Here is a 71,786-nt window from a genome sequence, read left to right on the forward strand (position 1 = left end):
TATTTATGGTTTATGAATTGAGGCTTTGAGCTTTTGAGCTCTAGTGATTTGGTATGATTTTTTAGATATGTTTTCAGTGCTTATCTAGTGGGTTATCATACAACACATACACACAACACGAGTGTGTAAACGTCTATGGCCATAGGACACAGTTGAAGATATTTATGACATACCCTCAGCTTCACTCGCGAAACCAGTGTTGGACAGCTTCACTAGCCACTACTAGTGTCAGTGTGTTATGTTATATTTTCTTCTCTGGCGTAACCCAGAGTAGTACAACTTCACCTTCGGGTGATGGGGCCTACTATGTTTCTTCACTAGCGTAACCCAGTGTCGTATAGCTTCACCTTCAGGTGATGAACAGGTTATGCCTTCGGGCGACTATGATACCCCTAGTTGAGTACATAATTGATGTGATTTACAGATGTTTTACGGATTTGCCTTCAGGCGGCTATACTACCATTTCTAAGCACTGGTTTGTATGTACGTGTTTTACAAACGTTTTTTCAGAAAATCTACTATATAGTACTATATATGTGTTTTCAAAACAGGGGGTTAGTATGTTCAGAAAGAAAATGGTTTTCTTATTATTATTATTATTATAAACTTTGATCCACTCACCCTTTGTTTTGCACCCCTTTCAGGAGTTAGAATTGAGGCATACGATCCCGGCATCAGGGCACTTCCGCATAGGTATCTTCGAGTCTTTTAATAGTAGGAGCCACTCATTTGTTTGTACCATTTGATATTAATTCTTTCACATTATTCTTGATTAGTTGTATGCTCTAAACACGTTCCGCATTGGCATAATTCTTTCTAATTACATATTTTATTTGTATGCATGTTTAAAATGGCTTTGCCACCCTCGGGTATCGTCCAACACGTGTATATCCTGATATTTGGAGATATCGGGGTCGGGGCGTGTCATTGTCAAGAAGTTTCTTTGGGTGAATGAGATGAGGTATGAACTACAGGAGATCTATGGCTTGGTAATTCAGTAGAAGGTGACGTGCACAAAGAATGTGTAATTTGCTTGTCTGAACCATGAGACACAACTGTTCTTCCATGCAAACACATAGGAATCATACTTTGCTCTTTTTCTTCTCAAAGTTTGTCAAAGTTGCTAGCGGATAAAGCTGAGCTTAACCTTGAGTAAGTTTCTGATTGGCGAGAAAAATAATGATAACTAAAAGTGGATGTGTTCTGCTGCTAGCATTCTGTAAGTTAATGGCATCCCACACCGACCTCAACATTCTAGTTTCGTCCATAATTAACACACAGCACAAAGGATTGGCAGTTGGCCATTTTGGACAAAGAGGAATATTTGCCCACACTGACCTCAACAACTCCAGTTCCATCATCTTTCCCACGAGTCCACAGACTCACTTACAACATTCTCTTACAACTTCCCACTCCATTCCCACTCGCACCGTCCGGCGTACAGACAAGTTGAATATAAACTAAGCTTGAGATTGGAACTTTTCATTTTTTTTATTTCTTATATTCTTTTGGTTAATTATCACATTACATTGTATAATTCTTTTTTTTTTTCCAACATAATGATATATATTTACCCTAATGTATGAGAGAATAAATTTGATATCGAATTCACTATTTTCATAATTCGAAATCTGAAGACCTCTCACTTACAAGTGAATAAGGATGTCACTAAATCATAGTAATATAAGTGGATTATGTATTGCATAATGTTAAGATTTTTTTTTTTGAATAAACAATATTATCTACACTAAGGGTAACGGGGATAGGGTATTGGAAGAAGATCTAGTCTATGTTATCTGTCATTTACCCTAATGTTTCTATCATTTCCCATAGCTGGTAGGTAGCATGGGTGTGTGCATGGGGTGCTGTCTAACAACTAGAGTATGGTTGTCATTCTCACTAATTCAAGGGATTGCTAACCTTGCTTTAGTTGTTAGTCTAGTTGATGCCCTTACTTTAGTTAGGTGATTAGGCGTAAATCAAGGAAGGAATATTGTTTTTTTGTTCCTTGTTTTTCTCTTCTTCCCACGCTCATATATATGAGCTATCGTTGTACTTTGTTTCTTCATAATAGAAAATACACCTTCAAATTCCAATATGGTATCAAAGCAGTGATCCTAATCGACCTGCTTCTGAGTAGTTTCTTGAGAGATCTGTGAGTTTTTTCTGATTCTCTATCATGGCTGAAGAAAGTTCAGTGCATGGCGAAGAAGTTAGCTCGCATGCTGCGCCATTTCACTTCGTTTAGATGTGGATGTCAACCCAAATCAACGTCTCAGTTTTGTCTTACTAAATGAGTTCAATTATCTTCCCTGGGAGAAAGCAGTCACTCTTGCCTTGGGAGGACGATCGAAACTTGGTTATGTTAATAGTGTTATTCCAGCGCCTGATGTGTCCTCATCAGATTACAATGATTGGTTGTGCAAGGACCAGTTGGTCATGTCATGGTTACTCAATTCTATGGATTGAAAGATTGCAGAAATTTTCAGTTATGCTGAATCCTCCTGCATCATTTGGAAAAATCTCAAAGAAATGTATGGGAATCAGAATAATACAGCTCATGTGTTCCAGTTAAAAAAAGATATTACTGGTCTACAACAGGAAGGAAACTCATTTGTACAGCACCTTGGGAAGTTAACCACCATGTGGAACGAGTTGAATATCTATCGGCCACACACCATTGACGTTGCAGTGCTGACCAAGAGAGCTGAGGAAGACAAAAATTTTCAACTTCTTGCGAGTTTAAGTCATGAATACGAAGATCTCAGGAGTCATGTCCTCATGAATCCTGATCTTCCCTCATTCTCAAGTGTGTGTGCCACGATTCAAAGGGAAGAAACTCGTAGAAAAATCATGATTGTGGAATTAAAGTCAAATATACCACAAGCTAGGGTATATCTCTCTAACCACAGAACTAGTGAAGAGATGAGCTACAAAGGAAAGAAACCTTTTGTGAAATGTAGCTACTGTGATACTGGTGGACATACACGAAATCATTGCTGGATTCTCCATCCTGAACTAAGGCCCAAGTTTTCGAGGGACAACAACAAGGGTCTTCCTAAGGGTTCACACAACTCATCCTACAAGGCAAATCATACCGCCATCACACATTCTGAGGGAGCACATAATTTCACCTCCAATCCAGCTACCCTGATAAATGAATTTTCTACCTTCCTCCACAAGAAACAAGGTCATGGAAACAATGAAGGATCAACTAGTTAAGGTGACAACAAACAAGCTGCTCTACTCGGGTAGTTTACTGGTTTTTTGGCTGAAAATGAAGGTGTGACACAACAAGATATTTCAGGCATCTTACAATCCTTCTTAACTGCTCTCAAAGTAGGTAATGTGCATGAATATTAGATTATAGATTCAGGAGCTATTGATCATATGACTAACAAGTCTACAAATCTGCATAATTTTGAAATATTCTCTTGTCCATCTCAAGTGTCAGTTGCTAATGGCAATGGTGCTATGGTTGTAGGGAGAGGGAAAACACATTTGATTTCTAGTGATGTTGAGTCTGAGGCTCTTTATGTTCCGTCATTCCCTTTTTAGCTCTTATCTGTTGGAAAAATCACAAACTCATTGAACTGTCTTGCCATTTTTTCCCCAAAAACTGTGGTTTTTTAGGATATCACCACCAAGAAGAGGATTGGTGAAGGTTTTTTGTTAAATGGCCTCTACTACCTTTCCAAGCATGTCCAAATTCCCAAGGTTTTCCAAGTCACTTCAAGCCTGGTTCAAGAACAACAACTTTGGCACCGACGACTTGCACATCCTTCTGATAAAGTTCTGTCTCTTTTGTTTCCAAACCTGTGCAAAGTTACAAGTTCTTGTGATGTTTGTTACTTCTCTAAGTCCACTAAATTACCTTTCACTTCCTCCTTGTCTAGGGCTAGTAATCCTTTTGAAATCGTGCATTCCAATGTTTGGGGACCAGTCCTAGAGTCCTTTGACGGATACAAATATTTTGTAACTTTTGTGGATGATTTCACAAGGATCACTTGGTTGTATCTTTTGAAATTTAAAAATGAAATGCTGGAATTTTTTCAAGATTTTCATAGACTTATAAACACACAATTTGCTTTAAACATTCATGTCTTACGATCAGATAATGGCTCCGAATATATGTCCCATAACATGTCTCACTATCTAAGCACACATGGTATATTACATCAAACTAGTTATGTTGGAACACCTCAACAAAACGGGGTAGCAGAAAGGAAAAATAGAGATCTACTTGAAAAAACTAGAGCTCTTATGTTTCACTCGAATGTGCCTAAAACTTTTTAGTCCCAAGGTGTTCTTACTGCTACATATCTCATCAATAGATTGCCTAGTAAGATATTGAACTTTAAATCACCTTATGAGGTCTTGAAAGATAGACAAATCAATCTATCCCATTTAAGAGTTTTTGGATGTACATGCTTTGTTCACATTCAAGCACCAAATCGTGACAAACTAGATCCAAGGGCTGCCAAATGTGTTTTCCTAGGCTATTCATCCACTCAAAAGGGTTACAAATGCTACAGTCCAACAACTGGGAAATTAGTTGTTTCAAGAGATGTGAAATTTGAAGAAACCATGTCTTACTTTACTCAACCTCTGGACTATTCTAAAGAGGGGGAGAATTTGCTTGATTTGTTCCCAATACCGTATCCAAGTGAAGAGGAAACAACAGATATTTCAGGGGACTAGATATTGAATGAGGTTAATTCTCAAAATCTATAGAATTCTCCATCTGTGGTCCCTGAAAAACCTATCTCATCAGAACCCTCAAGTAGGCCTTCCAACCAAGAAACTGCTCAATTGCCAGCAACTCAATCTCCCACAGTTCGTCGAAATCCTCTCCGTGAGAGGAAACTTCCATCCAAGTTACATGATTATGTAACTTACAATGCCAGGTATCCCTTGACTTCTGCTATTAATTACAGCAAAGTTTCATCCTCCTTTGCGGCATTCCTCAGTGCAATTACTGAAACCTATGAACCACAAAGCTTTCAAGAAGCTAATTTACACAGTGAGTGGAGAGCTGCTATGGCAGAAGAGCTTCAAGCTATTCATGAAAACAACACCAGACTATAGTGAAACTTCCCAAAGGAAAGAAGGTTGTGGGAAGTCGTTGGGTATACAAGACCAAGTTCTATTCAGATGGCACGATTGAAATGAACAAGGCTCGTTTGGTTGCCCGAGGATTTACTCAAACCTATGGAATGGATTACAAGGAGACATTTGCTCATGTGACAAAGATGAACATTGTGAGGGTGCTGTTATATGTTGCCATTAATAATGCATGGCCTCTTTTTCAAATGGATGTTAAAAATGCTTTTCTACATGGTGAGCTTGAAGAAGAAGTTTTCATGAAACTGCCTCCAGGTCATCCTCAATCAAACAATCCAGAAATGGTGTGCAAACTTCATAAATCCATTTATGGCCTCAACCACAGTCCACGTGCATGGTATGCCAAGCTCAGTCATGTTTTAGAAAGCGTTGGTTTCTGTCGGAGTAATGCTGATTCTTCCTTATTTGTGCGTTCAAGTACATCAGGTAAACTTGTGGTGCTTATTTACGTTGATGATCTCATTGTGACAGGTGATAATATGTCAAAGATTAGTGCTCTTAAACAATATCTCAATCACAAGTTTGCTATCAAAGATCTCAGCATTCTTAAATATTTTATAGGGATCGAGATAGCGCACTCTCACAAGGGTTGTTTTCTAAATCAACGCAAGTGTGTTATTGATCTTCTTCTTGAGGCCAACATGACAGATTGTAAACCTACTAGCACACCTTTGAATAGTAACTTGAAGCTGCAATCTCACGGTGATCTCATTCCCAATATAGAGTACTATCAGAGATTGGTCGGCAAACTCATTTATCTCACTATCATTCGCCCTAATATAGCATATGCCGTGAATCTTGTTAGCCAGTTTATGCATGCTCCAAGCATGGACCACATGAAGATTGTTCATCGTGTGCTTCGATATCTAAAGGGCTCCATTGGTAGAGGGATTCTCATACGTAACAATAATCACACTCATATCTCAGGATATACAGATGCTGATTGGGCGGGGAACGCTCTCGATCGCAAGTCTATCACTAGCTTCTGCACCTTCGTAGGAGGTAACCTAGTCACCTGGAAGAGCAAGAAACAAAGCGTGGTTGCAGGCTCTAGTGCAGAAGCAAAATACCGTGCTATGGCTTCGACTGCTTGTGAACTTATTTGGCTCAAAAATCTGTTATTAGACTTAGGGTTTCCTCATCAACAACCTATGTCTCTTTACTATGATAATCAAGTTGCGATGCACATAGCATTAAATCCTGTCTTCCATGAGCGAACTAAACACATTGAAGTTAACTGCCACTATGTTCGAAATCAAGTGCAGTCCAAGGTGATTGATACACACTTCATTCGTTGTCATGATCAACTTGCCGATATCTTCATCAAAGGATTGTCGTTTGCTACTTTCCATCACCTCTTGTCCAAGCTTGGATCAATCGACCCGTTTGATCCAGCTTGAGGGGGAGTATTGGAAAAAATCTAGTCTATGTTATCTGTCATTTACCCTAATGTTTCTATCATTTCCCATAGCTGGTAGGTAGCATGGGTGTGTGCATGGGGTGCTGTCTAACAACTAGAGTATGGCTGTCATTCTCACTAATTCAAGGGATTGCTGACCTTGCTTTAATTGTTAGTCTAGTTGCTGCCCTTGCTTTAGTTGTTAGGTGATTAGGCATAAATCAGGGAAGGAAGATTGTTTTTTTTGTTCCTTGTTTTTCTCTTCTTCCCACGCTCATATATATGAGCTATCTTTTGTTTCTTCATAATAGAAAATACACCTTCAAATTCCAATAGGGGTGTGCTTAGCCGCACAATGAGTTAGTAATAATGTGGTTCAATTTCGCGTTTAGCAAGAATTGAACCTAATATCATTAGACCGTAGTAATAAGTGGCTATTAAGATCCAATATTAAACATTAGAAAAGTAGCAAACATTGAGATGATTTAAGAGCTCTTAGGCACCTTGTAAGTCAGTTTTTTGGGACAAGTGATCTACTCATGACAGCTCTTAACGTATAACATTTTAAAGTTGCATAATTCACACCTAAAGATCTGAAACAGACATTTGGTAGCAATCTTGCTTAATGTTTTCGAAAATCATCCCTATAAAAAATAAAATTCTAAAGGCAATCTGGTTTGCCCTTGTAGAAGATAGAGTGGGGAAGTAGCAACCGAAGTAAAAGTGGCATCCATATCTCTATTAGAACACAGGCTCATCAAACGAAGACGATGAAGCAAAAGACTTGAGTATATCACCAAACGCAGCCTCGTGATCGTGATCACCACCCTTCCTCCTACGTGGGCCCCTCAAGTCCTTCGGAATCTCAACTTCCCCATCCAAATATCTTACTACCATCCTCATATTAGGCCGATCCGACGGTCCATGATTCGAACATATCAGCCCTAATTTCAACACCATCATCACCTCCTTGTCACAAAACTCCCCATGCAGCCTTTCATCCACCACCTCAAGAAGCTTTCCCTCTCCGTACATCTCCCAAACCCAATCCACCAAAACCATCGCCTCCGCCGTGGCTTTCGGCTCAATCGGCCTCCTTCCGCAAGCCACCTCCAACAAAAGCACGCCAAATGCGTACACATCCGAGCCGGTGCTTGCCTTCCCGGTCCGGGGCATCTCCGGCGCTAAATAACCCAAAGTCCCCACAACTGTAGTCGTATTGCTTGAAACCGAGCCGTGCTCGTGTAGCCTCGCGAGCCCAAAATCTCCTAACCTTCCATTTAGCTCTCTATCCAGCAGCACGTTGCTCGCTTTCACATCTCTGTGAATCACAATTTGTTCGTATCCTTCGTGTAAGTAATGCAGCGCAGAAGCAACCCCTTTGATGATCTTAAACCTCTCTTCCCAGCTCAGCACAGTTTTGGGCTCATCGAAAAGAGCATTGTCGAGGCTACCATTTTCCATGAAATCGTAAACAAGAAGAAGGTCACCTCTCCGCCGGCACCAACCCAGCAACTGAACCAGGTTTCTGTGGCGGAGCCGCCCAATGCTGGCGATTTCTGACACGAATTCCCGCAGGCCCTGCTTCGAATCGTTCGAGATTCGCTTAACTGCGACTTGTGTTTTCGTGTTTGGGAGCGTACCTTTGAACACTTGCCCGAACCCGCCTTGCCCGAGCAGCTCTTTGTCACGGAACCCTTTCGTGGCTTGCTTCAATTCTTGGTAGGAGTATCTGTGTGGGCCCAGCTGCAGCTCCCATGACTCTACCGGATCGGAATTCTTGAATTTTTTCGTGTAAATGTAAACTGAAACGGAAATTGCAGACAGAGCAAGAGCAATAGTGGAAACTAAGACTCCGATCATTAAAGATGTGTGATTTTTCTTGGGTTTCGGAAGAGAAGGAAGAGAACCCATGTTAAGAACTCGGGTTTCTCCATCGATCTTGAAGCTCCAACCTGATATGTAATGGGAGCTAGCAAGCAGACCGGTCGAAGCCGAAAACCCAACGTACATAAATTCCTGAAGAATCGGAGAGAGATCCACTTGAAAAGAAAGAAGTGGAATTTTGGATTTTGTAGAAGAGGGCGAAATCGTAACGTTCATGAGATTTCGACTCGAATCGTAGTCGATCCATGCTTGAATTGGTTTCCCAGATTTGAGGTTAAGACTCTGTTTCGAAACAGAGTCTTTGTAGTAAGCTGCAGCAGCTGAGGCATTTGATTTCAAGCTGTTGATGTCGATTCCGACATGGTTATCGTTGATATCACCAAACTCGAAATCTTGAACCGTGTCGAACTCGACTGCGAAGATATGAGTCGAGAATTTACCGACGTCAGTACCATTGAGAAGACCGAGGTATTGGCTGGGAAGAGAGTTGAGATCCTTGGAGGGGGCGATCGTGAAGGCCATGCCGTGGCCACCCAGCTTCGGATACTCGGGGACGATGGTGAAGACGAATGAGGTCGAAAAAGAGAAGGCTTTGCCGACGGTTGAGTTCTTGAACTGAATTGGTGAAGTGTAGAAAGCATGACCCATTAGCCTGCTGGTGTGGTTGGTTAATTTTAACATGCCGGTTTTTTCAATATCCGCAACGCCGGATAGGGTTAGATTGGAACCCGCGTCTTTGAAGCCGGAATAGAAGAGCTCAGTGACCTGGGGCTGGGATGAAGCTAGGGTTGAGAGGATAAGAAGAACAGCAGAGACAAGTTTCAGAAGTTTTTCCATTTGGTCAAGGAGGGTTTTGGCGACTTGGTGGGATTGGATTGGATTGGACTATAAGTGTGGGATTGATCGAACGTTTTAGGCGAAAAAAATGAGGGTTTGATGGTTTGTGGTGGGATTGGACTTGGATTACAAGGAAAGAGGGAGGGGGTTTCTAAGAGAAGTGAAGGAACACTGGACTCGGTGATTATTTGGTCGGGTATTGGGTATTGTTAGGGAGACTAAATTTGTAAATTAAATATTGGAAACTAAAGAATATGAAAGTTGATAATTAGTTTATTACTTAAGCGTTGATAAACATGCTCATTTCTATTAGTGACACATCATTTAATTTACAAATTTAGTCTTCAAATTTAATCTATCTAGCATGAGTAAGCAGCCTAATGAAGACAAGCTCTCAAACATGGAGAAGAAAGAGGCTCAGCCTATAAGTGTGCTAAAGCGATCGAATAGGACACGTTTGTAACGTTTGTATTTGGTTATAATCCTTGTTCTCTTATTACAAAAACAAAAGGGTTGAAACTTGGGTGATTGGTTTTGGTTTTTTTTTTCTATGAGATTTGGTAGCAGTCAACGTTGAGGTAGGAATTTATACACAAAGGTGACATTACTTTTTCATCGACACTTTACTTAGGGTAATCTTATAAAAATTAAAATTTTAAATTAAATGATGTGTCACTAATAAGAAATAAATATGTTAATTGACACTTAGTTAATAATTCAATTATTAACAACCACATCATTTGGTTTGTAAACTTGGTTTAAAAAATTTGATCTCCTAGCATATCATATGTTTAAGGGTAATGAATTTTAAGAAACCGGCATGTCCTAGAAATTCAGAGATCCCAACATTGCACTGTTGTATTAATCTGACATTAGGAGGCCAAAGAATTTTAAGAAAAATTGTTTAGTAGCAAGTTGGAAGGAATTTTAATCTTAATCTACAACCCAGACGTTGTACTGATTGTATTTCTTCGTTACTATAGCTCTGTCCTACCACCACTTTGACAGCGCAAACGGTGGCACCACCACTCTTCTCTCGAGCTCTCCAGCCCACTTCTTCCTCCTCCCATACCTGTCTCTAACACACCACATCATAACCTCGTCCTCATCTCCATCCGTCATCATAATCATGACAGCGATTGAAATTGAGTTGAGACTCACATCAACAAATCGAACCCGAGAGAGAGAGAGAGAGATAGTGGCCCAATTTTACTTGCAATTGAAGTTGGCCGGTTTCTCCTTTTCCCAAATTTAAAAATTTTTTGGACAAGAATCAATCCAAACCGTTGAATTTTCGTAGCATACATTGATCTGTATCACTAAAGACTTTTCGATATAACTTGAATTGGTAACAAAACTTTGGATTACACAAACGATAATGTGCTTATTAATTTAATCACAAGGCCAGTTGATTATATTTCATTCTTTATGCACCAAACCAAATCAAGAAACTCCATATGAAGGCAATAAACAAATCATGCGCTGCGACATGATGAAGAATTAAAATAGATTTAGCTGCACTTCATGTCATGCGCACGGCATAATGACGAACTTGTATAGAATTTTAACTCATATCCATTTCAAAAATAAGAGTTGACTTTTACTTTTTTAGGTAAATTTTGGTTCTTTTATTCATAATGTGCAAAGACTAATGGTCTTTAAACGAATGCAAGTTAGGCCGGTTTGCAAACGTGTTTGTTCATTTGCACCAAAATTCGAATCATTTCGTTCAAATATTAGACATTAATAAAATATATATGTTGTCAAAAAATTAAAAGCCACAACTGTGCTATGCTACCTTTATCAAAAGGCACATGTATTGGAAGAATTTCAAATGAGATTAAAATAACATCAACTTGGTCTCTGATCAAATTATCGAATATGATGCAGCCACACATGCGAAGACGAATGCTGAAGCTGCATTTTTTGTAGCTTTTGTTTTGTGGGCTCAGGGTCATAGCTCATATGCTTGTAATGAGACCCACATTACGACAGTTTTAACTGCTATAGGGTAAATGGGATAGAATTAGAATTAATCATGTGCTTATCTAACAAAATAATCGCATCATTTGGATAAATCTGTCCACAACGAGATCACGAGATAAGTGTTGTAGAGACAAAATAATATATCTTTGGTGACACAAAAGAATATATATATGCTTTCACTTTTGTTTTGTTTTTCTTTATTGGCTGTAATGTTAAGGTTGAATACAAGTTTATACCACACACAACTCATGCCTTATTTTAGATTCCATTTTTTACCGGATATGTGATGAAATTATGGGTTGAAGTTTAGTAGGTTAGGACAAAGAGTGGTAATATGTTGTGTTTGGATTTATCCGTTTATATGTGTCGTGTGTTTGGTTCATAAATAAAAATCTATAAGGCTTGTCATCCGGCATTATTTGTTTTTATTTACTCAAAAATCCACACGTACGATCCTGGCCCACCAACTTCTAATTCTAAATCAGGGCTCGGACTACTATCTCATTTCACTCTAACATGTCTAAGGCCTTAAACAGAAATCCCTCTGAAGCGCTTCTACCACGCAGACGACTAGACCCGAGAATATTTCGCCTCCTCAAATGCCTATGCATGAGTCATCTGACAGGCTGACACGCTAATGTCACCACTATGATTGTGCAAACCACCACAAGACACAACGGACCTGGGGGGGGGGGGGGGACACCTACCAGGAATTACAGCCACTGTTAGCATCAAATGATCAATCTAACTCTGCTCCAGCTAAGCGATATGATCAAGGTTACTCTTTCTTCATTGCCTATAAATAGAGCTAGAGGCCTTCAAGCTTGAGACCTTTGTCAAATTCAAGCTCCACGATTGAACGAAATCTTGGATGATTCTTCAATCAACCCAATTGCTCTTTAATAAAACTCTCTTAGCTTTTCAGCTATAATCTCAAAGCCTTCCTTCGAAGAAAACACTACCTACTATCTAAAACTCTTGTAGCTCTGCCACCCCATGGTATGATTCGGTTGATATGCTATTCCAACTACCCTAATTTCCTCTTAGAGGCGTATGTTTTGTGCCCAATTTGACACCAGTGATCTCGGTGGACTACTCTAGCATTATCTTGTCCTTCATGGCCTAAATTTTGCTACAGTTTTCTACTTTTGTTTACATTTCAAGTTATGTTGCACAACCCATATGTTACTTTTGTGAACGTTTGTAATTTTGGCTCCATCATGAGATGATTACATTTTGTTTCTCGCTTTAGATTCTACTATAAAAAATGGCCGCGCGATGCTGCGGGGCTTGAATGCATCACCTTCAACTGCATCGTACAATTAACAAGACGAAACGAAACGTTTTGGTTCCCTAATAAATAGAAGAAACATAAGTAACATATAGTTCACAGACATGTTGCCCTTGTGGCCAAGGTGACAAAATATATATCTTATAGGTTAGGTACATGTGTGAGTAGTTGACAAAAAACATAAAGACTGTTTTGTTCTCATTCTAGCATCTAATTTTCCAAGCACAAATGTGGAAAGCAAAGAACATGCAGGTGTTGAAGCAAAAATGTTGATAGCTAAAAACATGTAGAACGGCTTGTAGCAGTTGATTACGGAGATTGTATTGTTCACTTTTTTTTAGAGTGGTCATCTTCCGCACTATAGCAAAAAGTATAAATCATAGTTTAAGAAACGCTACTATAATGTTTGTTACATAGGTGTGTGCATGAAAAATAAATTGCAAGTTACCTATCTTTGGGTTTTTTGCTTTGAGATTTTGTTCTGAGTGCATCTAACGACACTTTGTCGGCTGGTTCAATTTTGGGGACAACCAGATTGTGGAATTCTCTAGCAATTATGGCAAAATTTGTTGTTTCTGTTTGGTCGCTGCGACGTTTTTTGCTGAGTCAAGGCACAAATTTAAAAGGTTAGAGATGAATGCGAGAGTGACAAAAGAGTGCGAAAGAGTGGTGTGAAGCTTTTTCATGAGCAGCAAAACATATTTATATACCTAAGAGAACCATGGTTTGTAAGATTTACACATGAGATCATTAAGCAAGAAGAGAACTTAACCTGTCAGATTTTTTCGTTTGATCAGGAAACAACGTTCTCCTTGAAGTCTTTGTGGGTGTAGTGGGTTGGGGTTGTTGATGTAGTTGTTGGGAAGGTGTAAATGGGCTGGGGTTGCTTTAGTCAAAATTTGTTTTCCTGCAGTGGTAATAGGTGTTTGTGGTGTGACTAAGGCAATTGTTGGGTTTGAGTGTGGTTGATCTTGTAGCAGTCCATGAACGATGAACTCTGTTTTCCCAAAGTCAGTGTTTTGGTTTCCAAAAGATAGCTGAAATTGTTTTGTCTGGCCGACCAAATTTTTCAGAGTTGGCGGAACTATGAAAGGATCCTCATATCCAAGTTTATTTTCCCAAAGTTAGTGTTTTGGTTTCCAAAAGGAGCTGAAATTGTTTTGTCTGGCCGGCCAAAGTTTTCAGAGTTCGCGGAACTATGAAAGGATCCTCATATCCATCCTCTATGACCAGAGTGTGGCAAGAAACACTAAGTATTTTTTCAGCATAGACGAGAAAATATGGTTGTTAGGCAAACATTACTGCTAATATCAATCTTGTGAGAAATGTAGGAAATGAAGTAGAACTATTGTAATGTAGGGCAAGAAGAGCAAATCACGATGTTGCAATGAGACATTGATCTAAACTACAACAAATCAGTGAGATTGAGAGTTAGAATTCAAAGAGCAAACAAATGGACACAGGAAAAGTAACTCAATCTGCCATAGTGAAATGGACTCTACTTGGGACAGTTCAACAGACTTAATCTACGACAAATTTACATTTCACGAAAGAAAAGCTGCTAACAACGGGAATGCATCATCTGTCATCATATTAATTTAAGGGCTTAAAGCAAGCATGAGGTATCCCAGTCGGTTCTGAATGAGTACAGGGGTTACAGGGTGATAACGTAGATTTTAGAAGGAATAGGCTAAATAGAGCAAATAATGGTTAACTGTGGAGTACGCTTAGTGAAAATTATGGGGTAGCTGGTGATTTTAGTATTTCAAGGCTGTCATCAGTTTTTCATGCATAAAGGAGAGCACATGACAGATTGAATTTCAAAAAAGGCATAAAAAAGTTCACAAAAAAGAAGAAAGAAATTCAGCAACTCAGACCCATTACAGAGCACCAAGGAGGAATACATCATTTCCAGCAAAAGCACACGGCAAGGACACACTACCAAAAGTATATAAACGATATAATATAGGTTAGAATCGTTGGAGCAAAATCATATGGTAATGACATACTACCAAAAGTATATAAACGATATAATATACTTTAGAATCGTTGCATATTAATCTACAGTGAAGGAAGCTGTTAATCATATATGCTTAGGTAAATGATTTTCAGGCACCCTTATTTTTTCTTGCCACTGGACTGAACAAAACAAATGAGAATCAAGGGCTAAATCACTTCCGATTTGCTTAAGGACTAAACTGGAGGCAATATGCTTAAGGACGACTAAACTTGAGCCGATATGCTTAAGAGTAAGCTCGCTAGCAAGCAGCCCCAAAATAGTTCCTTCTTGCTGAGAACTGAAAGCTGCTTCTGTAAATATTGCTTACATAAATTTTTACATGCATTAATTACAGGTCCAGTTAGTATTCTTATTAGGCTGTTACCAATCTAACAGTACATGTAACATTTACAGAGAGAATAAATTAATTTATAAAGAGGGTTTTTGTTGCCTTGTATTGCAGAGTTTACCACAGATGTAAAACAAACGAAACAATTTTCAGCAGAGAAGCTGTTCATTTTTGGAAGATGGGGGTTTTGAGTTAGAATAGAACATTTGGACTGCATTTAACAACCAGCATTTATGGTTCTATGAAAATAAGTATAAACTGAGTTGGAATGACAACAGCAAACTGCAAAAAACAATCAAGGAATGCAGAACTATGGATTGTCAAATGACGCAACATTTAACAACCACCATTCATGGTTCTATAAGAATGGGTATATACTAAGTTGGAATCACTACAGCAAGTAGAACAAAAAAAAAAAAAAAAAAAAACAGAGAATGCGCTTTTTCTCATATTTTCTAATCAATTTTAAACCCTAAAATCGTGACGCCTAGACCTTTTATTCACACCTCAGTCATTGCTGCATCCCTACATCTATGAATCCAATTTCATTCAAGAAACAATGCAGAGGAGAAAATCGAAAAAGAAGTATGTTCCCATGATTAGTGTTCTCGTTTATTCTTCACAAACTAATCACATATCTAAAATTTAAGTACAAAAGCTTTGCAAAGGTAAAAAAAAAAATGGTGTATAACTAATTAGGCTTTGAATATGTAATCAGTGTACAGAATTGTATACCAAAAGATGGCAATGAAGCGTATTCTTCCTCCCAGAATCAGGGTTCCTGAAATTTCCAAAGAAAGTAAATCGAAATCCGAGAAATTGGAGGACCAAATCTCATTAAATTTGAGTTAAATGAGCTAACGTACACCAATTAAATGAGATAGTAAACAGATTTCAAATCTATGAAATGTAATGGTTGAAATCCAACCAAACCTAATCCTTCAACCTAATGCTTTTAATCCCAAATCTAATGGTTGAAATCCAACCAAACCTAATCCTTAAACCTATTTTCTCGGATACCCCATACTAAAGAAAATGCATGCGAAGTTTAGTTTATAAAATTGCATGCTGTTTTCTCCCTTTGTACCTTTTAACAATTCACCAGTAAGATCATGTCAAAAATACTTATATTAGGAAATCTAATGGCGAACAATGTGAAACCAAAGATGGTTACATCCTTGGTCTTCACAAATTTTGCTTAGAACTATAATGTTGTTTCAAGTTTAAAAAATTGATAACTACAAGCAACAGAGCAGATAGTATTAAGATCGAAAATGCATTCTGGAAACCGTGAGGAAACTGTAAAAGTAAAAAAAAACTGTGATGGTGGAACGGATTCAAAAGAACTCAAATTTCCGAGATACAAAACAGAGAAGCTTGTATAAATCATTTATAAAGGTTACCTCCTTTTGGTTGAAAAACTGAAGGGTGACGCCAGTTCTTCTGCTTCCACCTCCTTATGGAACTTTACCTTGTACGTGAACCTGAAATCAGCACCCAGTTAGTACCTTTGGCAAGCTCATGGGGGTATTACAACATGTATGGGAAGATTATTGCAACTCTAATAAACGAAGAAGCATTCATTTGAGGATGTCGATGAGGGAGAGAAGAAGAAGAAGAAAAGAAGAGCTAGTTAAGGAACAGAAGAATTTTGGTGCTGTGTTCGGTTTGGAGGTATGGTCTTAAGAATTTGCAAACTGCCTATATTATTCTCTTGCTTCAGTGTCTTCATTATCTCTAATTCTTTTTTACTACCTCTTCTTTCATGAAGGTATAATCGTCAAATTATTTTCTAACATAAAATATACACCCAAGAGACGTTTAAAACATAACTGTACTGAATCAAGTAGATGAAATAAACTTCAGTTTTGTATCCGAAAAGTAGCAAAAGAGGTATTAGGAGAGTCCAAGGGTTTTGCCCCACACCAAAAGGAATCTTGGTGGTGGAATGAGGAGGTACAAACAAAGGTGAAGGCTAAGAAGGAATGTTGTAAAGCCTTATACAAGGATAAGACTGATGAAAATGGTGAAAGGTATAGAAAAGCGAAGCAAGAGGCGAAGAAAGCTGTGAGAGAAGCTAAGTTAGCGGCTTACGACGATATGTATAAACGACTAGATACCAAAGAAGGAGAGTTGGATATCTATAAACTAGCTAGAGCAAGGGAAAAGAAGACAAGGGACCTAAACCAAGTGAGGTGCATCAAGGATGAGGATGGAAAGGTTCTTGCTACAGAGAACGCGGTTAAAGACAGATGGAGAGGTTATTTTCATAATCTTTTCAATGAAGGATATGAAAGGAGTGCTTCTTTAGGGGAGTTGAGTAACTCAGATGAGTGTAGAAACTACTCTTTTTATCGTCGAATCCGGAAGGAAGAAGTGGTTGTAGCTTTGAAGAAGATGAAGCATAGAAAAGCAATAGGCCCAGACGATATACCAATCGAAGTGTGGAAAGTTTTGGGAGAGACAGGTATAACATGGCTCACTGACCTTTTCAATAGGATTTTGAAAACGAAGAAGATGCCAAATGAGTGGCGAACGAGCACTTTGGTGCCTATCTACAAGAATAAGGGCGACGTACAAAATTGCATGAACTATAGGGGTATTAAGCTAATGAGTCATACAATGAAGCTTTGGGAGAGAGTCGTTGAGCATAGATTGAGGCAAGAGACACGGGTTTCGGACAACCAATTCGGGTTTATGCCAGGGCGCTCAACCATGGAGGCAATCTATCTTTTACGAAGATTGATGGAAAGATATAGAGATGGGAAAAAGGATTTACACATGGTCTTTATAGATTTGGAGAAAGCGTATGATAGGGTCCCAAGAGACATTCTTTGGAGGATTTTAGAGAAGAAAGGAGTACGAGTAGCATATATCCAAGCTATAAAGGATATGTATGAAGGAGCAAAGACTGCCGTAAGAACTCATGAAGGACAAACTGAAAGCTTTCCCATAACTGTAGGATTACATCAAGGCTCATCCTTAAGTCCTTACCTTTTTGCGTTGGTAATGGATGAGTTAACAGGACATATTCAAGATGAAATTCCTTGGTGTATGCTTTTCGCAGACGATATAGTGTTGATAGATGAAACTCAGGAAGGGGTAAATGCAAAGCTTAACCTTTGGAGAGAAGTGTTGGAATCTAAAGGTCTTCGCCTAAGCCGATCAAAGACAAAATATATGGAGTGCAAGTTCAGTGCAAATGGATGCCAAAACGAGTTAGGGGTGAGGATAGGAGATCAAGAAATACCAAAGAGCGACCGTTTTCGTTACTTAGGATCTATCTTGCAAAAGAACGGAGAATTAGATGGAGATCTCAACCATAGAATACAAGCTGGATGGATGAAGTGGAAGAGTGCATCCGGCGTGTTGTGTGACCGCCGTATGCCACTGAAGCTCAAGGGAAAATTTTATAGGACGGCAATAAGGCCGGCGATGCTGTATGGCACAGAATGTTGGGCGGTGAAGCATCAACACATACACAAAATGGGTGTAGCGGAGATGAGGATGCTTCGTTGGATGTGTGGGCACACGAGAAAGGATAAGATTAGGAATGAGGATATCCGAGGTAAAGTAGGAGTAGCCGAAATTGAAGGAAAGATGAGAGAAAATCGGTTACGGTGGTTTGGACATGTGCAAAGAAGGCCTACTGACGCTCCGATTAGAAGATGCGACTATGGGACAGAGGTTCAGGGCCGAAGGGGTAGAGGAAGACCTAGGAAAACTTTGGAAGAGACTCTAAGAAAAGACTTAGAGTACTTAGATCTAACGAAGGACATGACACAGTACCGAGCACAATGGCGCTCTAAGATTCATATAGCCGATCCCACTCAGTGACTTGGATTTTCCAAGTCTCCAACCGAGAAGTTTTCCTCACTCAGGAAATTAAGGGAACACTACCTCAACCTACATGCTCCACTCACAAAGCTTCAACAAAAGAAAATTCAAAGAACTTAGCGAAGAAGGCTTTGGTGTAATTAACACAATACGTTGAAATGAAGGAAAGCTTATTTATTGATATCCCCGATAAGCTACAAATATGTACATATACATAAGTCAAAATAAACAAACAAGAGGGAGCCTTCACAAAGGTTGCTTAGGAGAAGTCTCAGCAGTCGGTAGAGCCCCAGAAAGAGAAGGCACCGGAGGGGGATCATTCGGAGCCTCAGTACTGGACTGAACCCTAGAAGGAGGAGGCATCAGAGGTTGATCATTTGGAGCTTCATTACGCGGTACAGCCCCAGAAGACGAAGGCAATAAATACCTTTGGAATAAACCCACAAATCTCTGATGATCAAGTAAAACCTGACCATCAGATTCCTTCATCTGGTCAAGTTTCCTCTTCATGTTTGTAGCGTAGTCATGTGCGAGCCGGTGCAACTGTTTATTCTCATGCTTGAGCCCTCTAATCTCCTGTTTGAGATTCATCACTTCAGCCGCCAATGATTCAACTTGGCGGGTTCGAGCAAATAGGCGTTGGGCCATATTAGACACAGAACCTGCACACTGAACACTGAGAGCTAGAGAATCCTTAACAGCTAACTCATCAGACCGTTTGGAAAGTAGTCTGTTATCTTTGGGAGTGAGAAGGTTCCTGGCCACCACCGCAACGGTCATATCATTCTTCATCACGGAATCCCCAACGGTAAGAGGACCAGTAGGGGAGACGAAGGATGGGCGCCATATGTTGTTTGGAGAAGGCGGAGCTGCCTCTTCAACAATGTTCAAGTCAAAACGACGGTCGGAGGGGCCAGACATTTTCAAAGGTGTTGAAGAGAGAAGAGGTCGGACAAATCAAGATCTTAGAAGTGCAAGAATAGAGCTTCTACTGGTGGAGATTCAAGTGTGTTTTGGAACTTAATGCCAGCCCCTATAAAAATCTGCACTCGACAGAGCTTCAGAAATCGAAGAGGCGCCTGCTCAGAAATCGAAGAGGCGTTTGCTTTCTCAAAAGCTGGGATGCTTAGAGACCACGAAGGTCGATCTCAGAAATCGAAGAGGCGTTTGCTTTCTCAAAAGCTGGGTTGCTCAAAGACCACGAAGGTCGATCTCAGAAATCGAAGAGGCGCTTGCTTTCTCAAAAGCTGGGCTGCTCAGAGACCACGAGGGCCGATCTCAGAAATCGAAGAGGCACCTACTTTTCCAGCCTTGTCAGTACCTGTCACACGCACACTCAGCTTTGCGGAAATTATGGGCATTCTGTCGAAGACTTCTGGTGAAGTAGAAAGCACATGAGTCTTACTGATCAATCACCCACTTCCCACACGCAACAGTAGCTCATGGGTACCACAGATAACTTTGCCAAAATTCTCTGCCAAAGTTGAGCACGTGAAGCTTGCAGGTCCCACTACATCGCTCTGACCAAGAAGGGTAAAAGAATAGCAAAGAAACAGCACTAACAAAGTTTAGACACATAAATTTTGAAGGTCTAGCTACCATATTATTACCCACAAGGGTAAAGGAACAGTACCACTGCTGGATAATTGGAAAGTCCATGTGTGTCAACCTCTGTGCTTCGTGGCAAGGTAGACTAGCAAACATGCCCAACCTTTACTCACATTCGAGAAAACACTCCCAACAAGATTGCTTGCTCCAAAATCGAAGAGGCACCGTCCTCCGAATCTCGAGAGCCAGACTCCCAACATGACTACTTTCTCAAAAATCGAAGAGAGGGTAAAGGAACAGTACCATTGCTGGATAATTGGAAAGTCCCTATGTGTCAACCTCTGTGCTTCGTGGCAAGGTAGACTAGCAAACATGCCCAACCTTTACTCACATTCGAGAAAACACTCCCAACAAGTTTGCTTGCTCCAAAATCGAAGAGGCACCGCCCTCCGAATCTCGAGAGCCAGACTCCCAACATGATTACTTTCTCAAAAATCGAAGAGACACCGCTCTCCGAATCTCGAGAGCCAGACCCCCAGCATGATTGCTTTCTCAAAAATCGAAGAGGCATCGTTCTCCGAATCTCGAGAGCCAGATCCCCGATAGGATTGCTTGTTTGAAAACCGAAGAGGCAACACTTTCCCAACTTCAAGAGTCGGGATCTCCTTGGATAAAGCTGTCTGTAATCTTCACACGCAACATCACCTTTCCAGATACCACAGACCACTTTTTCAAAGTGCCCTGACAGAGTTAAAACATGTGAAGCTGGCAGCTCCCACTACGGTGCTATGACCAAGTAGGGTAAAGGAATAGTATTACTACTTGTTGTTAAGGAGACTCCTATATATGTCGACCTCCATCCCCAACGGACAGGCATACCTGCAAAAATGCTCAACCCTTCCTCATATCTGAGAGGGCACTCCCAACGAAGCCTTTCGAAATATTCAGCTTTCTTTCCCCCCGATAATATCTCTGCAAACAAGCTATACTAGAGCAAGAATATCTCATATCATCAGGGTTAAAAGCAAGAGTATCCCATATCATGCTTTTTCCCTGTCTTTTCCTTTGGCCTTGTTCTTATCTGCAAGACAAGGAGAAAGAGAGCAATCAGTCAGCACTTGGAATCAAGCTTCCAACCAGGAACTGACTGCCTGGAACCCCTTACCTGATTACTTACCTGCCATTGCTCTCAAGTACTCATCTTCAACATCTTATGCTTCCAGGGAAGATACCGCATCTGCCTGAGGAACAGATAGGGCAAGGGAGAAGGATACAAGGAAGCATGTGGAGACAAGCGAAACAGCACACGTGCCGATACATCCATTACTCTTTCAAAGCAAAAGTATCCCATATCAGCAGGGTCGAATGTACTCTAGATTTGATGGACTTGTTTTAACCCTCAAATTCTTCAGTCGGCCTTATACTCTGGAGGAAACCAGAAAACCCTCCAGCTCAGTTCAAGAATAAGCCTGTGGAAAGTTACTTCTTCAAAAGCAAAAGTATCCCATATCATCTCTTCTCATGTTCTTCTCTTTATCCTTCATGCTGCCTGCAAGATAAGGAGAATGTGAACGATCAGCCGGAGCTCTGATTGCTTACCTTGTCTGTCACCTCTTTCAGCAGATCTTCTAGCTCGGCGACTTGGGGGACTCCTACTACATGGTTTGTATCGCGCTTGACCAAGCCTGAAACTACAAGTAAGCTTCAAGTGAAATTGATACATTACCTTGTGCATCTCCACCAGTTAAAGATACCACCCCTGGATGGAGGAAGAGTACTTCCAAAGAAGATGCCACATCTACCTATGAGACAGATAAGGCAAGTCAAGACGATACCGCACTCCGATACTTAGAAGTTTCGTGATTACGAGATCATTCTCCCACAATATTTCCTAATGTCATTTGTACTAAATCATTCACTTGTACTCACTAAAGGAGAGCTTGAACCTATGTACTTGTGTAAACCCCTCACAATTAATGAGAACTCCTCTATTCCGTGGACGTAGCCAATCTGGGTGAACCACGTACATCTTGTGTTTGCTTTCCTGTCTCTATCCATTTATATACTTATCCACATTAATGACCGGAGCAATCTAGCGAAGATCACAAAAAGCGACCGTTTTCGCTACCTAGGATCTATCGTGCAAGAGAACGGAGAATTAGATGGAGATCTCAACCATAGAATACAAGCTGGATGGATGAAGTGTAAGAGTGCATCCGGCGTGTTGTGTGACCGTCGTAGGCCACTGAAGCTCAAGGGAAAATTTTATAGGACGGCAATAAGGCCAGCGATGTTGTATGGCACAGAATGTTGGGCGGTGAAGCATCAACACGTACACAAAATGGGTGTGGCGGAGATGAGGATGCTTCGTTGGATGTGTGGGCACACGAGAAAGGATAAGATTGGGAATGAGGATATCCGAGGTAAAGTAGGAGTAGCCAGAATTGAAGGAAAGATGAGAGAAAATTGGTTCCGGTGATTTGGACATGTGCAAAGAAGGCCTACTGACGCTCCGGTTCGAAGATGTGACTACGGGACAGAGGTTCAGGGCCAAAGGGGTAGAGGAAGACCTAGGAAAACTTTGGAAGAGACTCTAAGAAAAGACTTAGAGTACTTGGATCTAACGGAGGACATGACACAAAACCGAGCGCAATGGCGTTCTAGGATTCATATAGCCGACCCCACTTAGTGGGAAAAGGCTTTGTTGTTGTTGTTGTTGTTTGTTCAAGCAGAATTCAAAACCTAAAACCAGATATTAGAAAAGCTTATTAACATCTCAACCAACAACCTTTAGCTCCTATTCAAACATGGTGGAATCAGTTTCAAAAATGAAACCTGCTACAGGTGAAAATTTTGATTCAAATGGGTGACATTACATCTAACTGAAGAAACTAAAACAAAAGTATAGCAAATTATATACCTTAAAATGTCAAGCAACCAAGTTGTTCCTCCAACAACCCAAAATTCTGAAAGAAAAAAAAACAGAAAAAAAAAAAGAGGGTAAATCTATTAGCAATTCAGAGCCTTAAAATTATCAAAAATGAAACCTGCTACAGGAGAAAATTTTGATTCAAATGGGTGACATTACATCTAACTGAAGAAAGTAAAACAAAAGTATAGCAAATTATATACCTTAAAATGTCAAGCAACCAAGTTGTTCCTCCAACAACCCAAAATTCTGAAAAAAAAAACAGAAAAAAAAAGAGGGTAAATCTATTAGCAATTCAGAGCCTTAAAATTATCAAAAGCTGGGATAACAGTAAAGAAATTGGCAACTCCAAAGTACAAATGCTAAGCATGTTACTTCAACCGAAATAACTTCTAGATACAATGAGATACACATGCTCATTCCAGAAATGGAATCCAGATAAAACCATAATACAAAAAAACTGCAATACTTAAATTGCAAGATAAATCGATTAAGTAGTCAGAAGGTAAACACACCAATTTTCAAACAAAGCGAAGAAATTGAAATTGTCTCACGAAAACTAAGTAAAAGTTTTTGTAAATTCATTGTATTATTATCTAAGAGGCTACATAGAATGTTAATATTGCATGACACAAAAGCAATGGAAAATCTACATGTTTAGGTAATATCATTATGCTTAAGAAACACAAAATATCAGAATAACATCAAAAGTTAGACTTGCAGAATCCCAAATTACACTTTCCCAAGTTCATTGAGACAATTTCTTATACAGACTTGCATGCATACCTATATAGGCATGTACATACACACACAAATGCATATATACATACACATACATGTGCATACACACAGATGCATACATACATATATACATACACATGTATATATGCACACATATACATATAGCTATACAGATGCCTATACATATATTTAGACATATAGTTAGGTATATATTGATACATATATTTGCACTTACATTTATACAGAGACATACAACAAATTTTGATAACCACAATCAAGGCAACAACAAAAAAACCAAAAGCAAAAATTCAAAATTTTCGGTAGAAGAAGTTAAGTTTGGTTGTCAAACCCATTCATAAAGATGTAAGTGTTCATAATCAATCATTGTTGCATCAACAAAAAATTAGAAGGAAAAAAATTTAATGACTGAAACAGATGATTGTGAAAGGTTTAGGATATACCTGCTGCTAGGAAATCCAGATTCGAGTGGATGAGACTCTGTTTCTGAAAAAAAGTGCGTATGCTTGAGCTGCAAGGATACATCAAATAGCAAAAAATTAGAAGGAAAAAGAGTTTGTATTGAAACATAGTAAAGAGATTTATATTAGAAATTATTTTGTATAAAGAAAATTTAACATGGATAGACAGATACCTGACTAATGGTCTGTTTTGTGGCTGCTGTGTGAATGGATGGTTTGATCTGTATGGTTGTGTTGGATCTACATGCATATCAAGAATCAAATCAAAAGTGCATTTCAGAAATATATAAGAAACCAAGAAATGAAATAACAACCTAGCAACATATGGATATTCAAATGATCTGAAATGGAAAAGGAACCTGAAGTTGATTTGTTGAGAAGCAAGCAGCAGGAAAGTATGAAGAAACACAAAAATGAAAACAGCGCAACCCCTTTGTTTATAAAGACAGAAATATCACCCTAACAGTGAACTAAATAGTGAGCTAAACAGCCTACACACCCTAATTTAAAAATAATAAACTTAAAAAGGAGTCTTAATTTTGTTTACTCATAAGCAAAGGAAAATAAAATTCTGAAAAACAGAAATATCAAGACTAAGAGCAAAGTCTAATAGGTAAGTAAACAATTTTAAAATATCTATGATAGTTTTAATGAAGGAAAAATGAGCCATGTCAATTTTAATAAAGGGAATGCTAAATCAAACAGTGAACAGAAAAATTCAACAATACTCTGTAAATTAAGGTGCTTTTTTACTAATTTTTTTTTTTCGTCCACCTTTCATTTTGCTGTAAATTCAAGTGTTTCCTGTCTGCGTTGGTCCAGCTGTTTATACTAGTCAAATGTTGGTTCTTCTTATGCAAATATTGATATATTTAACCGGCAACTACCTATATGCAATGGAGCACCACAAATAAATGTACACTATGGTTATTAGGACATTGGATTAGGTTGTAGGATAAGTTTGGACATCCAGCTAACCTAGAGGTGAACTAAACAACCTACAAATGACTAAGAGGAAACCCTAATAGTTAGCAACCAATATAAAATACGGAGTTTTAACAAAAAGTCCTTAGTACTATTCATTTTAACGAAAAATCACATTTTTACACTAAAAAATCAAACCTGATACTATTCACTCTACCCTTTATTTTGTCCTTATCATTAAAACTCAAAGTTTTCAAACTTTTTTCATTAGTTTTCCTTATAAAATATCTATGAGAGCATTAATGATAGAAAAAATATCTATGACAATTTTAATAAATGCAATGGCAAAAGCAAACAGTGAACAACAATTTAAAACAATAAGCTGAAATAGAGGTGACCTAAACAATCTACAAAGATCTATTGATAAGTTTAATGAAGGAATAGAGAATCTGTAACAATTGCTAAACAGAAAAATGATGAATCATACAAAAATTTATCAAGAAACAAATAAATTAAATCAGTGCAAGGCATTAATTTTCAAAAATTGAGACTTAATCCTAGCACCCAACCGAACAAATTATTAACATGCATTGCAATTTGAATGAAAGAGCCAAATATCAATGGCAATTTTAAGAAAGCAAATGGCAAATTAGACACTAAACAATTAAGGAAATACAGTGCATTACCTTTTGAATCAAGGGAGAAAGCTGAAAACCCACACCCTGCCATTCCTCCCTCACCCATCCCGTCCTCACCGACTCTGTGCGTAACCTCTGAACCCTAAACAATGCACACACGCATGCTTTCCGTTATGTATCTCTCTCTCTGTTCATTCCTCTCTCTAAAATCGCAGAAAATTCTATGGATCCTGGCACTAAACCCGTAGCTCCCATCTCTCTCCAATCAGTCAGTCTCTCTGTTTCCATCCTCTCCACTCGCTCTGTCCCCTTCCTCTCCTGTCGCACAGGCACACCCAGCTGTCTTCGAGTGAAAAATCAAAGCCATGGTCTTCTCTCTCCAATTTGTCAGCCGTTCTGTCTCCCTCCGCTCTTTGTCCTCGAGCAAAGGTTGAAATGCAGAGGGTGGAAATCAGGGTAAAAGGATGAGTGGCAGTTTTGTAAATAAAGAGACAATCGATTTAAAGTAGCCGAGTGGCAGTGTTGCAAATAAACTGAAATGTGGTCCAAAAAACTATTCACATGAATAGTGCCAATTTCCCTCTTACTTTAGACCATGGTCTAAAATATCCATAATATCCCGATATTTCCATCGAAATTTCCGTGTTTTTGGACTACCGATATTTTTTTGGACTACCGATATTTCTGATATCATCGATATTTTAGACCTTGCTAAGTCACTCATGTATCTTACCATGCAATGTATAAAGTGTAAAATATTGTACTAATTCATTATATATAAATGATTATGATATGTTTAAACTTCTTTCATTAATTACTACATATTTTCTACACTCACAATGTTTGCCAGCTCGCTATATAATCAACTTAAATCAGTTATATCTATCATGCAATGCATTTACTTCCAATTTTTTGTGATAAACTAATAGATAATTGACTAAATAAACATCCTGCAAAGTTTCAATAAAAATTTCCAAGTTTTTCTTACAATTTATGTGGTTTTTATTCAATTTTTATCGATATCGATAATATCTCGATATTTCCATCAAAATTTCCGTGTTTTTGGACTATCGATATTTCCGATATCATCGATATTTAATACCTTGCTTTAGACTAAAGTAATTTCGCTTTTGTTGACTTTTTAGGCAGGCATACATGAAATTACACTAAATTTTAAGTTCTTGTTTGCTCGGGGCATAGAAAGAAAAACGAACCAGCGTCTCACTTGATGTACAATTATTTTGTTCAAAAGTCATATTTACGCACAACTTTCACACACACTCGAATACAAATATTGTCTATTGGCAGCCTCTAACAATGGCACGCTTATTCTCTATTTCTCTTGAGTCCCCTAACGCTGAGACCAGAAGCAACACTTGGAGAAATACGTGTTGAATCCAGTCCAAACTCCGGCCATGTGTGGACGCCAACATTATGTTTTGGTGAAATCATAGAATGATCAAACACGTAGAATAATAATAAATAAAAGATTAGGTCCAAATAATAATAAATAGAATGATCTGACTAACAGGCAACCACTCAAATAAAAGATTAGGTCCAAATTCCAGGAGGAGTCATCTAGTTGAACCTTGGCTGCTTTGATCAAGTGAACAATGGGCTTAAATTACAATCTACAAATTCCTGCCTATTGTTTTTCATATTTGCTGTTTGGCACACGGTAATATAGAGCAAGCAGAATTTAGTTACGCCTTTCTATTGTCATAGCATTTGATTCATTTTCATTAGATTGATACTTAGAAAAACTAGTGCAATGAATTGGGCTGGTATATATTTACCTATCTTTACTCAAGAGAATCGCTGCACATGTACATTTCAACGACACAATGAAGGCCACCACATTCTAATGCATATATATTCTCAAATTCCTATGGGTGTATTTGTTGCACCGAACTGTCTCGAACTGGACTAGCTGCAGAGATTAAGCTGGACTGGTTTAGACTAGACTAAGCTGGATTAATTTAGTGAAGCGTTTGGTGCAGTATCAGATTAAAAAGCATGATTATGAAAGCTCATCCACAACAATGCAACCCATCAAAAATTTTCCCAAAAGAAATTAAATTCACACAAAAATAATCAATGTGGATTTTGCGAATAAGGATAGAAAATGTACCAACAAGAACAGATAATGCTAAAGTTGTATACCAGACCAAGCAAAAATATACACATTTATACAAACTCAACCAAATATATATATGCAAACCCAGTATGCCGAACGATGCAATTGATCATTTCATCTTAAATTAGAAAGAACCCACCATTTTAAACACCATCACACCAAACAAAACATTTTCAAAAATATGAAATTTCATATTATATTTACCAAAAAAAAAGTAAATCTGAGAAAAATTAGGGAGGAGATCTGATGCATACAATTGTTGCGTCTCTTGAAGGTGCGTCTTTTTATCAAATTTTGGTGCCTAGATGGCCTCGACGGCCAACATCATCTGAATGTCAGCCTCCTTTTGAGACAGCCGAGTTGGTGATGCAGCAATGGTCGCCATCATTGAGACTTCGACAGAGAAAGAGGGAGATAACCTTCAGAAGAGGAGTGGGTGGCGCCAACAGCAATTTCAGCCTTGGATCAAGCAGACCCATCGGTGGGTGGTAATCGAATTTTGGAATTTAGGTGGTGGGTGGGGCTATCAATGCAAAGATAGAGCAAGGGAGAGAGGAAGATTCGTGCGGGGAAGGATTGTGAGGATTTGACAGCAAGGTCATGGAGCAGGAAGAGGACACAATGCGAGCAGATGAAGCAGACGACGCGAAGAGCGAAGGTCTTAGTAGTACGCCTCATTTTGGGGGGTCTAGCTAAGACCCTCTAGCAAGCTCTCTAGTCGGGATGAATCCCACCTAATCCCACTAAAATTAGTCCTTGTGATCAACAAACACAATATTGCACTAACTTTTAGTCCAGTCCAATCTAGTCCCACTTAGTGAGGGCAAACAAACGCCCTCAATAAGTACACTTCTAAAATTGGTACAGGCAACTCCCGTCATCGCTCCTCGCCGTGGGATCGTAGTTCGCAGCAGATGGATCAGTGCAACCTTCAGGGACAGGCAGGTTAACCTGTTGTGCTGCTTTGCCTGCATCCAAACAATTATCAAAACCTTTAATAAATTTGCCTTCTCAAATTGTTGTTTCCTTTTACAATCCTAAAGCCAGATGCAACCCTATCATCAAGGCCTTTAGGAGCAAGGATCTAACCGTAGAAACTTCCACTCTTTATGGCATCGTCATTGGCATCCCCAAGAGCTGCCTCTTTCAAGTACTTGTCGGACAATTGGACTCTCTTCACATTGTCCTGCTCTTGCACCAGCAGGTTTCCATACTCAAGCAGCTTCTCAAGAGTCATCTTCGGTTGATCAAAAGTCGGGGGTGCCTCTTTCGAGTTCACTAGCCTCTTCCCGATGGCTTCTACCCCAACACTTGCAATCCATTTCCTCACTTCATCGTCATAAACTCTGGCCCTGATGGCACCAAAGAAATCTGCACACAAGCACAATTTGATTTTTATAATCTCTTATTTTTCGTTCATTAGCTATGTAATGTATCATGATGTCCCAAATTCATGTTAAGGCACAAGACTTACCAATGGACTGACCAGGGAAGGTGTCAACGAGCTTGACAATGTCACCTCTGGGAACCTTGTCAGTGCGAAAAATTCCCATGCACACACCAATGCAGTCTTCACGAGTAGGGGCCCAGTAGAACTTCTCCATACGCCCATCGCGGATGAGAGGTGCGTACAATGTGGAGAAGTCATTACCGGTGACTATGATGGGAACGCGAGGATTCTCCTGCTTGTTATACATACCTGGGAGTTGGACATTGGTTGGGTTGTCAGCAATGTTCATAAGGGTAGCATTCACCATTTGATTGTTGACAGTGTATTGAGTAGTTCCACCCAGTCTTCCAGCTCCTGCATCTAAATCGTTGATGAAGAGGCAGCACATTTTGCCCTTGCTGATGATGTCTGCTGCCTCGCGGTACCTTTGCCTGATCAGTTTTGCTGGCTCCCCAGCATTTCCACTTTCCAATTCTCCAGCACTCATCATAATAGGGCTGATCATTCATTTTAATTACAAGATGTTTTAGTAGTGAGCATTTAAATTAAAGAGAAATTATGTTACACACTATTTTCTCATTTTGCGCACATTGTTTATTTTTATCTTTCGATTCTATTTTTAGTTATTCAATCGAAAAACCATAAATAAACACAGGTACGTGGAAGGAGAAAAGAGGTGTGCAGAAATCACTTTCTTTTTTATTAGCCTTCTAAGACCCCAATTCTAAAAGCAAGAAGAAATAAAATATGAACTCACTTGATTCCCATCTTGGCAAAGACAAGCTCACATTGGAATGACTTTCCTTGACCTTTGCCTCCCCAGACACCCAAAATAAGAGGAACCTGTACCAATAATTTTCATATATCCCAATCAATTAGCTAATATCTATAAACTAACCACCAAAATTGGAACTAAAATTGATCAAAAGTTTGACAAACCTTAATGTTGGGCAGGTTCAGAAAGTTCTTAGTAATGTGAACAACAAGTTTGTCCATAAAAGCTGGAGCAATGTAGAAGCCATCCATCATGTTGTCCAATCTGAAACAAAATTGAAAATTGAGTTTTTAACATACTTGGATTTTTACTTAGTTACGCTTACGATCTGATTTTTGGGTTTGCACCTGAATAAAATTGTTTAAATGCAACATCATAATAATATTTAGTCATAACGTTATTACTTTGCATTTCAATAAAGCGTGGCCCCGTTACGTAAAACATAGAAGTGCTACTTACTGGCGAAGACCAGTACTGATGTAATCGTAGGAGCTCATGACGGCGTAGTGGGTCCCACTGCCCATAGGAGCTTGGAAAAGCGTGTCCACCATGCCCTTTCCTCTGGTGATGTCCTGCTGGTCATCTGAAGTGTCAAAGGCAAGCCCTCCCCACCTGTCTTTGGGGGTCTGCTTCGACTCATCGTATTCTGCAGCAACCATGAAATTCCCAGGTGAACGTATCTTTGGGTGGCTGATGATCTTGGAGCTCACCTTCTTCAAGCTGCTACTGCCTAAGAAAGCAGAGCCATTGAAGTTCAACTGCAACACCAAGAACACTTTTTTTCTCAGCATCCAAACAGAATTTAAGTGAAATTACAGAGTTCCATGTTTTTAGAAAAAGTCAAGCAAACCCAGAAAGGAAAAGTTACTATTACAGTCTAAAACCATTAATTCAAACACCATAACAATCAAAGACACTGCACGGCAACTTACATTCATTTTTTCTTTAACTGCAAATCACAATTTGATATGTATACAATAACATTGCTCTAAAATTTGGAAAACTAAAAATGTTTATGCACGCATGTCAAATTTATATATATATGTAAGAGAATTGGTTGCAAGGAGCAAAGTATTTTCGTAATCTGAAATACTGTTTTCAGTGATATTCATAAAGGAATTGACTTTGTTGTACAGAGATGAGATCAGAAAATTAAAAGAAAGATTTTTTCTACCAAATGAAAACAATGAGAAAGAAAAGTTGGGTTTGTTAGAAAAAGGGTGGGAAATTCATAGTTACCGGTGCTCTGTTAACGGCGGCGATGGTTGCTGCTGAGATTGAAGCAGCCATTGATTTTCAGAGGTGAAAAAACTCAAAGAAAAGAGCTGATCAAATGGAGAATTTGAAGGAAGAAGACGAGGTCCTTAAACTGAAACTGTTTGGGAAATTTGTATCTTGGGAAAGAGGGAAGGCAGGGGAGAAGAATTTATAGGAGTGAAAGACAGGTATTGGATTGCGGGGAGGATGGGAACTGGTTTACGAATTCCCAACGGCCACGCAAGTTAGGATTGGCGGTATTACGTGGCTCGTGGTATCCTGCTGAGGTGGACGGTGGTTTTGGAATTGTGGGTGGTTATGGGCTACATGGGTCGGCTACAAAAATAGAAACAAAATGGAGGCTTCTGGGCTTATTTAAATGAAGACAAAATGGAGGATTCTGGGGAACTCGGTTGGTTTGAGGTTAGGGTTTAAGCTTCTTTGATCTCCACAAAATTTAGTTACTACTTGCATAAGCATGATTGATGTCTCTCTTGCTCACATTTTTTCGAAGTTACACATAACTTCAGGTGCATGGCTAGCCTTACTCCCATTTTATGGAGAGGCTGCTCCCAAGTCTCGAACCCGAGACCTACCGCTCATGAGCGAAGGCACTTGTCATCCCACCAAGTGCGACCGCTCTAACTACTTTAATTAGTTAGAATGTCTCAACTGCTGTTTTACTCAAATTTTATGATAGTTGATATTAGGCAAGAATTCTTAGACAATTTTCAATTAGAAAATTACATTCCAAGGTAAAATTACATTCAAAGGTTTTTTGGAAAAAAGACATCGGAAGGTAAGACCTAGTAACTATTTTTGCTAAAATGAGTATTTTTTCTTTTTGTAATAGAGTATGTGACACAATTCACATGACTTATCACTACAGTTATTAAGTTTATCTCCCCAAATTTCACATCTTGTGTGTGTTTTACTAAATCTACATTTAGATGCCATTTTCCATTGAACATGGCCTTGCGTAATTTTTTTATTTTATTTTTGAATGTTTGATTTGTGATTGCATATGTGCAAGATATCTTTAGAGCCCACAACTTTCTTTACTTTGTACACCGATCATCAGCCACAAAAACGAAAAAAATCTTTAGCCACAAACAGCAGCACAAACCATTGTGCAAACTGTATACAAATCGAGAAACTTCCAATGCGAAAGGCAAGTTAATATGTAGAAGCTTATCATGGTTTATACGGGATCGCCAATCTTTTGGTCACATTTTGTTGGATTGGACTTGTCACAACCAAGCCCAATACATCTCATTTTCATCATCCTAACTTTAATTGGGGATAACATTGCTGCACACTTCTCGAAGTGAAATGCATGGGCTCGGCGTTCATGGAGTGACACTATTTTGGCCCTTCTTAAGTAGTTTATAAATAAAGATATTTCAAGGTGGATTTACCACGAATAGTTACTGAAATTGATCAACATAATTAAGATGGTCCATGATATTAAAAATCAATCAATGTAGTCTTTGAAAATAAATATCTCGAATTAATATGGTTATTCCGTCACAATTCTATCCAAAATTCTTTTATATACTAACGTGGCACATAATATGCCCCACAAGATTTACGGGTTTTTATCACAAATAGTCCTTGAATTGACCCACATCATCAAGATGGTCCATGAAATTGAAAATTGACCAATGTAGTCCTTGAAAAATAGGTGTCGCAAATCAATACGATCATTCTATCACAATTCTGTCAAATTTTGGTTATGTGCTGATGTAGGTTAATAATCAATTAAAAAGTTGTCCAAAATACCTTTTTGCACAATGGGATTATCTCAAGGCAGAGCTCGCCATTCTCCGCGTCACCGAGATCACCGGAGGAGCTCCCAACAAGCTTTCCAAGATTAAGTTGTAAGGATGTTGATCGCCTAAATGTTAATGGTGATGTCACAAAAGTTGTTGCCAATCCAAGGCGTCACCAAATGTGGCCTTGGTCTTGGTCAAATTCTGTGAAAGGTGTCGAAGTGTGTAAAGATGGGGGTGGTCTTGAGGTTTTTTATTTTTTATTTTTTATTTTTTTATTTCCAGAGAAGAGATAGCTAAGGCTACCATAGATGGAGATAGAAGAGTGTGGGTTGGAATCGAAGGTTATTGCGGGACAAGGTTTTTGAGTTGACAACTTTTTTGACATATTTCTAATTTATTTTTAATTTAATTAAACTTGTAGGACCCATTTATGTGTGACATTTGTACATAACAAAATTTTTGACAGAATTGTAATGGAATGACTACCTTGATTTGACACACCTATTTCTAGGACTACTGCTATCGATTTAAATTTTAGGGAGCATCTTGCTGGTGTGGGTCAATTTCAAGGATCATTTGTGATAAAAAAAAAAAGACTTATGGGGCCCACTTATGTGCCACATCAACGCATAACACAATTTTTTGATAGAAGAACCACATTAATTTGTGACACCTATTTTTCAGGACTATATTGGTCGATTTTCAATTGCAGAGACCATCTTAACAATGTGGGTCAATTTCAAAGACGATTTATTACAAAACCCCTTCAACGTATGAAGATTCCCCCCCCCCCCCCAAGCCTACCCTATAATTCCACCTCAATTTGTAGCTTTTGTTATGTTTTAGTCAAGTACTTGTAGCTGTAGGTAGGTTTTCAAAAGCATTTAGGTATGTAAGTATGGTGGTTTTGTAACATCCCACATCAACCAACAAAGAGGTGGTGATGTGCCTTATATGTACATGCCCACCTCCATATAGCACGAGGCCTTCTAGGAACTCACTAGCTTCGAGTTCCATTGGAACTCCGAAGTTAAGAGAGTTGGGCAAGAGCGGTCCTAGGATGAGTGACCCCCTGGGAAGTTCTCATCCCGAGTTCCCAAAAAAAAATCTGTGAGGGAATGGTAAGCCCAAAACGGACAATATTGTATTACAACGGAGCCGGGACTGGAATGTGACAGGTTTGGCACAATGAGGGACCAATTGGTGAAGCCTAGAATTTCTTAGGTCAAAAATAAAAATAGTTTTTCATTTTCTTTTACAAACAATATTTTACATTATAGGGTAGGGGAATCAGGCAAAACTATAAGCCTCTCATAATATTACAGCATTGAACTTGTCATCTACGAAAATTGAATTTAAGACTACTTACAAGTAAAGAGGACTACATCTAACCGTAATACTAGTTGCAAAAGAAATGAAGTTTATCAAGGATACATAGTCCCTATATCTGCAGGTACTGATGTGTCTTGTTCATAGTTTATCTTAAACTTCTTATGTTATGTAATACAAATTACATAGTAAATCTAAATATGAAACAAATAATACACTACTACATCATTTGGTATCTTAAAAGTTTGGTGTAATAATAGTACTACGGAGACACCAATATGTGAAGAAAGCAAATCTAAAATGAACTATTCATGCCCAATTTTATTTTTTTTCCTTTCCACCTGTTACGGAGGTGTCACACTCTCAAAGCGATTGCAGCTTCTAATTTGGACTTGTACAACTCTGTCAGCTCCTTCTGTGCCATTGATGATCTCGCAACATTGTCTACGTGGCGCCTGCCCATTCAATCATTCCCCAAAATATGTTAAGCTAGCACTAATCAACTTAATTGTATCCACACAAACAATTTCAGCACATATTATGGCACAAATGGTGCTCAGAATTTAGACAGAAAATCCTGCAGAAGATTGAGGTGCATGATATTTTCCCTATATGGTCAATGCATTTAGATTATGGGCCAATGCCTCTAAAGTTTAATGCATGTCAATTTTGTCACGTTTTTGTCACCAATAAAATTGTGCCAACAAATAGTCCATGTTCTTATAACTTTATGACCCACTTTGGAAAGAAGAAATCAACTATCAAAATCAGAGTAGGGGGGGGGGGGGCTGTTCTTTGATTAGAGATAATTGCAGAATGTGAGTAGTCAGTTTATTGAAAGAATGAATATTTTGGATGCGATCCCTAATTCTTAATATTCTTTGATAAAAACCTTAATAGTATTCAAAGTTTGATCAAAGTCCATTGACTTTGTACACCTCATTATATTACTATTAATATTTATAGTTTTATAGTTCTGACATTAATTGTTTGATATTTTATGAGATTTATAATCCTATAAATTTAAAATCCCTCATTATAATGCTATTAGAAACGGTTACAATAAAAAAATTCAAACATTTTAATTGAATAAATGGATAAAAACTATGTAAGAAGAAGAAATAATAAATGGCAAAAGAATGTATCCATAGTGTTAAAAAAATTGGTACATTTTACAAAAAAAATTGGTACGTTTCACATATAACAAATTGGTACATTAATAAAGAAGAATGGGTACATTATAAATAAATTAGGGTACAGATAAAAGATTAAAAAATTATGAGTACAAATGATTTTTTAAAATATAGGCGCTAAAAGAAATTAATACATGGGTACAAAATAAAACTAAAAAATACTACAAATTAAAAAGAAATGTTGCAAATTAAAAGTGGGTACAAACTAAAAATATAAATATATGATACAAAGTTTAGGCATAAAACATAAATATACCATATGTAATTTTTCTATCATTGATTAAATATACAATGTCATGTGATGGTATACACATAGGTACAAATACAAATAAAACTTTAAAAAATATGGGCGCAAAAAGAAACTAATATATGGGTACAAATTAAAAATGAAAAGAAAATTGGTACAAATTAAAAAATATTTGCAAATTAAAAATAGGTACAAACTAAAAATAAAAATATATGATAAAAATTTTAGCCATAAATATAAATATACTAATTGTAACATTTTTAACACTAAAGGAATATATTTTAAAAATAAAAATATTTTATTATTCAAATAATTAATGATGTTATTAATACCTAAAGACCTTGATCAAAAATTGAAAATGAATAGGATTTTAATTAATTGAATAATCAAAAGAAGAATGTAAATCTAATTTCTTCCTAAAAAAATATAGTTGATTGACTAACTCCTCACATCCTGCATCATTTGCCACGTAACTATAAAATGTGCCACCTATATTTCAATACCTTTTCCAAGAGAATTTTCCTAATGAAGGAGAAATTTTTCCTCACCTTATTCCACAAGTCTGGGTTGAATTTGGGAGCCGAGACATTGAAAACCTCAACTTTCAAAGCATGAGTGTAGTCACTTCGAATGCAATCATTTTCCCCGTACCTCTTGTAAGTAGTCAGGGTCTCACCCCCACCAACGTTTTCAACCCCATCTAACATATACACAACCGATCTCTCACACGGGTCCGAACTGACGGGTTGGGTATTAAACGTGAACAAGCGCGCGTCCCAATTCTTCCACGTCCAAAACGTCTGCAACGCCGTTTCCAGCTTCTTAGCCGTCACCAAAAACGGATACAACTGCACCGTGTAGCCCCAAGACACCGAAACAGACCAATTACGCCTCAAGTCGTAACAAAAACTATGTTGTACGGTCCGGCCCGGATCCACTTTGTACCCGCTAACCAACTTCTTGACCGAGTCAATCTGGTTCAGGTTTGGAAATATCGACTCCACAGAGTCAAAATGGTGGAGTGACACCAACGGGGTCACAGGGTGCGCCGATAGCAAACCATACGGGTTGCCCCATATATCAAGTTGGTGAAAGCCGAGCTCTTTTGTTAGCGGCACTCCAATCTCGCTCAAGCAACCCTGGATCTTTTGATCCCCGCCGTAGAGTTTATCATACCGATCAATGCAGCCGTCCAAAATTTTAACAAGCTCAGCAGCCAATGGGTAACTAATGGCAAACCCGCCACCGCCGTAAGCCACAGTGTATGAGAAGATCTCATCTTGCTCCACACTCTCCGAGTTCCCGCCAATATAGTACATTTGATTGTGATCGTATTTTGCTAACACTGAAAGTAAGTTATCGGGGAAATAGACCGTATCATCGTCCCCCATAACAAACCACCTCACATTTTCTAAACCTAGCTCGAAGCTCTCTTTCACGATTCTCGCCAACCGAACCGCCGACCGTGAACCATACGGGCACGAGTACTTGAACCGTGACGTGTCCCCGGACACTTTGTACTGTGGAAGGGTCTCCACCCACGTCATGAATGGGGTTGGTATCTGGTCCATCCAAACGAACCCGCGAGTGACGTTAGGCTTCCACCACAATTCGGTGTAGTGTCGGCGTTCGTTCCACGTCTTCACGGAGCCTCCGATGCCAAACAGAACGTGTGAAATGTTTGTCTTTTCGTGACCGTCGGCGGAGATGCAGTTTTGATTGAGGTTGGTGACTACGTTGGTGTGTGGAGGGAAATTATGGGAGCGGTTTGAGACGGCGAAATAGAGGATGATAGAGATGGAAGCCACGGAGCAAAGAGCTAGGGTTATTTTCATGGCAAGGGATAAGACATCAATGGCTCTGATTAGGAATTTCCAGAAATTTAAGGGGTGGTCGTGAAGGGTTTTTGATCTTGCACAAGACATTTTTAATGAGAAAATAATTTTCCGAGAAAATAATTTTCCAGGAAAATGGAAATTATAAGGAACTCAATCTATCCCAAGGGATTTGTTGAAGATTTGAAATTTATGTGAAGGTTTGGGAAGGGAGGGAACAAGCAGATGCAGGCGGGTGCAAAACGTCACCTTTCTTAATTGACGTATTGGAGAAATTTTTAGTTGTGACGGGAACACGAATGGTACACCACGTGTTGTTATGTAAGTGGTGGAAAATTTTATTTTTTAAATTATTAATTTTTTAACATACATATCCCACTATTTATATAACGACACGTGATTTACTAATGTAAGTGGTGGAAAATTTTATTTTTTAAATTATTAATTTTTTAACATATATATCCCACTATTTATATAACGACACGTGATTTACTATCTTGTATGACGATCATACTGAAAAATCTTTAAGGTTTTGGCCGGTGCGTGCTTTTAATTTAGTCACTCTTGACTCTTTTGTTCTTCCTTTTCTTTATTGTTAATTGTTGACTCTTTTGTTAGTTTGGTAAGCTATTAATTGGCCGGTACGTGCTTTTAATTTAGTCACTCTTGACTCTTTTGGTCTTCCTTTTCTTTATTGTTAATTGTTGACTCTTTTGTTAGTTTGGTAAGCTATTAATTAATCTAGGAAAATTAAATCTCGAAGAGGATTTGGATTTTAGCGCTCTATATCTAAGGTCATCTCGCTTTGAATTTTAGCCCATCTAAATCTAAGTAAGAGACATAAATTTTATTTGAATTCATATTTTGTATCTCAACACTCAGTTTATTTTTTATATTTACATTGTATTTAATTTATCTATCATTATCTCTTTACACCCAACGTTATTTCCGAAATCACCCTTACTTATCAAAACTCAACTCAATCAAACTTTTTTTTACACCCAACTCAATCTACTTAAAAATAAAAATAAAACTCTAACCAGTCCATCATCTCCATAGAGCAAAGCCCATTCTCTCTCTCTTTAAAAAATCTTTCCATCTCCCATGGTTGTCATTCTGCACCCTCATCTACTCCTCCGTAGTCATCCAAACCTCTTCCTCTTCCTTTTCTTCGTCATTTGACATCTCTAAATTTCTAGAGAACTAATTAACTTAATAATTGGTATGTGTTCAATCAATTGGTTCAATTTTTACCTATTGATTCCTTTTTCTTTTCAATTAAATGAGCTTTTGGTTAGAGTGTTTAATGAGTTTGGTATGATTCAATTAAATGAGAATCTTCTAGACTCTATATTCATATTTGTGGTAGAAAAATGGGTACGTCCATGATAGCTTTTGGTAGATCAATGAATATTTTTAATCGTGGATTTTTTTTTTGTCAAAACCATGGATATTTATTAGATACAAAAGTTGCAGACAACAATTCACATTACATTGAACGGGGGCTAAAAAGTATATCGCCTTTGCACGTTTGAAAGGCGAACTCATAGATAAGCAGTTTTTATTGTGGAGCAAAACTTTGGGAATTGATCTAAATTAGATGTGTAATTGAGTTTATGCATTTTAATGATTAAACTGATAAATATTTCAACCACATATGGATTTAATATCGTAGTATCTTTTAGCCTCTATATGCCACAAAAGTTGCGGACAAAAATTCACAATACATAGAATTGTGGTTAAAAAGTTAGGTAAGCAATTTTTATTGTTCACCAAAACTTCGGGTATTGATCTATTTTTTTTTTCTTTCCCAATTCGGGAATTGATCTAACTTGAATGTACAATTGAGCTTATGCATTTTAATGATTAAATTCATAAATATCTCGACTGCATATGAATTTAATATCGTAGTGTCTTTTAGCCTCTATATTGGTATTTGTGGCAAAAAAAATGGGTACCTGCATGAGAAAATTTTGTAGATTGATGAATATTTTCAATCTGAATATTTATTAGATACCAGAAATTATAAGTCTATTCGCGAAAGTCTAAGTCAATGCCACGTACAATATTTGTTAAGATATATTTAGGGAACTGTTATTAGCACTCCAAAAACCTCATTCTACACTTTGCACAAGTGTATTTTTCTTTATAATTATAGAAAGATTGGAGTGCCAAATTAGATTTTTGAAGTGCTACTAACAATTTTCTATATTTATAGACATTTTATTTTAGTTTGGAAGTCAACTTCCTTTTTCTTTTTTTTTCTTTCTTTATCAAGTTGGGAGTATCATTGACTATGACTTTGTGCAACTAGTTGTTGATTCGTTTTGAATAATCAACATTATTTCTTACAATGTCTTGGGCGTATAAATAACAGAGAGAAAAAGGTCATGATACAAGCTAAATAAGAGTAGTTCTAATTAGTAAACAATTTGTGCATGATGTTTGCTTATAACCAAGTGGCATAAAGGGAAAAATGTGTATGCTTCATGCATGACTTGGAATAGTATTGGTCAAGTCACACAAGCTAATCAACTTGTTGGCAAGTGGCCCTTTACCATAGTGGTGAAAAAGTATTGTGCTCTTGCATGACGGTGTGGGTTCGAATTCTGTCAGTGATAATCTAACATCTAACTTACTAGTGCTATCGTTCGACTCAAAGAAAAAAAAAATTGAAACGTATGTAGTGGATAAACACAATCTCAAAATTTAATTAAACTCACATAACAATGATAAATACAGGCATTATCACAACTTAGAGGTGGTGAGCAATCCCATTAAAATAGAACTTAATATATACATATTAAAAACAAAAACAAATTGATGCAAAATCTCCCGACGACTAATACTATTCCAAGTCATGCATGAAACATACACATTTGTCTCTTCATGCCACTTGGTTATAAGCAAACATCATGCATTTACTAATACTATTCCAAGTCCTGCATGAAACCTACACATTTGTCCTTTCATGCCACTTGGTTATAAGCCAACATCATGCACAAGTTGTTTACTAATTAGTATTACTACTATTAGCTTGTATCATGACCGTTTTCTTAATGTTATTCATACGCCTTCCTTTTTTTTTCCTTTCTTTATCAAGTTGGGAGTATCACTAATTGTGACCATGTGTAACTAGTTGTTGATTTGTTTTGAATAATCAATATTATTTCTTACAATGTCTTGGGCATATGAATAATAGAAAGAAAACAATCATGATACAAGCTGAATAAGAGTATTACTAATTAGTAAACAATTTGTGCATGATGTTTGCTTATAACCAAATGGCATGAAGGGACAAATGTGTATGTTTCATGCATGACTTGGAATAGTATTAATAAAGTCACACAGGCCAAACAACTTGTTGGCAAGTGGCTCTTTACTACAGTGGTGAAAAAGTGTTGTACTCTTGCATGACGGTGTGGGTTCAAATTTTGTCAGTGACTAATCTAACATCACTTATGCTATTGCTCGACTCAAAAAAAAAAAAAAATCAAAATGTATGTAGTGGATAAACACAATCTCAAATTTTAATTAAACTCACATAACAACGATAAATAAAGGCATTATCACAACTTACGGGTGGTGAGCAATTCCATTAAAATAGAACTTAATATATACATATTAAAAACAAAAACAAATTGATGCAAAATCTCCCGACGACTAATACTATTCCAAGTCATGCATGAAACATGCACATTTGTCCCTTCATGCCACTTGGTTATAAGAAAACGTCATGCATTTACTAATACTATTCCAAGTCATGCATGAAACCTACACATTTGTCCCTACATGCTACTTGGTTATAAGCAAACATCATGCACAAGTTGTTTACTAATTAGTATTACTATTATTAGCTTGTATCATGACCGTTTTCTTTCTGTTATTCATATGCCCAAGACATTGTAAGAAATAATGTTGATTATTCAAAACAAATCAACAACTAGTTGCACAGGGTCACAGTCTGTGATACTCCTAACTTGATAAAGAAAAAAAGAAAAAAAAGGAATTCGACTTCCAAACTAAAATAAAATGTACATAAATATAGAAAATTGTTATTAGCACTCCAAAAATCTTATTTGGCACTCCAAACTTTCTATAATTAGAAAGGAAAATACATTTGTGCAGAGTGTATGATGAGATTTTTGGAGTGCTAATAACAGTTCTCTAAATATGTCTTACCAAATATTGTACGTGGCATTGACTTCGACTTTCGCGAATAGACTTATAATTTTTGGTATCTAATAAATATCTAGATTGAAAATATTCATCGATCTACAACATTTTCTCATAGAGATACCCATTTGTTTGCTACAAATACCAATATAGAGGCTAAAAGACAATAAGATATGAAATTCATATGTGGTCAAGATATTTATGAATTTAATCATTAAAATGTATAAGCTCAATCATACATTCAAGTTAGATCAATTTGAGATCACAATTTACTAGAAAGCATGAATTTGAGATCACAATTTACTAGAAGCATACACCATGTTCTAGGTTTTGTGTGATTGTATGAAAGTTTCCATTGTACTTAGAAACTTCGAGTTGTGAAATCTAGGCATACACCATGCTAGGTTGCTTCTTAGAAGAATATAATTTGATGCATACATCATGATCGGATTATAGAGTTGGGAAACTTAATCATCAACATAAAAGTTGTTAATTGGATAGTTGATAGCTAAGAATCGGAATAGGATTGTTATTGGTGAAATTGGATGCCTTTGCCCTTAATGTCTTGTTTGTTTTTAAGTTTTATTGTTATTGATTTATTTATTTTCTTAAACTTTCAGCAATTTTATCTCTTAGTATTAATCTTCACAACCAATATTTCCTTTAATTTCCTTTCTCAATAATATTTTCAATTTCATTTGTGCGTTAAGTGGTTAGTTATCGAATTAAATCACCGTTCCTTGTGGGATTTGACTCCGTATTTGCACTTCTATACTATTTACAAACTGTGCACTTGCGGATAAACGTGATTACAATTAATCTATTTTAGGTTGCTCTAATTTACGCATTAAGTTTATGGCGCCGTTGCTGGGGAACAATTGCCTTTGATTCGAGTACTAATTGTGTACCCCTTTGTTGTATATATTAGTTTGTTTTCTGATTTTTATTTTTTTTCTCCGTATTTCAGGTGCTTGCCCTTTGGTATATGAACGAAAGGCGTTCAAGAAGCCTTGAGTGAGTTCCGTTTGACCCAGAGATCGAACGTACTTTGTGAAATCTAAGCAGGAAAAAAGAATCGCAATACATGGAAGAGGAACAGGAAAGACCTCAGCCCATGGCGGCTAATTCGGTTCCCCATTTCACTAATGAACCTTAGTGCTTAGTTCTTCTGAATGGTGCTCATCCGAGTATGCAGTTGAATGTATCCATGTTGTCGTTGATCCCTAATTTTCATGGGTTGACTCAGGATGATCCTTTTGATGATCTCAAGCTTTATGTTGAAGCTATAAGCACAATCACACATCCAACCATACATCAAGATCAAATCAAGATGAGATTGTTTACTTATTCACTCCGGGACAAAGCTAAAGATTGGTTGCATAATTTGAAGCCAAGAACAATCCGGAGTTTCACTGAGCTCACAGATGCTTTTCTTTTAAAGTTCTTTCCAGATACTAAAACAGATGCTTTGAGGCAAGAAATCATGCATTTTTCACAAGAGGAAGATGAGCCATTTTTTTGAAGCATGGGAACGTTATCAAAAGCTTTTGAGTATGTCCCCTCACCATAATTTTGCAGATTGGTTACAAATTAAGTTCTTATATAATGGACTTAATAAGAGTGACAAAATAGCGAATGGATAACCAAAGTGGAGATGGCCTGATAATGAAGCCCTATCTGGATGTTGTAGCCTTATTTGAGACTTTAACTACTCAATCAGCTTAGAAAGGAAAAAGAAAGACTAAAGCACCAATGAAGAAGGTTAGAATGTATGAGATTAATTCAGATATCAAGTTAGAAGCCAAGGTTGAGACACTTGGGAAACAAATGGCTAATTTGATGAACATGGTGAGTCAACAATATCAAAATTAGCCTCAAGTAAATCAAGGAAATTTTCAAGTGCAGTTGGTATGTTCTATTTGTTCTCAACTTGATCATGTCACTAAATCATGTACTCAATATTATTCTCAGAATACGTTCGATCAAGCCAATCAGCTCCAAGTATATCAAGGGAAACCGAAGAATGATCCGTTCTCTAATACCTATAAACAGGGGTGGAGAAATCATCCGAACTTTGCTTGGAATGGTAATCAGAACAGAAATCAGGGTAATATGCAAATACAGTCGAGACCTTATCGGTAGACTTTACTTCATCTTCACTTGAAGTTATGATGCAAGGATTCATGCAAAGAATTGATGATGAAAATAATAAGGTTTTGACTACACTTAATAATTTCAATAAGAATATAACCTCCATGACAACTTGACAAAACACTATGGAGGCAGCCTTGAAATCTTTGGAGGGTCAAGTTGGGCAAATTGCTCAGTCTATGAACACCCAAGAGAGTGGAAAATTTACAAGCCAAGTTTAGCCAAATCCAAGGGATCAACAGTTTGAGCATGCCAAAGTAGTAACTTTGAGGACCGGTAAGATCATTGTGAATAAACTTGTCAAACGGAAACTGAGCTTGAAAGTTTAAAAGTAGATTATACATCACCAGTTGTTCCAAAGTTGCACTTTAAGCCTAAAGAGGATTCTACAAATGCCAAAACCACTTCGGACACTCTGAAAGTCTTTGAAAGAGTTTACAAGCCTCCAGTTCCTTATCCTCAAAGGCTAGTGAATTCGAAAAAGAACAAGCACATGTTAGACATCCTTGACCAATTCAAGAAGGTGGAGATCAACATTCCTCTCCTTGATGCAATCAAGCAAATTCCTTCTTATGCAAAGTTCTTGAAGGATTTGTGCACTAACAAGAAGAAATTCGAGGAAGATGAGAAAACGATGTTGTCTGAAGAAGTTAGTGCAGTACTACAAAGGAAGCTTCCACCGAAAATAAAAGATCCAGGGAGTTTTACTATTTCTTGTACTGTTGGTAATCATTTGTTCAAAAAAGCCCTTCTTAATTTGAGGGTTAGTGTGAATCTGGTGCATTTTTCAATGTATGAACAACTAGGTTTGGGAGAGCTTCAACTAACTTTAGTAGTCTTACAATTCGCAGATCAATCAGTAAAATATCCAAGGGGAATTCTAGAAGATGTTATTGTTTAAGTTGATCACTTCATCCTACCAGTGGATTTTATTGTGCTTGATATGGAAGTTGTTCTGATGCCTGAGAAAGAGATTCTGATTATTTTAGGAAAGCCATTCATGGCTACATCCGGGACTAAGATCGATGCAAAGAAGGTCTCTTAACAATGACAGTTTTAGGGGAGACAATCGAATTCAGAATTTTTGATGCCATGAAGCAACCCGGGAAGGTTTATGATTGTTTTTTAGTAGACACCATTGATCACAAGTTACAAAAAGTATTCAATCTTACTAGTTCCTCAGATGCATTGGAGTCATGTCTTACTCAAAACTATGATAAGTATGAATCGAAAAGTGAACTTTATGAAATGCAAGTTGCACTTGACGCATTACCGGCAATTGTTAAGGTTAAAAGTATGCACCGAGTTTCAAGTAATCATGCCCGAGGTCACCATGTTTTTAAGGAACTTCCTCTTGTTTTCAGCAATCTTGTTCTGTCAGTCAAGAAACCTCCAAAGCTGGAACTCAAGCAACTACCTGAACACTTGAAGTATGCCTACCTTGGTGAATCAGAAACATTGCCAGTTATTATTGCTTCTAAGTTGACTAAGGTAGAAGAAGAAAAGCTTTACAAGACTACTTTGGGTTGGACTATAGTAGATATAAAAGGTATTAGCCCTTCCATGTGTATGCATCACATCTTTCTTGAAGATGATGCGAAGCCAACTAGAGATCATCAAAGACGGTTGAATCCGAATATGAAAGAAGTAGTAAGAAAATAAATTCTTAAATTACTTGAGGTTGGGATTATCTATCCTATTTCTGATTCAAAATGCATGAGTGCAATTCTGGTGGTACCAAAGAGAAATGGCATAACAATGGTAAAGAATGAGAACAATGAGTTGATACCTATGAGGTTGAAACCCGAGTGGCGAATTTGTACTGATTACCGAAAGCTGAATGATTCAACACACAAAGATCACTTTCCCATGCCTTTCATTGATCAGATGTTGGAGAGGTTGGCAGGGCATAGTCATTATTGCTTTCTAGATGGTTACTCCGGGTATAATCCAATTCCTATTGCTCCAGATGATCAAGAGAAGACCACCTTCACTTGCTCTTTTGTCACTTTTGCTTACCAGAGAATGTCGTTTGGGTTATGCAATGCTCCTGCCATTTTTCAGAGGTGCATGTTGGCCATCTTTTTTGATATGGTGGAGAGATTTATCGAGGTATTCATGGATGACCTTTCAGTATTTGGTTCTACATTTGATGATTACCTCGATCACCTATCTTAGGTTCTGGAAAGATGTGAGGAGACCAATTTGGTCTTGAATTGGGAGAAATGTCATTTCATGGTTCAACAAGGCATAGTATTGGGACATGTGGTTTCCAGTAGAGGTATTGAAGTGGATAAAGCAAAAATTGATTTGATTGCTAATCTTCCACGCCGACTTCAGTCAAAGCAATTAGATATTTCATGGGGCATGCTGGTTTCTATCGTCAATTTATCAAAGACTTCTCTAAGATATCGAAGTCTTTATGTGATCTCCTTGCTAAAGATGCCACATTTGATTTCAATAATGAGTTTTTGCATGCTTTTAACTCTCATAAAAATCTTTTAACTTCTGCTCCTATTATGATGGCTCCAGATTGGAGTCTTCCTTTTGAACTAATGTGCGATGCTTCTGATTATGCAGTAGGAGCAATTTTAGGACAGAGAGTTGGCAAGCTGCCCCATGCTATTTATTATGCAAGCAGGACCCTTAATGATGCTCAATTGAATTATTTGACCATTGAAAAAGAGTTGCTAGCTGTGGTTTTTGCATTGGAGAAATTCAGGTCTTATTTTATTGGTTCTAAGGTAATTGTATTTTCCAATCATGCAGCTCCCAAGTATTTGCTTACCAAGAAAGAGGCCAAACCCAGGTTGATCTGTTGGGTTCTTTTGCTGCAAGAATTTCACCTAGAGATTTGAGATAAGAAGGCATCAGAGAATTTAGTTGCAGATCATCCTTCGGTGTTGGTTTCAGCTTTAAGAGATGTTGAAGCAGAGTTACCGTTGAATGAGAGTTTTTCGGACGAACAACTCTTTGCCATTTCCAAAACAAATTTTCCTTGGTTTGCAAGTATTGTGAATTACTTGGCTATCAGAGACTTTCCTGGAGTGAGTAATCGTTAAGATAGAAAGAAACTTCAATATATGGCCAAGCATTATTTTTGGGACGATCCATATTTGTTCAAGCATTATCCAAATCAAATTATTCGAAGATGCATTCCCAAAGAAGAGAAGCAGAGTGTGCTTACTTTCTGCCATAGTTATGCATGTGAACGACATTTCGGGGCCAAGAAAACTGACGTTAAGGTATTGCAATCTGGATTGTTTTGGCCTTCTTTGTTTAAAGATGCATATGATTTTTGCAAGAGATGTGATCGTTGCCAAAGGATGGGAAATATTTCGCATCGAAACATGATGCCACTCAACAACATTCTAAAGGTTGAGTTATTTGATGTGTGGGGTATTGATTTCATGGGACCCTTCCCAAGCTCTTATAGTTATTAGTATATATTAGTGGGAGTTGACTATGTTTCCAAGTGGGTTGAGGGTTTGGCTACTAGAACCAATGATCATAAAGTTGTTTCGTCTTTCCTCAAAGACATCATATTTCCTCAGTTTGGGACTCCTAGAGCCATTATCAGTGACAAAGGCACTCATTTCTGTAATAAGCCCTTTGAAGTTTTCCTGAAAAAGTACAACATAACCCATAGGTGTCTATATCTTATGATCCTTAGACAAGTGGTCAAGTTGAGGTTTCGAATAGAGAAATCAAGAGAATTTTGGAAAAGACAGTCAACACTACAAGGAAGGATTGGTCTGTTCGTTTAAATGATGCTTTGTGGGCGTATAGAACACAATATAAGACTCTTATATGCATGTCTCCTTATCGACTTGTCTATGGGAAAACTTGTCACCTTCCAGTGGAGTTGGAGCATAGAGCTTTGTGGGCAATCAATCGATTGAATTTTGATTTAAACAATGCTGGGAAAGCACGAAAGCTTCAGTTGAATGAACTAGATGAACTACAAAATGAAGCCTATGAGAATGCAAGGATATACAAGGATCGAACGAAGGCCTATCATGATAAGTTAATTGTTTGAAACTAATTTTTTCTGGGTCAGAAAGTGTTGCTCTATAACTCTAGACTCTGCCTTTTTCTAGGTAAGCTTAAATCTCGTTGGTCTAGTCCTTTCTTAGTACAACATGTTTTTCCTCATGGTGCAATTGAAATTCATAATCCCAAGGATGAATCCACGTTTAAAGTGAATGGACAAAGACTAAAGCTTTAACGAGAGGATGCAACGCACGAAATTTTTGAAGCTTTATATCTTGATGAGTGCCCTGGTGTCTCCATTTAAGTTTGGGGGCCGTCCGTCTGGCTGAAGATGTTAAACTTAGCGCTTGTTGGGAGGTAACCCAACTAGGCGATTTCGTTTCTTTTCTTTTAGTTTATTTTTGTTTTGTGTTTTTTATGCTTCTATCATATTTTGAATGTTTATCTAATATTTGCATATTTTTGCCATGTGTCTATGCTAGTGAGTGGAAGTGAATGGGTGATTTGTCAACTTTTGGTACTTCATTAAAGGGAGTTCCAAATCCTATCTTTGCAATTTTTATTTTGTTTTTCCATTTCTTTGCTTTGATGAATGCATTGCGTGTATTAGTTTTTGAAACATTGAGGACAATGTTTCATTCAAGTTTGGGGTTGTGAACTTTAATTTTTGTGTTTTCATTGCTTTTGTTTTAAGAATTGTCCAAAAAAAATATATAAAAAAATAATGAAAAATATAAAAAATTTAAAACATAATTAGGTTGCTTAAGCGGCCATGTAGCCCGCTCAATCGATTTATTTTTATAAAAAAATTTGTTAGTTTTTTCTTTTTTTTGTTTCTTCCAACACCTATGATGAGAATTGGATTAAAGTACATTGTATGATTGATATGAGATTGATGAGTATTAATTATGGTCTACGGATTATTCACTTACTGGCTCTAATTGACATGACTTTCCTTGAAAAATTTTGAGCACATTAACCATGTTAATATGATGACTTCATGATATAGAGACTTATATGTGGATTTTATGAGACTTGTTTAACCCTTGTGAGCGTTTGAGCCTATTCAAAATTGAACTATTATGTATCACTCTCATTTATTCTTGTGTGAATGGTCTCATTTGATTTGCATCTCTAGAACTTGCCTTAAACCTCTTGGTACATTCATCAATTCATGTAACAAACTTGGAAGTGATAAGGCATTTGTTTCTCTCATTTGAGCCTTCCAAGCCGGCCATTATTATGATTTTCCCTAGTTAGCCCTGTTAAGCCTTGAATGTGAACCTTTCTTGTTTCTTTAACCTAAATATTTCTACCTACCCTCGTTAAAAATGAGAAAGAAAAAAAAATTCCTACCTGTCTAAAGAGCTTGTAGAGTAGTTCTTAGGGTCGACTATTGTAATTTCAATCTTTCTCATTTTTCAAGAGAAGAAAAAAAAAAGATAGAAAGAAAGTAGTTGTTACTACAAGGAAATGAAATGAGTGTTTCAAAGATCAGACCAAATGAAAAATAGTCTCTGCATGGAGTAAAAGTGTTTCATATATCTTTTAGTTTATTTTTGTTTTCAAATGTAATTGTAAGCTCTACAAGTCATTTAGATTTTGTGTTTATCTTACCCTTCTTTGTTAGCCAGTTAACTTTTAGCCTCAATACAGCCCTGTGAAAGACCTTTGATCCAAGTGGTTATTTGATATTGATACCGAGTTAGGTGGACAAGCAAGTATATAGGTGCATGTTTAATGAGATCAATTGAACAAAACACATCAATATGCAAATATGAGTGAATGAGTGTATACCATGTGAGGAATTAGAGTCGAGCTAATTTGCATATACATATCCGGATCAAGAAAAGTTGTGTTAATAATGGTTAATGCTCACACACTTCACGGATGTCGAGTCGATTTGAGAAAGTTTGTGAATTGTTTGATTTGAAAATCTTTAATACTTGTTGATATCATATTAATCATGTTTATGAGTTGAATTTCCTGAGGGTGCCATTGTTGGAAGGATTGCTTTGAGTTATAATTTGATTTTCTTTTGTTTTGTTTAGCTCGAGGATTAGCAAAATCTAAGTTTTGGGGTACTTGATAGACTCATATTTATACAAGTTTTTGTTACCTTAGTACTTGGATTATGTATAGTTTTCATCCCTTATTAGTAGTTTACTTATGGTTTTCTTATTTTGTAGAATTAATTGCAAAGAAATGGATTTTGAGGCAAATAAGAGGAGTTTTGAGAGTCTAAAAATGGTCCGTAAACATTCAAAGGAAGATCACAGGATATCAAAGCGATGCCTAAAACATGGAGGTGACACAATTTGGAAAATCTGGGATATGGGAGTTTCTGTCCAGCGACTTTGATGGGCTGCCATTAATTCATCCAAAGGAACTTCATTGCATACCATATATGGATCAAAAGATATGGAAGTCTTCTTTCAAATGGAGTTGGAATCATGTCAATCCGATATTCCTGCAACGAATTATGATCATCTTAGTGACTGCCATTCGGATTTTCAGGTTCGGTTAACTTTGCATTTCAAGTGATTTGAACCAAAATCTATGCAGTTCATTTGAGTTGGAGATTTAAAGCCCAACAAGTAAATTAGTCTGACCAGTGTGATAGAGAAATATGAGCTGCCTTTTTAGGCCCAATAGTGCATTTAATCTTCATCAAAATACAAGTGGAGGGTGGAGATGAAAAGCAAAAAAATAAAAACAAATAAATAATTGGGGGATTGGTCGATTTGGTTCCAAGCGGCTGTTGCTGGGAATAAAAGGGAATAAAAGGGAAAACGGCTGGAGACGGGGAAGGGGCGGTTGAAAAGAAATAAAAAAAAACGCAGAAGAGGGGGACGAAGGTGCGCAAGAGTTCAGGAGCTTGTGGAGCGCAAAAATCTCCTTCGGTTTAAGGGTTTCTGATGTTTCTCTTATCTTTAATTATGTTTTCCATGACAATGTGTTTCTAAATTCTTTTGCTAAGGCTACAATGTAGTCATAACAAGAATATTTTGGGTTTTTAGCTATTTGATTATTCAAGACAATTACTGTTATGTTGAATCTCAAATTTTGGGCTTAATTCGCTAGTTCTTTCGTTCTTGACGATTGGCCATCACTTGGATGAATTAATTAGTGTTTGTTGCAGGTTCATAGGCATATACCTTGTTCGAATCATGAATTTGAGATCACAAGTTACTAGAAGCATGCACCATGTTCTAGGTTTTGTGTGATTGTATAAAAGTTTCCATTGAACTTAGGGAACTTCAAGTTGTGAAATCTAGGCGTACACCATGCTAGGTTGCTTCTTAGAAGAATATAATTTGATGCATACATCATGATAGGATTATAGAGTTGGGAAACTTAATTATCAACATAAGAGTTGTTAATTGGATAGTTGAAAGCTAAGAATTGGAATAGGATTGTTATTGGTGAAATTGGATGCCTTTGCTCTTAATGTCTTGTTTGTTCTTAAGTTTTATCGTTATTGATTTATTTATTTTCTTAAACTTTCAGCAATTTTATCTCTTAGTATTAATCTTCACAACCAATATTTCCCTTTAATTTCCTTGCTCAATAATATTTTCAATTTCATTTGTGCGTTAAGTGGTTAGTTATCGAATTAAATCACCGTTCCTTGTGGGATTCAACTCCGTATTTGCACTTCTATACTATCCACGAATCGTGCACTTGCAGATAAACGTGATTAGAATTAATCTATTTTAGGTTGCTCTAATTTACCTATCATTGACACTCCTCCTCAAGTTGGTGTATAGATGTCATGAATGCCTAACTTGCTTAGTGAGCTGTGAAATACTGTACTTGTGACTGCTTTGGTGAGCATGTCTACTAATTGATCTTCAGATTTTATGAATGGAACTTCAATGAGTCTTGCCTCAAGTTTTTCCTTGATAAAATTTCTATCCACCTCCACATGTTTGGTTTGATCATGTTGAACCGGATTGTGAGCAATGTCAATCGCAGCCTTGTTGTCACAATGTAGACGCATAGCATGCTTGGGCCTAAATCCCAAATCCCTCAGTAAGTTCCTCACCCAAAGCAGTTCACATACTCCATGTGCCATGCTTCGGTATTTTGCTTCATCACTTGATCTAGCAATGACCTTTTGTTTCTTACTACGCCAAGAGACTAGATTTCCTCCAATAATAACAAAGTATCCTAATGTTGATCGTCTATTAGTTACATCACTAGCCTAGTTAGCATTAGTGTAGCCTTTAACGTCTAGATGATCATGTTTTTAAAACATTAATCATTTCCCAGGAGTTGACTTTAAATACCTCAAGATACGGTTTACAACATCCATGTGTGTTTCACTTGGTGCATGCATAAACTGGCTCACCATGCTTACTACATATGCTATATCTGGTCTAGTATGTGCAAGATATATTTGCGTACCAACAAGTCGCTGATATTTTTGTTTGTTGGTAGGTATCTGATAAGGATATTCACCACGTTTGTGATTCAGCTCAATTGGGGTATCTGCTGGTTTGCATGATAGCATCCCGGTTTCTGTCAAAATATCAAGAACATATTTTCGTTGTGATATAAATATTCCTTGTTGTGAGCGGGCCACCTTAATGCCCAAGAAATGCTTTAAGGCACCAAGATATTTCATCTCAAATTCACTTGCTAGATACTTTTGCAGTGTTGCCTTCTCTTCTTGATCATTTCCTGTAACCACCATGTCATCCACATATACAATAAGAGTAGTGATTTTACCTTTCTTATGCTTTAAGATAAGAGTATGATCTGAGTTATTTTACTTGTATCCGAAAAATTTCATCGATTTGGTAAATCTCCCAAACCAAGCTCTCAGTTATTGCTTTAAACCATACAACGACTTTTTTAGTTTACAAACGTTGTTGGTCTAATTGAGATCCAGCTTGCATCGTGAGGGAAGCTCTATATAAACTTCTTCTTCTAAATCTCCATGCAAGAAAGCATTTTTGACATCGAGCTGTTACAAAGGCTAGTTAAGGTTTACTGCTAGGGATAAGAGTACACAAATAGTGCTCATTTTAGCTACAGGGGAAAAAGTCTCTCCGTAGTCAATGTTGTATGTCTGCATGTAACCTTTTGCCACTAATCTTGCTTTGTATCGCTCAATAGTGCCATCTGCACTAAATTTTACTGTGTATATCCACCTGTAACCAACTACTCTCTTCCCCTTAGGTAGGTTAGTTAACTCCCAAGTGGAATTTATTTGGAATGCCTCCATTTCTTCATTCATTGCACGAGTCCACCTGTGATCATTCATAGTATCCTTTACATTACTAGGAATAGATACAGTGGATAATTGATTTACGAATGCCTCACATGATGAAGAATAGCCTATGGAAGGACACATGGTTAGCAATTGGGTATTAAACCTTGGCTCTAGGATCAGGATCATATAACTGTTTAGGAATCCCTCGAGATTTTTAAGGGGGAAGTTGATATTTAGTGGACTTAATTTGACTTGACTTCGGTATGATCTCATCAAAAATAGAATTAGATTGATCAATTACATGTTGATTGTGTTCAGGGGCTGATTGATCGTGTGGTAATGTTGAATGAGGCAATTGCAAGCATTCTGGACTTAACGTTGCTGGATGTACTTCTGTGTCTGTTGTTGGAGTCGACATATTATAATTTTGTAACTATCTAACGGTTGGATTAACGTCGTCTACAAATATAAACAATCTAAGATTCTTCAATCCGGAAGATCCATACATCGGATTTTCAATCCGTAAGTTTCTAAGGTCCTCAATCCGAAAAAAAAAAAAAATACCACAGGGACGTTGGTCTCGTTGAGAGCTTGCCGTAGACACCAAGATCACGTCAAACGGAAGAGATACAACTTGGTCAAGAAACCGGGTTAAACGACCGATCATCCTTAAAACAAGTCAAGATGACCCAATTTGGGTCTAGATCCCTCCTTGGCTACACCTGCAGCTGCAGGGTTTTTAAAAGGGGTTGGGACAAAATTACCAAAGTGCCCCTAAACTTAAGACGCCTCTAACTTCTTCGTTGTAACTTTGATTCGCGCTCGGTTTTTGCGTTCGTGTTCGTGGTATGGAGTTCTATCCAAAAGCACTAAGTACAACCTCAATAGACTTATGAATTCTAAATGGCTAGCGATGAAGATTCAAACTTTGTAACTAGTCCATTAAAGCTCTAAAATTAACAGAAATTTTTTAAAATACAAACTTTGTAACTAGTCCATTAAAGCTCTAAAATTAACAGAAATTTTTTAAAATAGAATTCCGTAGATACAAAATATGTAGATAGCAATAATGAAATATAGGGATGAGATTTCACATGACAAGAGATCTGTAGAAGATGGTATCGTAGCACCCTTCCGGAGCTAGCAATAGACGTCATCTTCAAGTGATCAAAGAAAATTTGATAGGCGTCATCCACGCTGCCAACTTTTAGTTATTGATGTTAAAATTTCTTATTTTATGTAAATAAAAAGTTACATAATAAATCTAAATATGAAACAAATAATACACTACTAGATCATTTGGTATCTTAAATGTTGGTGTAATAATAGTACTACGTAGACACCAATATGTGAAGAAAACGAATCTAAAATGAACTAGAATTCATGCCCAATTTTATTTTTTCTTTTCCCAAACTAGTTAACATAGTTTGATGCATGCTTGCTTGTCTATTTCTCTGGTTAGAATCTGGTCTCAAATTGGCACACCAAGTCCAATGAGAGAATGGTAAGCCATTTTTTCCACCTGTTACAGAGGAGTCACACTCTCAAAGCCATTGCAGCTTCTAATTTGGACTTGTACAACTCTGTCAGCTCCTTCTGTGTCATTGATGATCTTGCAACATTGTCTACGTGGCGCCTGCCCATTCAATCATTACCCAAAATATGTTAAGCTAGCACTAATCAACTTAATTGTATCCACACAAGCAATTTCAGCACATATTATGGCACAAATGGTGCTCAGAATTTGGACAGAAAATCCTGCAGAAGATTGAGGTGCATGACATTTTCCCTATACGGTCAATGCATTTAGATTATGGGCCAGTGCCTCTAAAGTTTAATGCATGTCAATTTTTTCACAATTTGTCACGATTTTGTCACCAATAAAATTGTGACAAAATTAACCGACAAATAGCCCATGTTCTTATAACTTTATGACCCACTTTGGAAAGAAGAAATCAACTATCAAAATCAAAGTATGGGGGTTTTCCTTGATTAGAGATAATTGCAGAATGTGAGTAGTCAGTTCATTAAAAGAATATAGTTGATTGACTAACAAAAAATGATACTCTCCGGATCCCTTCAATCAAATCCACCTAATCATTCAATTCAGATCTTTGAAATTTGATTTAACAGCTAAAGTTATTATAACTTTTAAATAGACTCCTTGTTTTTAACCGTTGGATCAAATTTCAAAAATCCGAATTGAGTGTTTGGGTGAATTTGGTGAAAGGGATTTCCTTGACTAACTCCTCACATCCCCCATCATTTGCCACGTATTAAAAAAACAACTACAAAATGTGCCGCCTATACTTCAGTACCTTTTCCAAGAGAATTTTCCTAATGGAGAAATTTTTCCTCACCTTATTCCACAAGTCGGGGTTGAATTTGGGAGCTGAGACATTGAAAACCTCAACTTTCAAAGCATGAGTGTAGTCACTTCGGATGCAATCATTTTGCCCTTTGTCAATATTGTACCTCTTGTAAGTAGTCAGGGTCTCACCCCCACCAACACTTTCAACCCGATCTAACATATACACAACCGATCTCTCACACGGGTCCGAACTGACGGGTTGGGTATTAAACGTGAACAGGCGCGCGTCCCAATTCCTCCACGTCCAAAACGTCTGCAACGCCGTTTCCAGCTTCTTAGCCGTCACCAAAAACGGATACAACTGCACTGTGTAGCCCCAAGATACCGAAACAGACCAATTACGCCTCAAGTCGTAACAAAAACTATGTTGTACGGTCCGGCCCGGATCCACTTTGTACCCGCTAACCAACTTCTTGACCGAGTCAATCGGGTTCAGGTTTGGAAATATCGACTCCACGTAGTCAAAATGGTGGAGTGACACCAACGGGGTCACAGGGTGCGCCGCTAGCAAACCATACGGGTTGCCCCGTATATCAAGTTGGTGAAAGCCGAGCTCTTTTGTTAGCGGCACTCCAATCTCGCTCAAACAACCCTGGATCTTTTGATCCGAGCCGTAGAGTTTATCATACCGATCAATGCAGCCGTCCAAAATTTTAACAAGCTCAGCAGCCAATGGGTAACTAATGGCAAACCCGCCACCGCCGTAAGCCATAGTGTATGAGTGGATCACATCTTGCTCCACACTCTCCGAGTTCCCACCAATATAGTACATCTGATTGTGATCGTATTTCGCTAACACTGAAACTAAGTTATCGGGGAAATATACCGTATCATCGTCCCCCATAACAAACCACCTCACATTTTCTAAACCTAGCTCGAAGCTCTCTTTCACGATTCTCGCCATCCGAACCGCAGATCGTGAGCCATACGGACACGAGTACTTGAACCGTGACGTGTCCTCGGAGACTCTGTACTGTGGAAGGGTCTCCAGCCACGTCATGTTTGGGGATGGTTTCTCGTCCAGCCAAACGAACCCGCGAGTGACGTTAGGCTTCCACCACAACTCGGTGTAGCGTCGGCGTTTGTCCCACGACTCCACGGAGCCTCCGATGCCAAACAGAATGTGTGAAATATTTGTCTTTTCGTGACCGTCGGCTGAGATGCCGTTTTGATTGAAGTCGGTGACTACGTTGGGGTGTGGAGGGAAATTATGGGAGCGGTTTGAGAAGGCGAAGTAGAAGATGAGAGAGATGGAAGCCACGGAGCAAAGAGTTAGGGTTGTTTTCATGGCGAGAGAGAGGACATCAATGGCTCTGGTTAGGAATTTCCAGAAATTTAAGGGGTGGTCGTGAAGGGTTTTTGATCTTGCAAAAGACATATCAATGAGAAAATAAATTTCCAGGAAAATGGAAATTATGAGGAACTCAATCTATCCCAAGGGATTTGTTGAAGATTTGAAATTTATCTGAAGGTTTGGGATGGGAGGGAACACGCACGTTTCCTTTCTTAATTGACGTATTGGCCGGTACATGCTTTTAATGCCGTCGCTCTAACTCTTTTTGTCTTCGTTTTGTTTATGGTTAATGGTTGACTCTTTTGTTAGTTTGGTAAGCTATTAATTGATATAGGAAAATTAAGGGGGTGTATTCAATTGAGATTTTGAGAGATTTTAATTATTTTAATGAATTTAAGGGTATTCAATTAAGATTTTAAGTGATTCTCTAAAGTTCAAGGTGCATTGAATTAGAATTAAGATAGTTTATTAAAATCCTTAGAAATCTGGTTGTATTCAATTAGGATTTTAAAGAACTTTATAACATTCTAGGTGTATTGAATTAGAAATTGATTTTGAAGAATTTGAGAAAGTTGAGAAATTAGAGGGAATTGAAGAGATTTCGTAATGTATTTTAAGTATCCACAAATCGCATTTCTTCCCATAAGATTTCGAGAGAATTGAATCAAAATTTTATATGGAATCTCCACAAATCAATTAAACTCTAAAAAAATTTCATGGATTTATAAATCCATTAAAGTCTCTCAAGAGGGGTGTATCCAATTGGTATGTTGAGGGATTTAATTCTTTTAATGAATCCAGAGGTATTCAATCAAGATTTTAAGTGATTTTCTGAAATTCAATGTGTATTCAATTAAGATTTTAAGATACCTGTGGATTTATAAATGGGAACTTTCATGAAAAAGGCTTGGATTAAGTTTATTTAATTAAAATGACTTAAATTTTAATGAAAAAACCTTAAATTTTAATAAAGATGATAAAAGAACTTAAATTTTAATGAAAAGGACATAATTTTAATATTAAAAAAATTTATAAAAAAAATATGATGCACGGACTCATGTGTCCTCACACTATTTATGAAACTTCTACACTATTTATGAAACTTACGACACTGTTTATGAAAACTTAGGACACTGTTTATAAAAATTACTACATTGTTTATAAAACTTAACAAAACTACACCACTGTGTTGTGCTTGTAACCCAACCCACTCTCTTTTCTTCCCATTTTCTTTCTTCTTTTCCTTTTCCCTCGTGAACACTCCAGAACTCTCCCTTTCTCCCTTTTCAAACTCTCTGCCTTCTCTCTAAACCACCATAGCAAAAAAGAACTCCAAGCACCATCACCACAAATTTCAATTTAATTGAGACCCCAAACCATCAAATACAAGACTTGCTCAAGCTGGGGATCCCTATGGTACCATTGCATGTTAAATTCTATAATGGGAAGTAGGATAATCCAAGCAGGTGTTCCCGATGAGAGTTGCTCTAATGGAATCGAGCTACAACCTTTGAAAATAGGAGGTAAAATTAGCTTGGTTTTGTTGTAATCTGTTGCTAGTAATGTCTTCTAGCATCTTGGATCAAATCTGGGTTTGAAATCTGGGTCTGATGGAGTTTTGGGTGGGTGGGTAAGGGATGCTACACAAAGGATATTGAGAAGAAGAAGAAAACAGAAGTCAATATTAGTCATGGCGACAACTGAAATAGACACAAAAATCACAAACCAATCGATTTTTCTTGGTCCAGCCAGGGAAGCAGTGAATGACAGCTGCTTCTTTACAGACATCACTGATCACGATTTTTATTTTTTATGTTTTTTATTTATTCTTTTTGTCCTTATCATTAAATAAAGTTAGTGTATGGTTTTTCATTAAAATGCAAATATTTGAAGCCCTTTTAATTAGTTTTCCTTTTATAAATCCATTAAAATCTCTCAAATTCTCAATTGAATACACCCCCGTAAATCTCGAAGAGGACTTGGATTTTAGCGCTCTATATAAGGTCATCTTGCTTTGGATTTTAGCCCTCTATATCTCACTCTAACGGCCAAAGGTTCAAAAGTCAAAAAATGATTAATTTGTCCAGAAAATCATCTTCGATAGCTTGCTAGGTTATAATTATATAGAGTCTACCAAACTATTATTTGGCCAAAGGGGCATTAAGTTGGCCAAGTGTAGCCCCCTTTTAGTTTATTTTTTAGGATCCAGTTTCTCTGTTGCAATAATTTGATTCAAATTCAACGACTATGTTTGAAAATATACCACGGTAGTTACTTAAATTAACCAATAAATTAAAGTATAAACTTAAAACTAGTGAATTCTTGAGGGACTATGTTTAGCCAATTCGGTTAGAGATGGTATATGAACATATGGCCTAACACTGTTCATTTACAAATAATTTCTTACAAGGCTATAATTATAGACAATGCTTTGTTTCCTTTCAATTGTAGATGGCATAACTTATCTCAAGGGAAAGGGATCCTCTCCGGATCCCCTTCACCAAATCCACCCAATCACCTAATCCGGGTTTCTAAAATTTGATCCAACGACTAAAGTTATTATAACTTTTAAAGGGCCCTCCTGTTTGTAGCCGTTTGATCCAATTTCAAAGGTCCGAATTGATTGATTGATTGGATTTGGTGGAAAGAATCCAGAGAGGATCCCTTTCCAGTATAGCCTAGATTGTAAAAAAGTCCAATTCTTTGTGATTTGGAGTATCTCTACACTATACCATAAATCGGTTTCTATAGCAGCCCAGAAATGCTACAATAGCAAGTTTCATACTTTTTATAGCATTTTTCTATTGCTTTAAAAAAAATTCTATAATAAAATTGCTATGAAAATTTTACCATAGCAATTCCAAAATGCTGTAATCAACTTTCCATAGCAATTTTCAAATGCTATGACAGCTTTTATAGCATTTTTATACAACCCATTGCATCTGACAGCATAAAGAAAACATTTATAGCAGTTTTTTGAATCATTATACAATCACATTTCACTTGGGCAACACTAATTCAACCAAGAACACAATTATAAAATCCCTCAAAATAGACCATACATGTAATCAACTAATTTTCGCTCAACCAAAACTGAAGAAAAAAAGGAAACAACCAGAAAAAAAAATTCCAAAACATGACCATTAGACTTGTCTTCGAGAGAGAATTATATATCTATATATATTGAAAATGAAATTCTAATTTTAATTCTCTACCAAAATTTTAGATTTAAAAAATTCATAGCAGCTGGTCCCTTATTCCGGCATGGGGCTGGTGGCCCTATCTCCCTTCTCCTAGCCTTCCTTCTTCCTTTTCTCATGAATTGTTGCAAATTTATGTTTTGTTTTAGTATTGTGGTCCATAATTGTCTCATTGGTGAGGTTATTTGTGATTCCGTCAATTTTTATTTTTATTCCATTTTTTGTAGCTTTAGTACTGCTTCTGTTGCATAAAATTCATGGTGATATGTGATAAGTGACACATGGCAGTATTTCAATGGTAGCTGACATGTCAGTATTATATGGTTGGAGATGGGTGTAATTGGTTGTGGTTAGTTAGAATCTTAGAGATAAGGAAGGGTAGTTTCGTAAGTAAAAGTGTGGGATGGTTATAAAAGCATTGTAAACAATATACATTTCATTCATTCAATACAATCAGTAGATTACTCTCTGTTTCTCAAATACTTTTCTTCTTTTCTTCTTTCGAATCCTTTTCTTCCTTTTCATAGCTATGAATAGCTGGAGATACATATGTTATCATGGTATCAAGAGCCGTCAATCTGCTGTGGGCATGAGAAGCTGAAGATTCTGCAGTTTTGGATCTGAATACATGTCAATCTCAAGTGATATGTTTCATTTGGTGAATTTCTGGTTGAAGTTTTAGGGCACAAACCCATTCTTTTTTGCATCTTGATGAAGTTTTAGGGCACGAAGCTATTTTCTTGTTGAATTGATGAATTGATGAATTGTTGGGGCACGAAGCCATTTTCTTGTTGAATTGATGAATTGTTGAGGCACGAAGCCATTTTTCTTGTTGGATTGTTAAGGCACGAAGCCATTTTTCTTGCTGAAGTCGTGAATCTTGTTAAATTTGTTTTGAGGCACGAAGTTGTTTTTGGTTGTTCTTGAATACGAAGTCATTCTCTGGTGTTCTGCAATTCTTAGGTTTTCAATTGGTGTTATCTCTGTGCAATCCTTTGATCTGTAAATCATGACTATTCCTGGTGTGAAAATTGAGGGAGTTTTGGGGATGTTGACGATTAAATTGAATGATCGAAATTTTTCTAAATGGGCTTTTCAATTTAAATCTGTTTTGAAAGGGTATAAGTTGTTTGATCACTTTGACGGTTCTGTTGTGTGTCCTTCAAAATATGTTGTTCATCCGGAAAATGGGGTTACTACAACAATTACTGAAGCTTTCTTGGAGTGGGAATCTGTTGATATGGCATTGTTAAGTTTACTTCTTGCTACCTTGTTTGATGAAGCAATTGAGCATGTTATTGGATGCAGAACTGCACATGATGCTCGGTTTAACTTACAAGATAGGTATGCATCAGTTTCCAAGGCTAGAGTTAATACTCTTAAGACTGAGTTTCAGACTTTGCAGAAATGAGGTGATTCCATAGATCAATTCTTGTCAAAGCTTAAGGTCATTAAAGAACAATTACTTAATGCTGGATAGATTGTTTCGGATAATGACTTTGTCTTGGCTGCTTTATCTGGGTTGCCTAGAGAATACTCTACCATCAGGACAATGATTCTTACTCGGGATACTTCTATCACACTGAGAGAATTTCGTGAGCAGTTGTTATGTGCTGAAAGAGAAGCTAAGTCTCTTTTGACTACTCTGCCTCATAATTTCATGGGTTTGTATATGCAAGGATCATCATAAGGTTTATCTCAGGGGTCTCCTAGTAACTCTGGTGGGATTCCATGTACAACTGGTGGTGTTTTAACTCAAATGCCAAGTGGGTCGTCATCATTTGGAATGCAAGCTTCTCGTTTTTCCCAAGGAACTGTTTCAAATAGTGGTTCTTTGCCATTTACACCGATTTCAATACTGGCTTCTTCTACTATGCCACTACTGTATCCTTAAGTTCCTGGCCATCAGTTTCCTTCCTCATCAGCTTCTTTCTCGGGTTATTCTGAGTTTCCAAATGCATATGGTTTAGTGGGAAATGTTGCTGCACCAAGGCAGTTTTCTAATACCATGGTGGTCCGCAGTCTTTCAGGCCTAATAATAATGGTAATGGGAATGGTAATTTTCGATCCTCACAAGGTGGGAATCATACAAGTCATGGCAGAGGCCAATCTTTTGGTAACAGGCAGAATAATGGCAACTGGAATTCTTGGTCAGGTAACACTGAAACAAGGTCACATATTGTCCCCGAGTGTCAGATTTGCTTCAAAAGAGGTCATACCGCTCCAAATTGCTAGAAAAGGTCTACAACTCCTAACTCGAGTGGTACAGTAGTTGAATGCCAGATCTTTGGGAAGAAGGGTCACAGTGCTTTGGACTACTATCATCGGAACAATTTTTCTTATCAAGGCAGTGTACCATCAGAGTCACTCACTGCCATGTAAGCACAAGTCCAGCCAACTTACTTACCCAATGATTCTTGGATTGTGGACACAGGTGCATCACATCACATGACTGCAGATGTGAATGCTCTTCAGCAAGTCAATGCATACGAGGGTACTGATCGAATTACAATTGGCAATGGGGAAGGTTTGCCTATTCGTCACATTGGATCTGCAAAATTGCACACATTACCTCAATCTTTAATTCTGCGAAATATGTTACATGTGCCTACTATTGCAGTAAATCTGTTATCAGTTAAACAACTTTGTAAAGATAATTCATGTTGGTTCATATGTGATGAAAATGATTTCTTTGTGCAGGACAAGGTAACCAAGGCTGTGCTGTACCAAGGAATGAGCAATGATAGAGAGTTGTTTAAGATTCCTACCAGGTTGATTACAGATGCTGTAATGGAGTCTCAGAATAAGCTCACTGGATTACTTGGTCAGAAAGTCAAGCATGTGATTTGGCATCAACGGTGTGGCCATCCGAGCAATAAAGTGTTGTCTACAATGTTGAAGCTCTCTCAGATAACTAGTAGTGCAGATGATACACAACATATGTGTTCTTTTTGTATTTCAGGAAAGATGACTCGATTACCTTTTGTAGATAAGAAAGACAAATCTGTATTTCCCTTTCAAAAGATTCATTCTGACCTTTGGGGGCCTTCACCTACAAAATCCATTGAAGGTTTCCGATATTATGTCAGTTTTGTAGATGACTTTTCTAGATATGTTTGGATATTCCCATTAGTTAATAAATCAGAAGTCTTTGATGTCTTTCTCAAGTTTTATAGTGTTGTATCTACTCAGTTTAATGTTGGTATTAAGTGCATTCAAACTGATGGAGGAGGAGAGTATATGAGTAAGAGATTTCAGAATTTTTTGTCTCAAAAAGGTATTATTCATCAAGTTTCCTGTCTATATACCCCTCAGCAAAATGGAGTTGCTGAGAGGAAACATAGACATATTGTAGAAACAACCATAACACTCATGACGGTTGCTGGTTTGTCTCAAGAGTTGTGGTTTCATGCATGTGCTCATTCTGTTTTTTTAATCAACAGGATGCCATGTAAGATTTTACATTTGCATTCTCCATATCAGATATTATTTGGTGATGCTCCTAGGCTGTAAGAGTTGAAAGTCTTTGGCAGTGCAGTCTATCCATATATTAAACCATACAATGAAAACAAGTTACAACCAAGAGTAGTGTTATGTGTTTTTTCTTGGCTACGCACATGGATACAAAGGGGTTATATGCTATCATCCACAGTCTAGAAAGTTGATTATTTCTAGACATGTTATTCACAATGAGGATGTGTTTCCTTGCAAGATCAATTCTGCAATGTTCACAGATCAATCTCAGGGTTTGTCTTCTACTCAGGGAGCTCATAATCGTAGATCATCTGCCCCATTTGTTCTTCCAGTACTTTCTTCACCTGCTACCACCATATCCGATACTGTGCCTATGTCTCCTAGTACTGCGGTGCAATTTTCTGGTTCTCAATCTCCTGTTCCAGTGGTACGTCACACTTTCAGGGTTCCAGCACTACATTTGATAGTTCTACATCATCTACACAATCTGAAACAACTCTCTTAGCTCCACAAACAGCCTCTGTGTTACCTGTCCTTCATCCTGCACAATTGGAAGTAATTCTTCCCTTTGATCCATCTACTCTTGATAATATCTCACACTGTGATCCTCATCCTCACAGGATGCAAACTGGTGCCATTTCTAGAAAAGACTACTCTAGTTATATTGCATCTTTGCCTGAATTGTCCACTTTGAGACTGGATGATATGGATACATGTCACAATGGTTTTTCTCTTATGGCTCATATTACTAATAGTGCTGAACCAACATCATTTCGAACTGCTGCAACAAACACACACTGGCAGAATGCAATGCAAGAGGAGTATGATGCCCTTCAAAGTTAAGGAACTTGGCATTTAGTGCCTCCACCTACTCACAGGGCAGTTATTGGAAGTAAGTGGGTGTACAAACTAAAGAAGAATCCAGATGGTTTGATTTCGAGATATAAGGCGCATTTGGTGGCTCAAGGGTATTCTCAGGAACATGGTTTTGATTATTTTGAAACTTTTAGTCATGTAGTTCGCCATACTACGGTGAGACTCATTCTTTCCCTTGCAGCCCAACACAAGTGGGAATTGAGACAACTTGATATTAAAAATGCATTTTTGCATGGTGACTTGGAAGAAGAGGTCTATATGCACTAACCACAAGGATTTATTGATCCTCAGTATCCTAATCACATTTGCAAGTTGGTTAAGTCTCTCTATGGCCTTAAACAAGCACCTCGAGCATGGAATGCCAAGTTCACCGGCTATCTTCCTGCTATGGGGTTCACCATGTCACAATCTGATACTAGTCTATTTGTGAAATATGATGGTGTGGATGTTATTGCTTTATTACTCTATGTTGATGATATCATTCTAACCGGTTCTGATACAGCAAAGATTCAAGCAGTTGTTACAGAATTGGGGGATGTGTTTGATCTCAAAGATATGGGCAGATTATCGTATTTTTTGGGACTGCAGATTACATATAAATCAAATGGAGATATTTTTCTCAATCAAACTAAATATGCCAAAGATTTACTTCACAAGGCCGGCATGGATAATTGCAAATCTGTGAATACACCATGTCGACCTCATTCTCAGTTTCTTGATTCAGAGGGCATTCCCTTGCCTGATCCAACACTTTATCGTAGTATAGTCGGAGCCTTACAATATCTTACATTCACACGACCCGATTTGGCATATGTTGTTAATACTGCGTGTCAATAAATGCATACTCCCACTGAAGTGCACTATGATCTGGTCAAAAGGATTTTACGCTATGTGCAAGGTTTGCTTGAATATGGACTCACTTATTCATCCTCTAGTGATCCGTCTCTTGTTGCCTTCTCAGATTCTGATTGGGCAGCTGATCCTAATACCAGGAGATCCGTTACATGTTTTGTTGTTTATCTTGGTTCTAATCCAATCTCATGGCAGTCTAAGAAGCAAGCTTCTGTTTCTCGAAGTTCAACTGAAGCCGAGTATAAGTCTATTGCTCATTGTGCTGCTGATATTACATGGATTCGGAATCTATTGAAGGATTTGCATCAGTTTTTGCCTGACCCTCCTCTTATACACTGTGATAACTTATCTGCCCTTGCTCTATGTTCCAATCCTGTATTTCACACCAGAATCAAACACCTTGATACTGATTTCCACTTTGTTCGGGAAAAAGTTCAGCAGAAAGACATACTGGTTCAGTATGTACCCACTGAGGATCAGACAGCTGATATTTTAACCAAAGGTTTACATAGTCCAGTGTTTTTCAAACATTATTGCAATCTTAGGCTTGGAACCCCAGCCAAGATTGAGGGGGGATGATAAATGACACATGGCAGTATTTCAATGGTAGCTGACATGTCAGAATTATATGGGTGGAGATGGGTGTAATTGGTTGTGGTTAGTTAGAATCTTAGAGATAAGGAAGGGTAGTTTCGTAAGTAAAAGTGTGGGATGGTTATAAAAGCATTGTAAACAATATACATTTCATTCATTCAATACAATCAGTAGATTACTCTCTGTTATCAAATACTTTTCTTCTTTTCTTCTTTCGAATCCTTTTCTTCCTTTTCATAGCTATGAATAGCTGGAGATACATATGTTATCAATATGGACACTAGTTGGTTCCTTCTCAGTTTCTCGTCAGGGTTGGCGCATCTCGTTGTGAAGGAGCCACCTCTTCTTCGTTATATTGAAATTTTTGTATGGATAAATTCTCAAGTGACGAATTGAGAAGTGTATAACCTTTGCATCAAGAATGGTGCTCCTTTGACTTTGGAGTGCCACCTCATTCTTCCAAATTTCAGTATGGATGATTTCAAGACTTGGATGTGTTCATTTGCCATGTTGGCTTTTATGTTTTGTTGGAAGTCTCTTGATTGGGGACATATTGGATCTAATCCATAATGTCCCCTTTGATCTTTGTCATCAGTTCTCCGTATTATAATACAAATTGAAAATAATAATAACTTTTGCTAGCCTATCCATTGTACAACTCCTGGTTTTGCTCTTACTAGAGAGTATGTGAACTGAACTGAGAAATTTGTAGCATATTTTCCCTTTCTGCTGGACCCTTCTCATATTTGTACAGTATCAATCAAACCATGCTACTTGGGGAAAAAAAGTTGGATACATTCTACTTTAATTCTTAAGTCAAATGTCCATTTTTTACCTTCCATGGAGGAGTCAAGACTCTCAAAGCGATTGCAGCCACTTATCTGGACTTGTATGACATTATCAACTCCTTCTGTGCCGTTGATGACCTCAACACATCGTCTACGTGGTGCTTGCCCATTAAAACATTTGCCAAACATGTTAGGCGCTACGAAAAATAATTTCATAAACATATATAGCAGTAATCGCACAGAAGATTTAGGTGCTACAATGGTCCTGTATATGAATCAAATTTCTTTTACCATTAAATCTTTAATCAAGCATTCAAAACCGCCAATATCTAAAGGCCAAAAATACAGCACAATAGATTTTCACTTTACCTATGGTCAATGCCTCTAGTATTGCATGTCAAGATCAAGTCTGAAAGCTATGAAAAAGTTACCAATGAAACAAAGCTTATATTAGTCCATATGTTATAAATAGGTAAAAGTAGAGAAATAACCTTTGCTAAGGGCGAGGACGAAGTGGTGCAAAATATCACACTGACAAAAGTATTGCAGATATTAGAAAATGAGGGATACTGAAAGTATTATATTTCTTTATTTTCTCTTCTTGATGTTCTTCACACTTTGAACAACCGAAGTGCTCTATTTATAGAGTCACCTCAACGAAAATTTACAAAATTTACTATTAGCATGTGAAACTTTACTATACACATGTGGGAAAATATATCCACTTTTTACAACATTCTCCCTTGGATGCCCATATATCAACATCAGTTGCCTCATTAAAACCTTGCTTGGAAAAACCCAGTGGGAAAAAAACCATAGCGAAGGAAAAATAGTACAACTTTACCTGAATGGTGTTGAGCATGCTTATATTGCCTCGTTAAAACCTTGACAGGAAAAACCCAGTGGGAAAAATCCTAATCAAAGGAAAAAGAGTACAACATGCATGTTTCATGGATGCTCCCCCTGATTCCGCATTCTTCAAATTTGTAAGCCGACGTAATCCGATTCCCTGCACCAACTTCTGAAATGTGCACTTTGGTAGAGATTTGATGAGCAAGTCTGCTAAATTTTCATTGAAACGGATTTGTCTGACTTCAATAACTTTACCCTTCTGAAGCTCATGTGCACTAAAAAATCTTGGAGATATGTGTTTATTCTTATCACCTTTAATGAATCATTCCTTCATCTGGGCGACACATGATGCATTATCTTCATAGATGACAGTTGGAGTGTCTATCTTTGAAGGTAGACCACATGAATTCAGGATGTGATGGATCATTGATCTTAACCAAGAACATTCACGACTTGCTTCATGTAAAGCAATTATTTCCGAGTGATTGGAAGATGTAGCAACTAGCTTTTGCTTCATTGATCGCCATGAAATTGCAGTATCTCCATTAGTGAACACATATCCATTTTGTGAGCGGGCTTCATGCGGATCGAAGAGAAAACTAGCATCTACGTATCCAACAAGGATCTATTCATTTGTGGGCTTATTTGAGTAGAAGAGACCCATATCTGTTGTCCCACGAAGGTATCGTAGAACATCTTTGACTCCCTTCCAATGACGAATTGTTGGAGCAGAGCTGTACCTGGCTAACAAGTTAACTGAAAAAGATATATCTGGTCTAGTACATTGCGCTAAATACAATAAAGCACCTATTGCGCTTAAATATAGTACTTCTGGACTAAGGACCAGTTCATCATCTTCTTTTGGATGGAATGGATCTTTCTTAATGTCCAAAGAACGAACGACCATTGGGGTGCTAAGTGGATAAGCCTTGTCCATGCCAAATTGTTTCAGTATTTTTTCAATGTAAGTTGATTGATGGACCAAAATTCCATTATCACAATGCTCGATTTGCAGGCCGAGACAATATTTTGTTTTCCCAAGGTCTTTCATTTCAAATTCGCTTTTCAGATATTCAACAATTTTGTTAAGCTCTTCAGGGGTTCCAACTAGGTTCATATCATCGACGTATACTGCCACTATAGCAAATCTAGTATTTGATTTCTTAATGAACACACAAGGGCAGATGACATTGTTGGCATATCCTTTTTTAATCAAATACACACTGAGACGATTATACCACATTCGCCCAGATTGTTTCAGCCCATATAGTGATCACCTTAATTTGATTGAGAACATACCTTATGGTTTGTTAGTTGCTTCAGGCAACTTAAGTCATTCTGGGACTTTCATATATATGTTTGTATCTAATTCTCCATATAGATACGCGGTGATGACATCCATAAGTCGAATGTCAAGTTTTTCTGAGATCACCAAACTTATTAAGTAACAGAACGTAATTGCGTCTATTACAGGAGAGTATGTCTCTTCATAATCAATTCCAGGTCTTTGTGAAAAATCTTGTGCAACGAGTCGTGCTTTATATCTTGCAATCTCGTTTTTCTCGTTGCGTTTCCTTGTGAATGCCCATTTATAACCTATGGGGTTCACACCAGGTGGGGTTTAGACTACTGGTCCAAAACCACTTTGTCTTTCCAAGGAATTTAATTCTGCCTGGATTGCATCTTTCCACTTAGTCCAATCTTGTCTATATCTGCATTCATCAACAAAGCGGGGCTCAATATTATCACTTAAGATAATTTCAGTTGCTATTGCAAATGCAAACATGTCGTCGATGATTATTTCATTTCGATCCCACAATTCATTAGTACATGCATAATTTATGGATATTTCTTTGCTTTCATGTACTTCTGTCTCTTCAGGGATAGGTATCTCATCAAGGACATTTTCTTTTTCTGGAAGTACAGAATCACGAATTGTGGATTTATCATTCAATTTCTTTTCTTGAATGATATCATTTGGGTTCAACTGTACCCTTATCTTTCTCTTTTGAGGGGATGAATCTTTTGAACCTGGGGGTCTACCACGCTTTAGGCGTGCACTGGATGAATCATTCGCTGCCACTTTATTTTGTCCAACAGGGACATCAATTCTTGCAGGTGCGTTTGCAGCTAGTATATGTGACTTTGTCACTTCAGAAAGCATCATTAAATGCATCTGGCATTTGATTAGCAATACCTTAAAGATGAACGATCCTTTTCACTTCATTTTCACATTGAGTGCTTCGTGGATCAAAATGAGATAAGGTGGGAACAACCCATGTCAGCTCTTGCTGTTCTTCTGGAACGGTATTTTCTCCCCTCTAATGACGGGAAAACTATCTCATCAAAATGATAATTAGCAAAACGAGCTGTAAACATATCCTCAGTCAAAGGTTCCAAATATCTAATGATAGATGGTGAATCAAAACCCACATAAATTCCCAGTCTGCGCTGAGGTCCCATTTTAGTTCGTTATGGCGGTGCAATAGGCACATAAACAGCACAACCAAAAACTCGTAAATGTGAAATGTTTGGCTGATGTCCAAACACGAGTTATATTGATGAGTATTAGTGGTTGGCTATGGGTCTCAATCAAACCAATGATGTTGCATGTAAGATGGCATGTCCCTATGCAGAGACTGACAATTTCATTCTCATGAGCAGAGTGCGGACTATTAATTGGAGCCGCTTGATAAATGCCTCTGCTAAACCATTTTGGGTATGGACATGAGGAACAAGATGTTCAACATCAATGCCCAAAGCCATGCAGTAATCATCAAAGGTTTGAGACGTAAATTCACCAGCATTATCAAGTCAAATGGACTTAATGGGATGATCTGGGAACTGTGCTCGCAGCTTAATTATCTGAGCAAGAAGGCTTGCAAAAGCTACATTTCAAGTAGACAATAGGCAAACATGTGACCGTCGGCTAGATGCATCAACCAAAATAATAAAATATTGAAATGGTCCACAAGGTAGTTGAATAGGTCCACAAATATGCCATTGAATTCTTTGCAAAAATGGTAGGGATCCATCATCAACCTTTAGTTGTGATGATCTAATTACCAACTTCCAATGGGAACAAGCCTTGCAAAGGTTATCATTTGAGACATCAATGTGTCTGCTCAATAATGGATGTCCATTAGAGTTGGTAATGATTCTACGCATCATGGGATCCTGGATGACCCAGACGGTCATGCCAAAGCATGTAAACCTTTGAATCCATGAACCTCTGGTTCATGACAGCATGTGTCTCAACTGTCTTTATGTATGTATAATACAATCCACTCGATAAATTATGCAACTTCTCCAATATACGCTTCTGGGTATCATTGGAGGTAATGCGTAAATATTCCACATTTTTTACACTTTTCGTTTCAATGTGGTATCCATTTAGACGTATGTCTTTAAAACTCATCAAATTTCGAATGGATTGAGTAACATATAATGCATTCTGTATGGACAATATTGTTCCATTTGGTAACATAATCTGGGCTTTTCCTGAGCCTTCAATTACATCTGATTGCCCTGATATTGTTGTTACCTTTACTTTTGCAAGTACCAAATTCGAGAAATACTTTCGATCTCGAAGTATTGAATGCGTGGTTGTGCTATCTGCAAGACAAAAGTCTCCGCCATTGCTCTTGTTTTGAGAATAACCATAATTTTTATCCATGTTCTCTGAGTAAAGAAAAAGCAGTTTATTCATACTGGAATACTACTTTTATTGAATTGAAAATGCGAGCATTAAACCACAAGTACAAATAGCAAGAGTACATTAAACATAAATAATTCAATCGGATCCATAAACTTCATTCCCTCTTTCATTAATAAAGTTTGTAGGATCCGGGTGGGTTGTGTTTAACTATCCTGATAAATTGGTCACTGGATCAGGTGTTTCCATTGGTTGAGCCTGGTCGAAAAAAATTGATCTCGACACCCTCTCCTTGAAAGAGGCTTGATACAGTTCCACCAGAT

The 71,786-nt window shown here is 37.6% G+C and overlaps 5 protein-coding genes across 10 annotated transcripts; all 5 read right to left on the reverse strand.

Moving 5' to 3' along the window:
• Window positions 1-6,950: 6,950 nt before the first annotated feature.
• LOC126618533 (L-type lectin-domain containing receptor kinase S.4-like) lies at window positions 6,951-9,544 on the reverse strand. Its single transcript, XM_050286631.1, has one exon. It carries the CDS (start codon window positions 9,245-9,247, stop codon window positions 7,265-7,267), a length of 1,983 nt encoding a protein of 660 aa, XP_050142588.1. The 5' UTR covers window positions 9,248-9,544; the 3' UTR covers window positions 6,951-7,264.
• Window positions 9,545-12,561: 3,017 nt separating this feature from the next.
• On the reverse strand, window positions 12,562-27,035 carry LOC126618535 (uncharacterized). Of its 5 annotated transcripts, XR_007621748.1 has the most exons (8): window positions 26,017-27,035; window positions 24,580-24,646; window positions 24,389-24,456; window positions 23,390-23,435; window positions 16,276-16,356; window positions 15,608-15,653; window positions 12,973-13,125; window positions 12,562-12,882 (listed from the first exon to the last, which is right to left on the reverse strand). XR_007621748.1 is itself a non-coding variant. In XM_050286635.1 (7 exons), exons 1-7 carry the CDS (start codon window positions 26,072-26,074, stop codon window positions 12,852-12,854), a joined length of 504 nt encoding a protein of 167 aa, XP_050142592.1. In that variant the 5' UTR covers window positions 26,075-27,035; the 3' UTR covers window positions 12,562-12,851. The 5 variants fall into 5 exon arrangements, 3 of the variants coding, with proteins under 3 accessions (XP_050142592.1, XP_050142593.1, XP_050142591.1); XM_050286635.1 differs by lacking the exons at window positions 15,608-15,653; window positions 23,390-23,435 and adding an exon at window positions 23,178-23,223; XM_050286636.1 differs by lacking the exon at window positions 23,390-23,435 and adding an exon at window positions 23,178-23,223 and having other exon boundaries at window positions 12,562-13,125.
• A 412-nt stretch (window positions 27,036-27,447) lies between these two features.
• On the reverse strand, window positions 27,448-31,824 carry LOC126618534 (ribulose bisphosphate carboxylase/oxygenase activase 1, chloroplastic-like). Of its 2 annotated transcripts, XM_050286633.1 has the most exons (8): window positions 31,570-31,824; window positions 30,790-31,088; window positions 30,495-30,594; window positions 30,313-30,398; window positions 29,580-30,052; window positions 29,195-29,476; window positions 28,935-29,073; window positions 27,448-27,845 (listed from the first exon to the last, which is right to left on the reverse strand). In XM_050286633.1, the coding sequence occupies exons 1-7, from the start codon at window positions 31,618-31,620 to the stop codon at window positions 28,958-28,960; spliced, it is 1,407 nt and encodes a 468-aa protein (XP_050142590.1). In that variant the 5' UTR covers window positions 31,621-31,824; the 3' UTR covers window positions 27,448-27,845; window positions 28,935-28,957. The 2 variants fall into 2 exon arrangements, with proteins under 2 accessions (XP_050142590.1, XP_050142589.1); XM_050286632.1 differs by lacking the exon at window positions 27,448-27,845 and having other exon boundaries at window positions 28,097-29,073.
• A 2,920-nt stretch (window positions 31,825-34,744) lies between these two features.
• Window positions 34,745-38,199, reverse strand: LOC126618537 (uncharacterized). Its single transcript, XM_050286637.1, has 2 exons — window positions 36,680-38,199; window positions 34,745-35,146 (listed from the first exon to the last, which is right to left on the reverse strand). The coding sequence occupies exons 1-2, from the start codon at window positions 38,054-38,056 to the stop codon at window positions 35,036-35,038; spliced, it is 1,488 nt and encodes a 495-aa protein (XP_050142594.1). The 5' UTR covers window positions 38,057-38,199; the 3' UTR covers window positions 34,745-35,035.
• Window positions 38,200-54,665: 16,466 nt separating this feature from the next.
• Window positions 54,666-57,388, reverse strand: LOC126618538 (uncharacterized). Its single transcript, XM_050286639.1, has 2 exons — window positions 55,868-57,388; window positions 54,666-55,143 (listed from the first exon to the last, which is right to left on the reverse strand). Exons 1-2 carry the CDS (start codon window positions 57,254-57,256, stop codon window positions 55,033-55,035), a joined length of 1,500 nt encoding a protein of 499 aa, XP_050142596.1. The 5' UTR covers window positions 57,257-57,388; the 3' UTR covers window positions 54,666-55,032.
• Window positions 57,389-71,786: the final 14,398 nt, after the last annotated feature.

The sequence above is a fragment of the Malus sylvestris genome, chromosome 4 (assembly GCF_916048215.2).
Source record: "Malus sylvestris chromosome 4, drMalSylv7.2, whole genome shotgun sequence".
Lineage (NCBI taxonomy): Eukaryota > Viridiplantae > Streptophyta > Magnoliopsida > Rosales > Rosaceae > Malus > Malus sylvestris.

Excerpts from the sequence above, each read along its gene's own strand:
- LOC126618538 (XM_050286639.1), bottom strand. The coding sequence starts at position 57,256 with ATGTCTTTTGCAAGATCAAAAACCCTTCACGACCACCCCTTAAATTTC. Across the intron at positions 55,144-55,867 it reads ACCCCGACTTGTGGAATAAG|GCGCCACGTAGACAATGTTG; the intron begins GTGAGGAAAAAT and ends TTGAATGGGCAG.
- LOC126618535 (XM_050286635.1), bottom strand. The coding sequence starts at position 26,074 with ATGGGTGAGGGAGGAATGGCAGGGTGTGGGTTTTCAGCTTTCTCCCTT. Across the intron at positions 16,357-23,177 it reads TGGTTGCTTGACATTTTAAG|GTTCACGTACAAGGTAAAGT; the intron begins GTATATAATTTG and ends TGCTGATTTCAG. Across the intron at positions 12,883-12,972 it reads AGCAAAAAACCCAAAGATAG|TGCGGAAGATGACCACTCTA; the intron begins GTAACTTGCAAT and ends TTTTTGCTATAG.
- LOC126618537 (XM_050286637.1), bottom strand. The coding sequence starts at position 38,056 with ATGTCTTGTGCAAGATCAAAAACCCTTCACGACCACCCCTTAAATTTC. Across the intron at positions 35,147-36,679 it reads ACCCAGACTTGTGGAATAAG|GCGCCACGTAGACAATGTTG; the intron begins GTGAGGAAAAAT and ends TTGAATGGGCAG.
- LOC126618534 (XM_050286633.1), bottom strand. The coding sequence starts at position 31,620 with ATGGCTGCTTCAATCTCAGCAGCAACCATCGCCGCCGTTAACAGAGCA. Across the intron at positions 31,089-31,569 it reads CCGCCGTTAACAGAGCACCG|TTGAACTTCAATGGCTCTGC; the intron begins GTAACTATGAAT and ends TTGGTGTTGCAG. Across the intron at positions 30,053-30,312 it reads TTTGCCAAGATGGGAATCAA|CCCTATTATGATGAGTGCTG; the intron begins GTGAGTTCATAT and ends ATGAATGATCAG.
- LOC126618533 (XM_050286631.1), bottom strand. The coding sequence starts at position 9,247 with ATGGAAAAACTTCTGAAACTTGTCTCTGCTGTTCTTCTTATCCTCTCA.